The 72089-nt window shown below is 46.2% G+C and overlaps 1 protein-coding gene across 1 annotated transcript; it reads right to left on the reverse strand.

Moving 5' to 3' along the window:
- Window positions 1-19005: 19005 nt before the first annotated feature.
- On the reverse strand, window positions 19006-43678 carry LOC138525578 (histone H2A-like). The gene is made up of 2 exons (XM_069635623.1): window positions 43595-43678; window positions 19006-19502 (listed from the first exon to the last, which is right to left on the reverse strand). Exon 2 carries the CDS (start codon window positions 19492-19494, stop codon window positions 19084-19086), a length of 411 nt encoding a protein of 136 aa, XP_069491724.1. The 5' UTR covers window positions 19495-19502; window positions 43595-43678; the 3' UTR covers window positions 19006-19083.
- Between the last annotated feature and the right edge of the window lie 28411 nt (window positions 43679-72089).

Below are 72089 nucleotides of genomic sequence, written 5' to 3' on the forward strand. Positions count from 1 at the left end.
CACCTTGGTCCTACCAGGCTCCTTATGTACTCCTATAGTTCCATATGGCAACTAACCCTAAGCATCCACATGCTTGCTCTGCATCTTTTCATGCCCTTGCATCCAGCATTTCTGCACTTGGCTAATGAGAAAATAATAAAAGCTTTGACAATATGTATATGTATCTGTCCTCCCTCTACATAACTGTGTAAGCATATTCTTCGTGTATACAAGTGTGCGTTCATGTAAAGCTGTGTATGGTTGCAAGTGTACTTCATGACTAATGCGGCTACGTCGTGTTGTCACTTAGTGACGTCAGCACTGTGGTTACTCAGCATTTTTTTCAACTACATTCATCATGGCATTTGGGTCTACGACCACTGTTGAGGCACCTGTATCCATAAAGACATTTACTGGATAAGGTTGGAATGGCTGTCTGAGGGAATACCTCTCTGCATAAGTGTCACTGGTGCTCCTGGGGGTTGTCCGAACTGAACCCTTAGGCCCTTTTTTCACAAGGTAACCATGTCTTACTATGGATGGGACAGAGAATAACTTCGCAAAATGACTGACTTGGGAAGTTAGCAAATAGAATTATTTCATTAACAATTATCTAAAACAGGGAGTACAATGGAAATCACAAAGCATAATCGTGAAGCTTTTCATTAAAAAAACATGTCTATACTAAAAGTTAATCATAAGTGAAGTCATACTACGTGGCAAATTAAGAAACCTACAGGAGATTGTGGTTGTCTAAAGGAGAATATCTAGGTATACTTTCTGTATGGGATTGGGTTGTGATTGGGTCTCTATAGTCGGGTGCACAACTCATGCCCACCCCTTGTGCAAGTCAACCTCAATATTTGTTAGATACATGACACCCCATTGGCTATCAAACTATAGGGCTCTTCGTATAAGGCCCTCTTTAATTGGTTGGCACGCTTGTACCCTTCTGGAACATTCAATGCTCTAGCAGCATGTAAGCTGGTACCCCCTTGTGGTTTCTTGGATGCAGGAACTTTGTTCCCTCTGGTGCTAAAATACTGGCCTTTAGGTAGTCTCTGATTGCTTCATCTGTCGTTTCCTTACATTAGAACCCTCAATCAACATCAATTATGACCTTCATTCCTACTGCTTTCTTTGTTGCGTTTTTGCATTGTGTAATTATCATCCTGATTACACAGAATTCAAACATCATCACAACTGTAGCTCCCAGGAGCTTGAAGATATTCGCCATCCATTGCGGAACCCAATTAAGGCAAACCAACTACCATCTGCAATATCTTCTGTTTCATCATCCATTTTGGTACGCAAGTTTGTCAGCAACATTATAGCCCCTGTCAAGGTCCCATTCTCGACATCATGAGAAGGTATGAACGTGCAACATGATGGCCCCATTTTGGCACAAACACCTCCATCCATTGCTGTGATCATATCAAGGACATATCTGTCACGCTTACCACTGGTGCCCTGCAGGAGTGCCTGGTCCGGACTGTACTGCAGAGTGGCCCCCGTACTGGTCCCCTTCACCCGGTCATATGTCCCAAACACACCTTCCCTCGCCTGGAGGAAAAACCTCTGGGGGGCTGTGAGGTAGGAGGGGCCTGGGTGTGTTCGAGACGAGCGTCGCTGGTGTTCTGAGGCGGTGTTGTGGAAACCTAAGGGGCAAACAGAGGGTGTCTACTGTGGAAAAATGACTGCAGTGTCCCCCCTCTCCTCTCTCTGTCCCCCTTGAAAGGTGAGGCTGGCTGGAGCGCGTGGGATGCCGCTCAACTGGGGTTCTGTGTCTGCAAACGCGGCTCCGGAGACGAGTCCCGAAAATGGAGCTGAAGTGGATGAGAGTCTCTCTCCCAGGGATAATGACTCTGCTAATTGTCTTATGTTCTTTCTCTCTCCCCAGGTGTTGGACTTCAGCGCAGAACCGGTAGCAGAGCCCTGAAGATGGATAATTAGTTCCTGGATACAGGTTAGTTCTCGAGTTCTTAGACAGGGGTTTGGTTCTGATGGGGTTAGAACGGAAGGCGGCTGCTAACCCGGTTGCTTGCTTCTGTACAGGGCAGGAGCTGGAGGCCTGGAAGACCCAGGGCGGGAGCAGTCTGCGAAGAATGTGAGGAGGACGGAGTCTGCGGCCGAGCAGCGTTGAACAGGATCGTGAAGGCCGTAGGCCAAGACTGAAGACCCAGATACTGAAGGTTGCTGAAGGATGCTGAAGAACTGAAGGATGCTGAATGTTGGAAGGATGATGAAGGTTCGAAGGATGATGAAGGACCGAAGGATGCTGAAGGACTGAAGGATGCTGAGGACCGAAGGATACTGAGGACCAAAGGATGCTGAAGGAGTCCCAACTGTATGCAGAAGAATGCTCTCGACCAAGGAGCTCAATGCAGAAGATGCTTGAGCACAGGAGTGGTAAGTGAAACACTACTCTTGTTAGAAGCAGAAGATACGCTAAGCACAGGGTGTGGTCCAGGGCATCACTTTATAGTCCTGTGCAACATCCTGCCAGAGCTAGATGCGTAAGGGCGTTGGCTTCGTGCACATGCTCAGTGCTTCTTGGCTTGTGATAGGCAGTGCCCTGGTCGTCAGCTCGTTCTTGCGGCCTGTAGCTAGGCCACGGCCACCCACACACCCGCGCCAGCCAGCCACCATCCCTGTCCACCTTTTCCCTATTGTATAGGAGGGGGGCTCCGTCCCCCTTTTAGCCCGCCACCCCTGAGCCCGTAACAGTATCTGTTCTGGATGGTCATCAGCCTTATGGCTCTCAATTCCTCCTTGTTCGCAATCAATCCCCTTAATAGTGGTGTTGATCATATGAAGAGTTCCATCTGGTAATCTGGAGCCATTTAGCATTTGCCATAGTGTGGATTCCTGGCATAAAGATAGTCATGAATATCGAGGCAGTCTTACTGAACAATCTATGTTCATACGGAATAGCATCAAAAGCTATCGACTTTGCTGAAAAGTACTTCTCTCTTCTTGTTCGGTTGAGGAATTTGAGTGATCACCTCCTCCTCAAATGGGCATCTGCCTTTGGAAATGTGCTAATATTCAGGTAATTTGTTGGGATCACTAATACTGCAACATGAATAAGTACCTCTCCAATCCTTGGCCAGATTCATTTAAGCTCTGGATTCATAAGCCCAATATCAGTCCATCAGGAAGGTTTATGACATTGATTATAGTCTTACAGACTATTTCTTCCTTCATAATTCTTCCCCTTTCTTTGGAAGCACAAAGTTGCATTTATCAATTGAACCACTCTCATCGGGCCGATTCGTCTTCTACCCATGTCAACAGTTTGGTGTGATTGGCCCAGGATTTTAAACAAGCATCATTCACTCTCTATACTTCAAGCAAATATTCTGATTTTAATAGATTAGCTGTGCAAGACATCAAGCCTCCTTCCCATCCTTTTGTAGATTTCACTTGTCCATAAACTAAAACTGGTGTCAGTTACCAACATCCAGGCCATCCTGCTACTTTTGGTTTTAACAGGCCAATTCATGGTCTTCATTTCTGCAACTACCACCTCTTCTTGTTGTCTCACAGCATATGTACGCATCTAGCTTTTCCACACAGGTTCCTTTCCATCTGTGTAGTCTCAATATAATCATCCTGGATCAGAAATGACCATTTCGACCTCCATCACAAGGTGACCCAGCTTCCTTGAAATTGGCCTCTTGTCATGCATGCTGCAAGATAAAGACACCTGGCACTGTATACCGGAATGTCTCTAGAAATGAACATTTGTGTTCCATCCATATCATATGATATGAGTGAGCAGACATAGCAACTCTCCTTAGAGTTTTTCTCACCTATGTTTTTCATGTTTTGATACCACATGTTGTTACCCCAAATGTGCTGCGTCAATCCCATCATCATCTTCTGCATTTCTCTTACTTCTCACTATTACCAAGTCAATGCTCAATAAGTAATAACATAGTTCATCATAAACAGTTCTTTCTCTCGGTAGAACCATAGGTATCTCCACCTTAACAGAAGCGAGTACATCAAGAGCAGTACTTGCAGTTGGAGGAATCACAGAAGGCCCTACCTCAATGGGAACTTTAATAAAATAAGGAATGCTAAACAGAAGATCCTGAAAGACACTGTATAGTGGCACATGCGTATATCACAACCAACATATCAATTTCCACCATTTGCAACATTCTGGATTTAGTTGGGCTTGCTCATTCTCAGAAATGGTACCATTTTCAAGTTTCCTCATTATGCCTGTGTGCTATTTAAAAGGAAGGAAAAGCCCCTTTTAATCAGGCAATTCGGGTCTATCAGGTAACTGCAGAATCTGTTCAATTATCACTGTGACCAGACTCCTTATTGCATGGCCATTTTTAGGATCATGCCGAAAAATAGGTATGCTAATGTTAAACCCAACAATAATAGGATAAGCTCAAAGTATATAACAAAAACAGCAAGTAAGATCCTATGGGCATCCTCATTTCTCAAAACCAGGTAGTCAACCAAATAATTTCGTTGTACAAAAAGAATCAGCGTACTGGTCACACTTCCAATTCCTTATTAGGCGCTGGCACTTCATATCCACAATAAGTCAACTTTCTAAAGTTATACTCTGTGGCTCAATAAATGAGTTTGCACAACTGCTATATTATCTATAAACAGCATCCTGTAGAACTACAGTCCAAGTGCAAATCTGCTGCACTCATCGATTAATATGTTTTTTTAATCATCCTTCCTCATCATCGATCGAGTCTGCACAGGCTGAAACTCTTGTTCTGGTCTTGCTTCTGAATCAATCATTAGGGGTGCTTCAGCCTCTCCAATGTAGACCTTATCAATGAGGTGAATCCATGCTCTTCTACCTTGGACGTTTACTGCATAGGGAGTAATGACTTCCACAACAAACGGGACAAGAAATCTAGGTTCACACAACTTTTGGGTCCAGTTCAGGGAACAGAAATATCACAACAGACAAACTTCTGTGCTGATAGGTTTGAAACTCCGGCTGCTGAATGGTCTTCATCTGTGTTCCGAGACCAACCCCCTGGCACTTAAGTTGATATGAAATGACAGCGATACTGTCATACATGTTAAGTCCTTACTTCATTTATTTCCAAACAGTTCTGGCGAACTCTGGGAATCACTTTTGCTCCTCGATGAAGGAGCCAAAGACATTCTCATTCGTCTCCCTGTTATTAGTTCATGGGGTGTGAGGTGATGGTCCAAACCAGGCCGATTCATTAGGGCATACAGCACTAAGGACAGGCAATATAGCCATCCCTTTTTCAGTGTCAATTTCAATTTGGCAAATCTCTCTTTTAGGCGGCCGTTGAGTCTCTCACATGTTCAGTTTGCTTGCAGGTGATGAGCAGAAGAAAACGTATACTTGTTCAAATACTTCTTTAACAAAATGTGGCCAATTATCAGATCTCAGCACTTCACACACTCCCCATCTTGGAAAGACTTCAGTACTAAAAACTTCACTGCTCTAGTGGCATCAGGGTGTGTCCAAGGACCTGCTTCGATCCACCTGGAAAAGGGACACACCACCACTATCAAATACCTATATCAGCTACATGCTTGCAACATGTCAACATAATCAATATGTAAATTCTGAAAAAGACCATTCGGTCAAGGAATCCCACCTAATCATTCACAGTGTATGACCAGCTGTAAACGTTTGACATACGATGCAATTTATTACATAAAATGCAACGTGTTCTAACAGTTTCAGTACAAACCAGTCTTCTGCAATAGCTGCAGAAAAACTCTCCCTAGTTACATGCGCTGGGTAGTGCAGCTGTTCAAGCGCTACCTTTAATAATGCTACTGGCATCACCAGCTTTCAGGTACTGTCCTGCCACCATAATGCTTCTGTGAGGGATAAAGAACACCCCCTTTGCTTCCGCAATTCTTGCTCTTCCTGTGGTGCACTGCCTTGAGTTTCCATTAACTGAGCTCTTGGTAAATGGTTAAACCCTTCGCCACCATCATTTAAACCACCTTTTCTTTAACATTTGGAGCATCAAAACTTGAACTGATGCATATGCAATTTTTTTTTGCTTATGCATCTGCGGCTTCGTTCCCGCGAGCAATAAAGTCAGATTGCATAGGGTGCGCTGCACCTGTAACGATCACTATGGCTACTGGGAGTGGTAGTCACCTAATAAGCCTATCCAATAAGGATGCATGTTGCACTGGAGTGCCATCCGCTCTGAGGTAACCCCTCCTCTTCCAACACGCTAGCCCTGCATGTACAGTCGATGTCACATAGGCAGAGTCACTGTATATCATTACTTCATGTCTGTGTTTTTCAAGCACTGCAATAAGCGCTACCAATTGTGCTGAAACGTGAGACCGTAGTCTTGCAATTGCTACAACCTCGTATTCACCATTTGCTCTATGCCTCACTACAGCTGCGACAGAATTCCTTTCCCCACTTGTCTGATACATTTTTGAAGAACGGTCTATGAAAAGAGAATCTCCCTCGCTGACAGTGTATCGTACGCTATCATAGAACTCCTCAAAATTCACGCAATCATGCACATGTTCACCCTCCGTCACTGGTTCGGCTACAAATGTGGCAGGGTTTACCACTGTACAGCTAACAATTATAATCGGGGGATTAGATATATTAACTTTGTACATTGAAGCCCTCTGCGATGTCAATGTACCCTTAGGTTTCTCCAAAATAGCAAACAAGCATGCTCTACAAAAGGTGTCAAGACAACCCATTACAATGTTTGCAGACTTCTCAATAGCAAATGCGGCGACTGCCAATGACTGTTGGAAATGCCCCTTCATAACTGGGTCTAAAATCCCACTGTAATATGGCAGAGGTTTGTACCGTAGGTCTCTGCGTTAGCACTGCTGCCATAAATGTCCCATCAGTGTGGGAAAATAAAAAGAATGCCTCATCATAGTTGGGAATTCCTAAAATGGGAGCTGTACAAATTGCTTTTTTTAACTCGTCAAATCCTTACTCTCTGTCCATTCTTTTCCTTATTCACTTGTGCTTTCTTGAAAGCGTGCAGAAGGGGTATTGTGTACCAGCTGTAGTCAAATACCCACGCTCTTACATAATTGCATGAGCCCAAGAATTATTACATCTGCTTTATTGTTTCCGGTTTGACAGTTTTCATGATCACTTCAGCCCTTTCAGGTGTCACCTTTTTACCCTCATGTTAGATCAACTGACCCATGTCCAACATTCTTGACAATACTGCAAATCTTATCTACTTTGTATCCCTTGTCTGCTAGTCATTAGTTGAATTTGAATCGAATCTTGCCTACACATCTTCTGTCATGCTACAAATCAGAATGTCATCTACATACTGTATCAAAGTGCTTTTCAAAATAGATATTGCCAAGGTCCATCTGCAGGACTCTATTAAAGCTTAATGGGGACTCACAGTACCCCAGGGGCACCCAAGTATGTTTCAGTCAAATTTGGCGAAATGCAAAGGAATTTTAGTCTTGCAAGTCTTTGTGCAACAAAATTGAGAGAAAAACGCATTTTTCAAATCCATCACCGTAAAATAGTGTGCTATTCCAGAGATATTGCATAGTATTGTCGCCAGGTTTGGAACTGAAGGAAACTCGGCCTCTACAATCTGGTTAAATTAGTTTCATATCTTGTATGAACCTCCATGGTCCTCCCTTTAGTTTTTTCACAGGGTACACTGCAGTGTTGCACAATGACACCGACGGTACCAAAATACCTTGCTGCTTTAATGCTGAAATAGTTTCAAAAATTCCCTCTGCGTCTCGACATTGGATATCGACTCATTAAAGATTGCTCCTGGTTTCAGCTTTATTTTGACCTCTCCTTTAAAAAGGCCTACATCATAGGGGCCTGTAGTCCATAAACCACTTACCACTTCTCCAAGTCTTCATCAGAAAATGCTGGACGCGGTCGCATTATTGCCATGCACTGTGGGATCCCAATTTTTTCTATCTTAATCCAATATGTAATACTCATCTCAACAAGTACTACATCATCTGCTGGATCATCTCTAAACATCATCGTTGGTCAACCTGCACTCCACTCCAACGGTAATTACTGTTATCTATGCTCTACCCTCATCTATACCTGCAAGCATTGTCATGTCCCCTCGTACTATGGCTGCATTTAATTCTAAGGGAATTGTCTGGTCTATCCCCCTTCGTCCATAAGTACATGAATTCATTAGGTATCCTCATAGTCCTTCCATCCAAACCAGGTAGCTTGGTCAACAAAATGCTCTTCCCATAAAGGAAAACGTCTGGTTCAATTGGCACATCCCGCAGAGTCATCTGCCCCGTCAATGCCAATATAAATTCACCCACATTCATATATTGTATCCAGGGAGTGGAACACACTACACCTTCATCAATAAAAGAAATCATTAAGTTTTGCCATTAAGTCTCTTCCCAGAATATTAACTGGTGTCTGCCGTGAAGACAATCATGGTACAGACATATCACATTCTCCTATGGAGACTGGCAATTCATTGGTAAAAGGAAATCTACTTGTAGCTCCAGAGAATACCTGAGCATTCATAGCATTTCTCGACATTGGGTATTTTCTCTCTTGTACATGAACGAGTAGCCCCAGTGTCAACTAAAAATGAAAAGGATTTGCCTCCTTTAGTCACATCAACCCTTGGTTCCTTTTGAGAGTGCGGTCTCACAGATAGTACGGAACACATCAAGTCACCCTGTGAGCTGTCCTGTTGTGGACACATACATACCACTGGACCTGTAAAAGGAATCCCTTGTACCACTGTGAACCCCCCTATTCTAGGTGTCAATTACCTGGTGTTTGCGTTCTGCATGGAAGCGTGCTGCAACTGCCCTTGCAGTGGGTTCAAAGGTGCTTGCTGCAGTTGCTGTATCTGTTGTACTTGTGCCTGATACACTGTCTGATCTTGGGTGAATCTATCCCTAACCTGTGCGCTATATGCTGGAGTATGAGCTCCCCCCCCCCACTCTTGAATACGAACCATTTTGCATATACCCTTGGCTCCCACATATGCGCACGCTATTTGCCCTGCCATTCCACATGTCCAACATACAGGAGGGTTTTGCCTAACTAGCCCTTCCTGATTAAATCCTCCTTGCATATCTGATTCTCATTCTGCCCACTTTGACACCCACCTTGAGTATTCTGAAATCCACCTCTTCCTCTGCAACTCAGACCTCTACCTCATGGTATAAACCCACTTCCTCCTTGATTCATTGGTCGTGGATTATTCACCTGCAACGTATTGACTTGCTGAACTTCTAGCCATTCTCCACTTGCCGATACCACTCCCTCTATGGTGTATTTTGATAACTTGTTCTGAACTAGCTTAGCTTCCTCAATTTTTCTAGCCTCTTTCTTTTTATTCTTTTCTTGTACAGTCAACAGTGATGCACTATAGTCAACTGTAGCTCAGGCCATGGTGTTGCTTCCATCCTCACAAACTACTCAAGTTGCCTTTGCACTGGCTCCAGCAGTGCCAGACACGAAATGTGGTAAAATACTGTCACTCTTTTACTCCATGGCTCATGCATTTAAAGAGACCAGCATTCCTTAATGTAAACAAGTGGATCTTCAGCTTTTGCGTCATAATTGCACCCATATCTGATACATCAGGATATTGTACTCCAAGGGCTCACCAGACATCTGCCCTACAGTTATTAAATAGTGCTCCATCATGCACAGTGCTTTTTGCCATGACACTTGAATAACCTGCTCGTCCAAATGTCATCTGCTCTTTCCCAAAGAATAGCTGCTAAAATACCCTTAATATCCCCTATTGCTAAAGTGCTTCTTCTGGTCATTTTCTCCAACTCATAAATCCATTTTCCCACACCCACCATTAAGCTGGGGAGTTTGCACCTTAAATTATCCTTGTCCATCTATGGCCATGGAATATACTGTGGTCTCAACCCACCCTTCTCTAATAGAGGAAACTTCATAAACCCTATTCCGCAATTCGCTCCCATAGTTTGTCCATCCATGGTAGGCACAATAGTCCCTGATCACCTTCCTGACAGAGACCTTAACCGATTTACATAAAGTGGCAATCTTCCCCTTTGACTATATAATCGCCCTTTAGAGTGCTCTGGCATGCTATAGGATCTGGCATCCTATCCTTAGATTGTTCTAAATCAGACTGTCTTACTCTCGTTTGTCTGCAGACATCCCTCGGGCCGCATGCACCTCTTACTCATGGAAGGTGTCCCTCTCTATGTCAGACATATCTAGCCCCCAGCTAGTATTGCTCTCCTCTCTTTCACCTTTATCCAAAGTCAGCCTACAGAAAAAGCTCTATGGTCAAGACTAAATGGGTCTCTTTCTTTGCTTCATGATTGGAAGACCAGGGATCAATCTCCCTTCCCCCAGCTTCCCGGTTTGCCACTCTCTTAAATCCCAATAGGAACTTTTCTCCAATGCTCCCTATATCTAAATCCTCCTCATCTATTGTAACCTTAGATGGCCCGGACGTTGCTCCCTGTAACAGGAGGCACTCCTCTATATCACTCCATTGCATCACTGGACTTGGCTCCATTCATTCAATCTGAATGTGATTAATCTGGCATTCTCGCTGTCTCCGTTTTCGTTCTAATTCTTAGTTTTCCTCTCTCCGCCTCCTTGCTTCCCATCCAATTCCTCTTTCCTTCTCATTTCTTTTCCTTTCCTCCGCTCTTCCCTCTTCCTCTTTTCATCTCTGCTTCCTTTTATCCTTAATTTCTGCACTTCCCACTCTTCCTTCTGTTCAGCCTATCCCGTTCTTCTATTGCCCTCTGTATGTCATACTTCCTTTGTTCTTCTTCCCCTTCTTTCCTCTGCTGCAGCTGTTCTGTCGGATTTTCCTTTTTTGCTCTTCTTGTAATCTTTCCTCATTCCTTGTCTTCATCTTGATATTCCCTTTGCCTCACTTTTGATGTGTCTTCAAGTTTAAGCAATATCTGTCCTCCCATTAATTAATTCATTCATTTCGAGCGTTACCCTTCTCCTTTTCTCCCTTCCATCTCTTAATTTCTTGTTCTGTTGATATATTCGATTGCTCACTTTTCTCCTCCGTTTTGGAAGACCTTAAAGGTCTCTTGCCTCTTAGTCTCCTCTGGACTATCGTCACTGTTATAAGCAAACAGTTTGTATATCGGATTACTATACCCAGTCACCTCTTTCAATGGATACAATCCTTTACGTTCTGTACTGACTCTTTTTTCTTCAATGAGGCAAGGGCAGCAGAAGACAACACCTTCCTCCTTGCACTGATTAAGCATCCAATCCTCAGGTGGCGGATCCTCTCTTTTCTCGGTACATCTTCCAAAGCTCTATAATAGCTAACCTCTTCTCCAATTTCTTTCCTGTGTACAAAGCGTGCAAGTATGTGGTCATGCGTTGCAATACCGCTTTTGCCAAAGATCCCCTTGTGGCCATGGCATGAACATCTTATCTGCCATGCCTTTCACCTATTCTGCACTATACAGTTTTAGTTTGAGAATATGTTTTGGTAAGTTTTTGCACAAATGCATCAAAGGATTAACATCTTCCATTGTGACAAGTCTCAATTGACTGCTTAGCAACACTTTTACAAGAAATATGTTTATAATAAATATGAACGCGCTCCAACAATCCACCTCTCAAAACCTCAGCCTAGCTATAAGTCGGTATCAACAACTTTCCTAGATAGACGAGAGTTCCTTGACTTTTTCCAACTCTTTTTTACATAATTGTCGCTCTTCCACACCTCAAAAACAAACATATACAGACAGGTCAACTCTTCAGATTAATCCTCAGCACTTCCTTATTCCTGCCCCTAAATATACCAGACAGGGGTTTAAGTTATTATCCTACAGGGATCTATCCTCTGCGTCACCTAGTTTACTTCAACTGAAGTGTAGAACGACTTCTGTAATATTCCTGAACCAGTACTCATAGGCCCATCTCTTACCTATATACACAAAGAATGTCACTCATCACTGTTGCTCCACTGTTTTCTAAATCCCGTTACTTTTTAAAACTTTACCACAATCCCATTCCCTCAATGTGCCATTCCCCTTAGTCTGCTCACCATTTTCTTTGTTTAGCTCCAGGCCTTCCGTATCAACTCCCCAATCAACCACTTTTGCTTTCCATCTGCTCAGCGCCTGGGGAAACCAGGGGGATTTCGTGAAAGAGGGGCCCATCCCACCTGTATCGATTTTCTTGCAAGAAATTCTATAGCAGCCACTCTCCACAGGAAAGCTTGCAATTTTCCAGCTAGATGGAGAAGGGCATTCCATCATCCGAAGCACTAGAGGTTACTAGGTCAATGGGTCTTTGGAACCATCCATCATGCTACCACATGAACCAACCCTTTTACTCAAGGTAACATGTCATACTATAGATGGGACAGAGAATAACTTCTCAAACTACGCAAAGACTGGACTCGGGAAGTTATCAAATCACATTTTAACAATTATCTAAAACGGGGAGTACAACAGACATCAACGGACATCGCAAAGCATAATCTCAAAGCTTTTCAATAACATTTTTATACTAAAAGTTTATCGTAAGTGACATACTATGTGGCAAATTAAGAACCTTACAGGTTTCTGTAAGGGATTGGGTTGCAATTGGGTCTCTAGTCAGATGGACAACTTATGCCCTTGTGCAAGTCACCCTCAATATTTATTAGCAACACAACACCCCATTGCCTTTTCAAACTACAGGGCTCTTTGTTCTACAGCCCTCTATAATTGGTTGGCACGCTTGTACCCTTCTGGAACATTCAATGCTCTAGCAGCACATAAACTGGTACCCCAGGTGCTGCTGGATGGACTTGCCCTCATCTTCCCACCAAATCAGCCTGCCATTTCTCATGCCATCGGCCATTCACATGGTTTTTGAACTTGCAGTAGCTCCTCATCTCTGGGAATATATGGAGTATGAGCACTTGCTATCTTCAGTCCGATGCACCATGCTCTTCATCTATTTTCATCCTCAGCTTACATGTGAGAAACCAGGAATTTGCTCATATTATAGAATTTATGTCTTTAATGAGGAAACTTGGCACTCATGGTCCCTTCTTTGCAATTTTAACAAGGGATGCCTTGGGTTCTCACATGTACTGTTCTTCGCACGCTGATATGGCTACATCTAGTGTTTCACTGCAAGCCAGACAGTCTTCTGATCTTGCTTCAAATTCAAGCCTTTTCTTTGCTGCAACACACATAGCTTCAACTGCATCTTCCTTCATGAAGACTTGCTTACTAAAATAGGTAATTAATGTTCAGAAATCTATATATGTGCACAGCGCAGTCTATGTACTACGTATAGCCAGGCTTATGAATACTTTAACTACTGGCATTACAGTGTCTGGACAGTTTTAGAACAGCATGCATTTTCTCCACACATGCATGCAATCTTCATTCCACACAAGAAAGTCAAGTCTTTATTTCACAATCAGATTCCGTTTCCCCTATTTTTCAGTTAATCCACTTCAGTGCATCATTCTTGTTCTTCGTGATGTCACCAGCTCCTCCTCCCCACATCTTCTGGCGCTTTTCTCAAGAGATCACCAGTCTTTCAGGGATACTTCACATAGGGCTTCCTTAATGGAAGCCTCATCTTAAAGACTCTTAGCAGTATAGGTATCATTACTGGCGTTGCACATGTCACAATTTCTGGTTTCCAACATATAGGCAGGCCTTCCCGTAGATGCATTCAGCTGCTTCTCTACAGAACAATGAGTGGCTTTGTGCATCGACTCTTCGGGCCATCATGTGCATGGGGATGGGGGGGGGGGCATTCCTCAGACGCTCTCCACACTCTTTAATGGCTTTCATAAAATTACACACCCAGCAGATCAGTGCACCTCAGTGATCAATTTCAGTACCCGTACATAATGAGTAGCAAGAATGACATTGTTATATTTTAGGTAAACCATAGATACACCTGATGCAGGGAGAAGCTAAACCTCCAAACGTGTAGTGCAAGCAAGAATGTCAATCACACACTTTGGCAGCCAAAAACATTTCTGCAGAGACTACATACTGTCAAAGGCTAAATCACAAGATGCTCATGTAACAAGCAAACTATTGTATAATACCTTGTATGGACATACATGCTTATAAATACACAAATACCTGAAGCAAGTATTGTTGAAATCGATTTGGGTTTATCCCTAGGAGAGCTGAGGTTTTTTGCATTGGCGCCAACTCATTTTCCTAGTACTAGTGTCCACCCAGCTAGGGACATTTACCTGGAGAACCCGATTACTACATGACACAGTTGCACGTCCCCACAGACATTGTAATAAATACCATACATCACCCACAGACCAGCCCCTATAAGGAAAAAAAGTTAAATGGTACAAGCTATCCCAGAAACACCAGCAGGTTAGCTGTGCCCATTCAGGCTCAAAGACATTCCAGCTTTAGCCATAATCAAGATCTAGTGGTCGAAAGACGTAGTGGAACTATGTTCCCTGCTGGCTTATCCCTCCTCAGACTTTCCACGCACCATACAAAACGATGCGCCTGCTGTTTGTACTTCTTCCTACTCTCATGGGTTATTAACAAAACCGTTACCGGCTGAGACTGTCCAAAATATTAGATTGCAAATAAAAAGCAGTAAACATATGGCAAGATGTTTCTTGCTTCAATCAAGTTCTTGCCAGGTATCTCATCTTCTACACTGCATCATGGATTGTTTGCCATCTTGAAGGGTGTGAAAGCCTTTAGGTAATTTAGGGAGGCTTTCTGATCCAACTCAATTCATAATGCAGTGGGGCAATTATCAGGCTCTGCCACCCTCAGAAGAAACAAAAGTGCACTTAAATTCTCCTGAAAACAGCTACACAAGTAGGGGTTAAAGCATTAGCTTGCACAATCCGTTAGTTTTAAAACTAAAATAGATTGGGGACAGGAAGGAAGGCATGTACCCAAGATAGGGGAGAATAACTAGGCAGATAAGGTTGCCGCTAAACATGGGTAGAGATGTGCCATGCATGCACCAGGAACTCTGGATTGCAAGCAAATATGTGTCCTGCAGAGAAACATGTGACAAGCAGCTGTCATTTTAAATAGAGCTCTGCAGCTTTAAGAAAAAGCTGCAAGTTAAGCAAGCTTGGAACAAATACATTTAATTGAGGGAAATTCTGTGGATGCTGGACATAGCCGCTTCGAAGAATGTGAAAACCCAATGCTTCGTAGGGGAGGGTTTCATAGCTGATCAAGATACCATTATGTGCATCCAGCTGTCAAGGTAAATTAAGTTACGGTAACACAGCAGACAATTTCAAGTCTATGGGACCTACTAAACATCTTAGGATAAGTAGTTGGCAGATTATGCATTCAGCTAGGCGTACAGAGAAACGCAATGGTGAAAGCAGAATGATTAATATGTGTCCAGACCAGAAAGGCGAAGTTGCAAAATAGGTCCGAGACATCATGGCAGGGAACAATACAGGCTGCCTTTCAGTAGATGGCAACAAACTTCCCATCTTCATAAAACATGTCATGCAGCCAGTTCATGGAGTGTGACCGCATGCTAACAGATGAGCACTTGTCTTTTCACTGCAGAAGTAATTTCGAGTCCAATTTAGGCGTGATGCGGCAGCACATTTTATGGGAGGGATCTTAAGTAACATGTGTCAAATCACTACTTGTAGACAAAGACTTATATGTAGCTTGTAGAGTGCGTCAATGGCCAGGAGCGATTAGTATGCCTATAAAAGCTGCAGTTTCCTGTTAAGATGTGAGAGCTTGGCTGTAATCTTGCCCCCCCACCCCCAGAGTTTATATTGCAATTAAAACTGGGTTACCTTGCATTTGGCATACCACAATCACTGTGTTGTCTCTTCTATGGCAAATACCAGTTAGAGGGTTATTTGGCTTTTGACCTCTGTTAACAACATGAGCCTTGGTGTGTGACATTTAGAGCAGCTGGGCATGCTAAATGTCACATGTGCATTTCCCAACAGTCAGAGATGCCTTTCCGCCACACTCCTCGTGCCAAGCATGTGAACCCTAATCAGCCTGATGCAATATATACGCCAGGGCTATGACTTGTTGGCTACTGGGGGGCGCACACAAATACACAGCAATGTTACGAGTACTTAAGTAGGAGAGGGATTTGAATTTGTGATCTGGTCAGGGTGACTACACAAGTGCCATGTGGCGACTTACCAAGAAGTTACCTTTATTCCTCCTGGTAGAAGGATCACATCTTCCCAGGGTGCAGAAGCCCTCCTTGGTAGGTCCCTGGGAACCAGTGCTTCAAATGTAGCACTAACATAAGACTTACTGGCGTTCTTTTAAGGTCAGTAGATAGAGGGGCCAGATGAAGGTAGCCCAAGAACAGTACCATTTGGGTTACCACTAGTGCTCTACAACCTCCCACCCAGCCCATCAACTACCGACAAATCTCCATGTCAGAAAGTAAGTAACACTGCAAGGCTTAGCTCACGTTCCAGCAAGCTTGCTCTGGAAAATGGCCCTTCTTGCAAAATGCATGAAGTAACTTCCGGTTTATTCCATAGAGGTAAAGCCAGCGCTCTGCTCTTAATCATCCGCAGTGAACAGTTGGACAAAGGCCTCTGCTGGGTATGCACTACGAGGATCCTGTTCTTAGTGCTAGACTCCCTTCAGATATGCAAGTGCAGCATGAAGGACTCCCCTAGTCCCTGGACTGGATAACACAGCAACCAAGGAAGCAACACCTGCACTCCATTCAGGCACCATAATGCACCACCCAAACTACCCAAACTTTTGCAACCACCAAAGTCCTCTCAAACCTCAACCACCACATCTCCCCAAGTGTTACATGAAACCAAAGCTCATAAGTTCCAAACTGTTGTGCAGTGCCCACACCATGTTCAGCCAGCAGAGCCCCCTTTCCACTGCATGCCAGTTCCCACAGTTAAGGCGACATAATCTTTCTGCACCACTTAGCCATCACCTGCAGTCACTAGCATCTGCAACCCACAAGCCATCGAGGCTGCCCAACAGCATGCATCATTGGACCCAGCTCCGTCACACCCTCCCCCCCCCCCCCCCAAGCACAACACTGAAAATCTCACTCACTGTTCAGCCAAGATAAGGTCTTTGAAGGCAGACCAGGCTGCCTTAAAAACCCTGACTCGAGCCTCCTTCCACATATCCTTGAACATTGACATTACCGACTTGTTTACACCCCTGCTTATCAACCCATAGTGCCCTTTTCTTAGGGGTGGTATACAAGCAAGCCTTTAAAGCACCAAAAGCTAGGTTTGTGGAGCTTCGCCTCGCTTTTATTTTAGGATCATACTGTTTGTTGCAACCATCAGCTCGCATCCCTCCCGATTACATAACCTTGGTTAAGGGGGCATACTGGTTAGGTCGTGTCACTTCACCTTTACGATTGGTCTCACTGCCGTTTCATTAGCATGGGCCCAGATAAGCCACTACTCATCCCTGCAATACTGGAGCAAAAGCAATTCCATCACAAGTTATAAGTGGCTAGGTATTGTCACATGAGGTCTATATAAATCCATATAATCATTCCTGGCACCGAGTTCACTTGTCATTTTATAGACTTGTTTTTGTTTTAACAATCAAGGCACAGCAGCAAGTGCCACAAGAGCCACTCGGTATTGCAAAATTAGGGGTTGCCACAGTCCACACCCATTTCTAGAATGCAAATGGTGTTATGTTGCCAGCAACTCATATTGCTTGGGGGTGAGGTTTGCCTGCAAACCACTCCAGATGGTGGCTGCCCCCACACAAATGCCCCCTAAAATCACACATGGGGCAACCGCAACACTGCGCAGTGCAACATGTCTTTGTCAACATTCCACTTCCAATGTTGCCATCCTATGGAAACTATAGCAGCGAGGACTCCCATTCTATTGCAGGTTACCAGCCCCCTCCCCTCACACACGCAGCACTAAAGAACCAATGTGGCACTTACCCCACAAGTGGTCCCGGAACCTGGTTTGCATAGACTGATTTGGAAGCTCACATTTCGGTCAATCCTCACCACCCCACCCTCAAACACAATCATTCGACCATCATGCAGCCATATTGTAGCCACTGCACCCATGAACGTTAGTGGCACATTCCTTTCGAGACTGGCTTCTTTGTCCTCTCACTGGTTGATGCACATATCAACCATCCACCAGTCTTATACACTACGTTGCTCCTACTTTTGTAGTGCACCTTACTCAGGACTGCTCCATTGACTGAAGTGTGCAGGCAAATCACCTTTAGCTTCAAGAAAAACAAAGCTCATACTTGGCCAGGTTGTCCAGTGGTGGGAAGTCTGTACAGACCAATGTAGGCGTCTGGGAAAGTCGGCAGTAGGCAAGATCATACAACCCCTCATTTCTACCCAATGATACCAAATGCATGTTGGGACACCCAGCCCTGTGGATAGTTTCTTTGCTTGACTTCTTGGACAAAAGCAGCATGTGCAAATGCAGCCATACATGACAGCCCCATCAAGACATCCAATGAGGCAAGCAGTGTGGCCCATAGGTTACCCTCGCATCCCATTGAGGGCATCGTCATGCCATCTCAAATGGCATGTTTACCATCAAGTAGTACAGTTTGTCCCCATCCACCCACATCCCCCCCACCCCATACCGCTTTGAAAGGCTGCACATCCGAGGTCATGCAAAAAAGTAAACAAATATAAAATTGTGAAAGTATCTTGGAACAATGAAGGTTTACAACCAACCTGCACACCAGTATGTAACACTTTCCCTGCCATTCTCTCTGCATGCCCTGGAATGGGGTTATAGTGCCTTGAGGTCTTCAGCAAAAGAAAAGAAACCAGTAGGCACCACAATAACTGTCAAATATGCTGAGCTGCTCAGTAACCAGACAATGTGATGTACTTTTAGAAAAGTACAGGTCTACACGGGGCCTGAAGGCTGCAGATCTTGCTGGTGGGTGTGCAATGTGCTGTGGTGAACGGGCCACATACCGATTTCATTTGATGAGTTTGCATAAATGTGACACCCACAAGTTGAGCTTTGGGATTTGTGTGGTTTGCAAGCTTCGCAGCACAGGGGTCTCAACACAAAGGAGACTAAGTACTAGAACTAAAGTTACACATTTTATTACAGAATTCTAAAATTTGACATTAACAAGTGCATTATGTTGCCTAAAACCAGCAAGGAACTAAAATTCCAGAGACTGGGCCGGCATTTCTTCTGCAGGACCCTTTGAAGTCCTCTTGGGCAGGAGCTGGGCCTGTATATTGGGCAATACACCACCTTGAGCAATGGTCACTCCAGAGAAGAGTTTATTCAGTTCCTCATCATTCCTGACCGCCAGCTGCAGATGCCTTGGCACAATGCGGGATTTCTTGTTGTCACGGGCAGCATTTCCCGCCAGCTCAAGCACTTCTGCAGTCAGGTATTCCAGCACAGCCGCCAGGTAAACTGATGCACCAGACCCAATCCTATCAGTATAGTGCCCCTTCTTCAGGAGCCGATGGATGCGCCCAACTGGAAACTGCAGCCCAGCTCTGGAAGACCGGGTCTTCTTGCCCACTTTACCCTTGGCAGCCTTCTTGCCTCGTCCAGACATTATCTGATCTAAAGAGAAATCAGAAGTTGGTTAGAGGATCGACAAAACAGGAAAGTGACATTTTAAACCATTCCAATCCAGGACATGTCTACTGACTAACGTGAAAAAAGCTCATGCCAAGTGCTGCCCATTTTCGATTCAGGCCACGTTGCGATGCACCAAAGGTCCCCTATTTCTGCAAGTGATGGAAAGTTGCACCAAAAAGCACTCCTTAAAAATGCATGAACCCCTATACTGGCAAGATAATGTTGAGCAAGCCTTGCCTAATTCGGGTTGTGGATCATTCAAAAGTTTTTGCCTTAACTAATTGCATACACTGCCCACTTCCGACACATGGGCGAGGAGTCTATACAAGATCTGATCTCAACATGCAATGAAAAAAAAACGCCATTTTAGAAGAGGAAGACAATTGGCCCTTCTATTACCAACTGAGCTGGTATGGTCCACTTTAAAGAACATCAAGACGAGATACAGAAATTGGAGAAGAGCGCACTGAGCTTCTCTATTTCAATCTGACAGATTCTATGCTAAATTAAATATCCTCCTCTGGAACCTGGGCTTGAATTAATAAAACCAATAAGCACTCACAATGTTGTATGCAAATTAATGATGCCTCGTCGATCCAATCTGGAGCCCCCGATTCAATCTCATCATTGCCCTTTAAACTCGAAGGTCCATTTTTGTATCTTTCTCTGTTGATGATATCCTTTATATTCATAGAGCTAGCTGATCAAGAGCACCTGGCCCAAGCAGTTCCAAATTGTGGCCTCTATTCTCTTTGACCTATTTTCTCAAATCTTATCCACACAAAAGATCCGAAAAGCCTGGTGCTGCAATATTCAAGAAGGGCGATGGCATAATCCATCCAACTACTGGCCTATTGCCCCTTTGATGCACCAGGAAAAATGTTTGCATCCCTGATTTTAAGGGATCTGCATCAATGGATTAAATCAATGGATTAAATCAAAATATGCAGGATATGTTTCAGACCGGCTTTAACTGCCATCAATAATGCCGCCATCAAGGCCCCCTGTTTTCAACAAAAACAGCCGCTATTTATAGCCTTTGTTGATTTTCAGAGGCCTTGGATTCCATTGACCAAGCAGTGATGTTGCATAAACTGACAAAAATGGGCTGTCCCTTTTCCTTGGTCAAAATGATTTTTGCTCCAATACGCATTAGAATTGCACTTGACGGTCATCTTACAACCCCCTCTTGACCTATTGAGGTCTTAAGCAAGGGTGCATTCTGGCGGCCACCATTTGCAATCTTTTCATATTGGACATGGGTGAAAAATGTATGACTCAGATGCCCCCAAATTAAGACTGCATCAAATCCCATGGGTCCTCTATGTGGATTACTTTATCCTACTTTCAAAAACCCAAGTGGTATTACAAATATTAGAGGTCTAGCAGCCCATGTACATGAAAACACCACGAGTATTAATTTAGCAAAAACCCAAGTCATGGAATGCTGCAATTCTAAGCTTAAGACCCGAAAGTTGTTTACATGGACTTTAGACCAATAACGCATCCTTTCCACCTACAGATACTAATGTCACTCCATGTAATTTCTCAGTCAAAGGCTATTCTTTACAGGTTCGGCAAATTACATGTAGTCCTCAACTTTTGTTACTGAAAGTGACACCCATTATCAACCCATTATCACTTACAGTTCTGAATTTTGCATGTCCAAAACCTGTGTCTTCTGGGACCGATTAGAGGGCAAATTTGGCGCTCCATGTTTAATTTGCCTAACTGTATACCCATTGTACAGATTTGTTTTGAATTTGGCATGTTCTCTTTACATAATGTATGCTTGGAAATTGTGCTCACTGTTAAGGAAATGCATAATCAAGGATATTTCAGCTCGATATTTGTTAATTTAGCTACAAACACTCATTGATGCCGATATTACAATGGATCTTTTAATTAATAATCCTGATCGTGCAAAATTAAAACTTTACCAAAGGAATTGAATTCATACGAGACAATTATGCCATCGTTACAAAGCCTGGTATCCATCCCAATATGGACTCCAGAAGTTCAGAACTCCAGAATCCTACCTAATCAAATATCCCTCACATAAATGTAGACAAGATTCCATTTAAATTTGTGGTTAACTAAAGATATACCATGAAGACGGTAGGTTGTCCCCTCTAGGTTCTGTAACCTTTGTCCCCTCATGAGAATTTTTGTAGGTTCTGTAACCTTACCGAACATCCGGAAACCCTTATATTGTACTGCAGTACAAACAACGTTACAAATATTTAGCACATTGGTGCTAGACGAATTTCTAAAAATTGCTACTATTGGCTTTTTACATGAATTGGAACTGAATTAGATATTAAGGTTGAAATTTTATATTTTCCGATTTATGTATGATTTTATGCTTTGTATGTATGATTGATGCAGAATTTGGTTTGTATCCAAGGTTCTTTTTATTGATTGGCTGAAGAACACTGCATACATCACAAGACAGATCACACATTGACTCCTTTCCAAGACAATTCATCGAAATGCAGTCCATATGCAATTTCAGATATTCGGTTAGTCGAGTTGAGAGAAACTGAAACCTAGGAGTTTTCCCGCATTGCCCCCTTAAAGAAACAAAGGCAATTCCTGCCAATTAGCTCACATGTGCCACTTACAGTCCCTCACATAGCAGTACAAACACTTAGCGATATAGCACAACACCACCCAACTCCCCAGAAAGCCAATTTGTGGATTGGCCAATAGTCATTACCTCTCCCCCCCACCCCTTACTGTCAGATCCACTAGAGCAACGGAGATCAAAACCCCAACCCGTTACCCCTCCCCAAAAAAAGCTGCATGCAGTACAGAGGCTGGGTACTGCGTGGTCTGTACTCGAGCCAAAGGAAGTGTACTGGTGGGAGTCATGTGTGGTGCCATGGAGCATTTTTGCCTGGGGCAAACGGTATGCACGCTTGGAGGACTGATGCATTTAAATCTGGGTGCAGCAGCATAGTCGTCTATAAGTGCACAATTCATAATTTGGGGGGCTCCACATCCACGCGTCCTAAGCTGGTTTGCAGAGCTTGAATGTGGTACAAAAGCCCCGAACCCATCCACAAGGAGCTAAAGTTGCTATTTGGGCACATCACGCGTGATTAAGTACAAACATTGTCTTGCAAATAAGGCTTATAGTACATGGACTGTGCTTCAGCACCCAGCACCTACTGCACTGTCTTACATTGCAGAGTTGTGAAACTATGCCTGCGGCACTCCACCCCTTCAAAAAGACTAGTCGCACAGAAAACCGACTTTCCATGTCAGACATCGTTGATCTGTAAGATGTGTGGGTACAAAGCAGACGTTTTATAATGGGTGCACAGTGCTAAAAGCGCCCCCTCAAGGGTGGGAGGGGGGGGGGGGGGGGGGGGGGGGGTCTGGTCCAGCCAGGATTCCTAGTGCCTTCACGAAATTAACAGATTAGGGGTAACCTGTTATGAAAGGGATATTTACTGTGCAACCCTTGCTAACAGGATGGTGGGGATGGCAGAAATACTTGGTTCACCACCGGTAATACAATAGTCAATGTGAAGAGGTAGAAAACCATTGAAGAGCTAAAATGTGAGACGTAATGCACACTCATGGTAAGGGTTAAGGGCTACAGAATGCCAGGAAGATGCAAAACTAGACCACACAGAAACGCAGCATACTCACATGCGAGATGTGAGTGTATGTTAGGGCAAATTCTCTTATAAGGCTAATTTCCCAAACCTAGTGAGTCCCCCAGCAGCTTTGCTGGATTTTTGGGGTTTGTTTTTTTTCTCCTGCTAAGAGAAAGACTTTCTCCCACAGGCATGATTTGAGGTATGTCTTTGACTTATTGTATGCTTATGGGCTATGGGGTCTGTTACACAGCACCCTCAGTGCAGTAACACAGGGGTGTCATAGTGACCCCCAAAACAGACTCCATACCCTGGGACTGACTAGTGTCTCCCAGGGCATGTTAAGTCACCATTGACTTCACTAGTCCAAAATTGTGACCAGAACCAGTACAAACCATCATCTTGTGGAAGTACTGGAAGGAGTTGATTAGATCTGTTTCCAAGGGGGCACTGTCAGTCCCCCCCCACCCCTTGTCAAGTTTCTGGCTGGTGGCAGTGGTTACCATGCGAAATATTCCACCGGAATATTCCCCATTGATTTTAAACGCACCACTTTTAGATGCAATGTTAAAGATACCGCCGGTTTATTTAATATAAAATCACTGGTTGGGTCTTTTCGCCAGAACTCTTTTCTAAAATGGCATTTGTGTCGGTCTGTAACTCCAACCAAGGTCGGGCCCTTTGTTCCACTTTTGGCAGGCTTCTCCACAGAAGCCCGCCAACTGGTGCCACTGCCTGGGTTCCACAGGATGTGGGGGGGAATTGGCACCCTGGACTGTGTTGCCTTAGCAACCCAAGTCGCACTGTTCCGATTGGCCCAGTGGCGAGTGACAGCTAGGCTCTTGAATGAGGGTTTTTCTGCATAAAAGCAGGGCTTTTGGGACTGGAACTTCAGAAGTCGCCACAGGACCTAAGAAATCTGAAGAGGGGAGAAGCTGAGCCATCTGCAATGACGACATGACCGGTAAAGCCCTGCTGCAACAACGTCACCACTTTCCCGACGACAAGAGAAGATCTTCTGCTGAAAGAGTCTTCTTCCTCTGAGCTGGTGGGATCAACCAGTTCGCCATTCCCCTTCCAGGACATCCGTGCCAAGCACCCCAGCGGTCGGATAGGCAAGCTTCACCACTGTGACCGCGAATAAAAGGAACACCTTTTAACCAATGAGCTCTGCGGCTGGTCTCTTCCCTGGGCAGTGCAACAAATCAAGTTTCCTCCTCAACGAGATCTTCTCTTTCCCTGGTCAAAACCATGAACTGCACCCACTGCCAAGAACTGCCACCGCTGGAGCTTCCTCACTAAAGGTACTGTGTTCCACCTGGCCTCCCTTTCTACAGTTTGCTAAAGGTGACCCTTAAATCCTTGGCTTTCCAACTGGGTTGGCCCCCAGGCCTAACTTTACCTTCTGAATCAACCCAACCTCTTTTGAACATTTTTACAAATACTTTAATGCATTTCTAAATTGATCTTGGGCACATTTCACTTTGCCCCCTTTAAAGTGGACCTGGCCTATGAACTTGGCTCTACAGTAGACTCTGCCTTCACTAACTTGATTTGGTCTTAGAAAGTGTTGGGAACTGTTTTTTCATGACCTGCCTTTTTTCCCCCCTTTATTGGAGTGCCATCTAAGTTACGCGCTCGCATCTGTTTTTACAAATAGTGGTGTTTTGACTTAGACTTGTCTTATAATTCTTAAGGGAGGGGTGTATACTTTTCTGATTGTGTTTGAACTTGCTTTGATAGTGCTAGGGTATTTCCTTAAGTGTGTGGTACATAATTATTAACTTGTGATACCAAGCTCTGGTCAGTGTTTGCTTGCTCTGTGTTTTTGGCCCCATTGTGTATCCTCTGTATACTGCCCTACTCTTCTTGAGAGAAGTCTGACTGCTTAGCCACAGCTACCAGGTAAATCTGGGTGGTGCAGACTGCTACCAATTGGGTTTACTGCTTACTCCTGTAGTCTTGCAGTGGTCCCCAAGGGAACTGCACAGAATTCTGCCTACTAAAACAGTTGAATATTGCACAGGAAGAATACATGCAGACTATAAAGTGAGTTAACTGAACCTATGAAAGGTATGTTATAGATTTATGAAGACCATAGCACAGCACTTTCAAACCAGTCATTAAAACATACGTAGCCTGATTCATGGAATTATTTGCGTGAAACGCAAATTTGCACACCTTTCTGCCCGAAAAACCCTGGGGATTTTCGGGCAGAAAGGTGTGCAAATCTGCGTTTCACGCAAATAATTCCATGAATCAGGCTGATGGAAATTAGCATAAATATATTCATGCACTTGGGCCTCATTTGAAATGCTTCGCTTTTTCATTTAGAGACACTTGAGAATTAAATTAACAGTTTGAGGAATCCACACGGGGAGAGTACGCTCACCTGGGCTTTTTATAATGCAAACTGCTCTCCTGAACATCCGTGAAGATCTGCTCTCCAACCTTGACTCAACATTCCCTCTGTCCTCATCCTACTTGATCCTGCTCAACTGTCTCCGTGATAACCTGGGTATCACTGATCAGGCTCTGGCCTGGCTGACTTTTCCTCTCTGATCGACACTCCCAGGTCCATCAATTTTCCTCTCTACCTGTGGCTTTCCCCAGGGGGTCTAACCTCTCGCCCTGGCTTTTCCAATACCTGGCAACCCTCTCCCACTGCATTCCCATTTTCTGCTCCAATTTCTAGTGCTACGCTCAGGCGGCCCTCGGCCACCTCCTCTTCTCTCATCTGAGTGTCCAACTGCCATTCAAGATTGGTGTGCCGCAAATGACCTTGGTCTGAATGCCAGCAAGACAGATCCTCATCGGCACACCTCCACCATCATTTCCCCTCACTGGCCAGCCTCTTGGCCCTCCTCCTACGAGACTAAGAAGCTTGGGAGTCATCTTTGACCCCACACCTGAGGGCACTAAAAAGTCAAACTTCCTACTGCACCTCCTCAGAGGTATGCTGCCTTTCCCCAGAAGCTCACTGTTTCCCAAGCTCTGGTTCTCTCCAGGTTGGACTATTGTAACAGCCTCTACCTAAATCTACCTGCCTCTACTCTCTACCCTCTGAAACTAATCCAGAACAGGACTGCAAGACTTGTCCTTGGCCTCAAACCCTGGGATCATCTCTCCAGCTCTGAAATATCTCAATTGGCTCCCAGTGGATGCAAGGATTAAATTCAAAACCCTCTGCATTGTCCACAAGGCTTTCTGGGGCCTGGGTCCAATATACCTTCAGCTATCCCTCCATAAATACCTCCACTCAAGTTCTTCATTCCTCCAACTCTCTCAGGGTCAGTTTTGCAAAGAAACTAGCTGGGGTAGATCTTCCTCTTTGCTTCTGCCTCTGCTGATCAGCTGATCAGCTGATCAGCTCTTTGCACTGCACCTGGCCACCCTCCTGCACTGCCACCTGGCTACCCCTTGTAATGGTGACTGTACCTGTACCCATACAGTCCCCCCAACCACCCCTTTTCTGCACTACTTACCCAGTCTGCTGCCGTAAACACTGCACTTGACTTGCTGGCTGCACTACCACCGTTTATGGCCTCCATTTGTATTTTTCTCCTCTACTCCGCACTCTCCCCGTCCATGCACTCCCCCCCCCCCCTCCCCACCATGCACTTGCACGTTCTCAATGTCACTGGGCCTAGTAAGATCGTTGTGTGATCCACTGTTCCCCTCCCTTGCTGCACTCTGAAACACTTGTGTATGAGCGCGATACAAATAAAATATACTAACCTCAGGACTGTGAGGCCATTCCACAGTCCATCTGCTTCCCGCATAAAATGCATAGTTGCACGTACAGCCTACAGGCGCAGTCTTCCCCCTTCATTCAGCTGTAATGCGACAGTCCTGGGATCATAGCTTCTCAAAGAGGGGGCATGCACACCTTTCGCTAGCATGGGCAGCCAGATTTAAATATCAAAGGCCCCATGGATCTGCTTTCCATGTCCTCAAGCACGTGGCAGTGCATATTAGAAATTGAAGCAAGCCTGAGGAGGCTTGGTTGCTGGAATAGAAAGGAGAGGCGGGGCTAACACCCCTTTGGTATGCAATGGGTCAACTTAATAGTTCCAGCTCCTCTGTATGCAATGCGTTTCTGGGTCCATTAGTTACTGTTGGCAAACCCTTGCCGAGCTGGCCCCTTTCAGAGGGGAGAAGCACGTGGTTTGGGGAGAAAGAAGTCTGCTCCCAGCACAAACTTAAGGGAACCCTGCAGAGGGCTCAGTTAACGGATATGGGTGGGACTTTGTATATGTGGTTCCCCCCCCCCCTTGTCCTGTTGGAGCACTCTGGTCTTGGCCTCCTGCATAACAGAAGATGGTTGATGGGGACCCAGGATTAGTTCAAGGTGGGCTTATCCTGCACTAATCATTGGGGCAGATTTGGATTTATGAACCCATAACAGATGAAGTACAGTCTACCTTACGTCTTCCGCCAGTGAAGGAAGGTCAGGAGTTGAGGGAATGCAAGATCCTCCCCTAAAAAACTCCCAGGGAACAGAGGGAGAAACCAGACTCCTGAGAACCAGTCCAGCACCTCTAGAAATAGTAGCCACCACATACACAGCATAGTTCTGCTGTCAAGCTTCCTAAGTGGGAAGTGTGGAGAGTGTCTGGACAATTGACAAGGCCATTGTCTGCAATCTGAGCCATCTGCCTTGAAAGGACAATAGCCCTGTGAAGAAGCAAGGAGTGCCACACAAGCATCATCCAGTGTCCATCTTTTAAGGACATTTGAGACAGTTAGTCCTCAAACTGCATCCAGCTGCACCCCCGACATGGTCATGCTGCAGAGACACCTGGCCCCGATTCCAGATGGGCCACCCAGCACAGAAACACCCATTCCCTGACAGCCTGCAGACGTCGGTCCAATCTCACTTCCTGAACTGCCTGCCGCCTGGTAGCAGGCGTCTCAAGGGTTGTGAAGAACCCTGAACCGCCTCTAAACTGTCAGCACCAAAAACATTGTGGTTCTATAAAACCCCCCCTACTCCCCAACGGTCAGTCTCTGAAGGCCACTAGAGACAGTTCTGACCCTTTGCCCCCTTGGTACTGCAATTAGACTGATCAACTACCCTATCCTCCTGTCAATATCCAAAATGTTTCACTTTCCTTCGTTAAACTGTCCTCCATTCTTTTACAGAGCGAGTTGTATTTTGTAGTGTGCTGTTTGTAGTAATGTAGATATTTGTATACAACCTTGACTGGACAGTCCCTCTTCTCATTTGGTAAGAATTGTATTTTCGCTGTGTTGCAACTAACCAACGATCCATGACCTTGTGACGAGGGGTCACACGTTACCAAAACTGCACAAGGAGGTCTTATAATTCACTTGGTATTCTAATCTGTTCGGATCCCTTCTGGTGTACGAGGTGTGCGCCCCCGACACACCTCGTACACCAGATAGATATTCCCTGGACCACTAGTGCCCCGGAAGTTCTTAACACAGTACCCAAGGGAAAAGGGGGTGACATACTGGAGAGGTCAAGGGAGAAGTTCAGAATTTTCAAACCGGGGAGAAAATGAACAGCAGGTCTTTCCTGCAGCGCAAGTAGGGAAATTGCCGCCTCCCTCCTCCTAACCCCTCCCCAAAACGTATTTGGTCACCGCAGTCAGCAATTTGTAGTGCAGCCGAGGCAAGCTTTCGCACAGTTACTGGGTTGGATGGCCCCGATTCACAGGTCAGGCAGCTGTACCAATCTTTTCCTGCACTACTTTGGTTCAGGCTGGAGCAGCTCCCAGTCTGAGGTGGGCCGCAGCTCAGTAGTGGAGTACCACAGCAGTAACCAAGTCTGGGTGAAGGTCAGGATAAAAACGTAGCAACAGACCCAGAGCCACATCTAGCTTTGCACTAAGAGGGTCTGAAAAGCATGAGGTAAAGCTGCATTAGGAGGGTCTGAAAAGCATGGGGTAAAGCTGCAAGATAGGCATGCCAACCTAGGTATGGCACAGATAGATTGAGGGGTTGGGAAGTGGGGTAAGTAAGCACCAAGTCTATCACTGGGTGAGGGTGCAAGCAAACATTTCATAATTACAACTGTCAAGCTGGTGAAAGCATGCCAGTTGAACATGCAGAGTGACAGACATCCATGCAGGCCAGGTGCACCTCCAGGTAAGCCTGGGCATCCTCCCCAGGTGCCAGAAAGACATTACGGGTTCCATTCAATGGACAATGGAACAGTCGAGGTCAAGGTAACATGCTGGCTCATAGGGGTCTCAGTTTTGAGTTGAAGTCCCAGCTCTGCCGAGTCAAACATAGCTACTACGGACCTCAAATTTCCTTAGGCAGGGCTTGCCCAAATAATTTCTAGCACACAGTAGTATGACTTTGGGGTGGGGGGGGGGGGAACTGCCTCAATTGAAACATACTCCTAGCACCTGTACGTCAGTGGGCTACACACCACTGCCCTGAAACAATTACCTTCCATTGGTTACAGATAGTAATGGATCCTTAAGAAAAGGTTAACCTAATACTGGATTATTGGGAGAGCCAGTTATTGATCACTTGACAGTGATTTATGGGCAAATGCAGTGTCGCAACTGGAATTGCGGCACATCAACATGCACCAAACCATGATCAAAGGCTTCTAGGACCGACCACCTAAAGAACAGATTTGGCAGCTGGAAGTCACCTAGGAATTCCTAAACCAAAAGAGCTTCCGAAGATCCAGTTTACAAAACTGGAGGTGTAATCCCATATGCATCTGACCCTGCTTAGAGTAGGCAGCCAAAAGACGGTAACAAAGTAATTATCTAAACAGGTAGTGACAGGCCAAAAGAGTCGAGAAGATGGTCCGTAAATTACAGAGTGGGAAGTCAATTATGGACTTTAGTCTAATGAAATGCGTCATAGTGAAGGGCAACAAACAAAATACAAATGAAAGCAAAACAGCACAATTAAACCGACACAAGGCCCCCACCCAAGTCAGAGGCAAAAGAAACGTACCTTGTGGAGCGTAGGACATCTGGAAGGTTACTCCAACATGCACCTGTCCCACCTGAAGGCCATTTCTAGTGAAGGACCTATGGCACCCAAGTATACCAACCCACACAATTCCCCAACAGCCAATTGAAGTAACTTCAAGTCGCTTGGAATCCAGAGTTTGACCAGCTTGTGGTCAGGTCAGTCCCCTCCCCTCCCGAAAGCCCTCCTAATTGGGCCCCCTGCCTGTGTACTTCAGTAACCATAGGGACCGAGTAACAAGATCAGCAGCGCAAGACATTTCCTTAAGGATTGACTATTTGGAATGTTTGGATAACACTAGTAGTGGTGGTTTTATCAGGAGAGCCATCACTGTTGACTAATTGGATTTGTGAATGATGCAATTTCTCTTCATGCATATTAATGAGGGCTATCCTGAAAACCCTGCAGTATCCTGGCCTGGAGTTAAACCCTGCGGCTAGAGCCATTCCTCAATGAAAGAATAATCTCTAGCCACATGCATGTTAATTGATAAGTCATATCTTGGTGGCATGCAGTGGTGCCTCACCACTCAGCTGGAAGCCATTCCAGAGATTGGGGGCCATGGGAATGACAGCACCAGTTTCACCATATCCTGTCTCAAACTAAGGATCACTCAGCAAATCACAGCACTCCCTTTAATCTAGGCCACACCTTACCTGGCCTAGAAGTTTATCCAAGTATCAGTTTGCTGGCTCCTACCAACCAGAAGGCAAGTATTGACTACTGGGAGGGAAGACCCAGAGCCAATTGTAAATCATTCCCCCCCCCCCCCCCCCCCATCTCTATACCAATCTTCCCTTCATGAGGACATCGCCACACATTTGACGACTACACCAGAGTATGTTTAGAACACCTGCACAATTTTAGTGGGGAGTAGAAGCTGAAGCTGCCCGGTAGACAACCATATCCCCGAAGCCCAAGATCTAACCTAGAGAGAAGGTGTTCTGGGGAAGCCCTGCAATTCAAACACATAGTAATGGTGAGGAGTCCAATGCGGCAGCCAAAGGCTTTACAGCATTCTCTCCCCCCTCGCCTCCCCCTCCCCCCCTAGAGCCACAAAAAGAAGCCAAGCAAGACAACAATCACTCTGAAGGCAAGGCCATAACTTAAATTACTTCATGTGGCAAGGCCACATACGTATTACTTCAACCAAAGTTTAAAAATCGAATAAAGCCTAGGTTAGGATGAATATCGAAGTGTTTACAACACCTGAAAGAATACTGTTGGTGTGACAGATTGCGAACAAGGGGTGGTCCTGGGAGACCCTCCGCCAGACATTACCCCTGGTTATGAGAGCCTTACCCAGAGTCTTTAGCTCACTATCTTTTCACAAAGGTGACACTGTTGAGGATGTGGTACGCAACTTGTCCTACACCCACAAGGGTACAAGCTGGGACACTCTCCTGACCACCCACCTGTGCCGATCACCCAGGCCTGCACCTTCAACTGCCACTGGTGAAACCTTGCACATGAGATGCTATGAAAATTCCATCAATGACATGCTCATGACACTTAGCTACTGCCCACTACACCCCCCCCCTTAAGAACCAGAGGAAGAAGATGCATTACCAGTGATGGATGAATATTAAACTAGGAACACTATAAATATGCACACTAGACATTACCTAGTAGAGACTCCACAATAGACCAGCGAACCTAGCACACAAGTCCCAACATAAGGTATTAACCCGTCACAATTCACAGAAACACCAAGCATGCCGCATACTCATTACAACACCACAAATGTTAACCCCATCCATCTACCTTATGATGGACACAAATCTATCCCTACCCAAGGACAAACTTACCTCCCTTAAATAGGAAAGGGCAACCCATCACTCACTGCCAAAGAATGGCAACACCACATACCAAAGCAGAAGACAACCGCAAAAGAACAGCAAAAGACAATCTATATAGGACAGACAAACTACCCCCAGAGTCTCAATGAGCCCCTGGGGTCTGGGTAAGGTACCACAAAGATGGCACACCCCGAGCTGTCGCTACGGCACACCCTGAGCTGTTGCTACACAAAAACTCAGATAATGCCTCAAGGTTTGACACTTTATATCCCCAACTGTAAAAGCCACTGGGACTTGGCAGCAATCACAGCTGTCACCACTATAAGGGGCATCGATCTAGATACTTAGTATCTAGAACCACTTATCCTGACTCAACATTGAGCTCTCCCAACAACCATAACAAACTGAAATTTGACTTACTACCCAGCATTTGACCAGATCTGCTGCACTACCAGTTGCAGATCTCAGGGCAAAATGCATATTTTATCTATGCTGCCACATACACAAATACAGCCATGTTTCTTACCTACAAACATTGCCGCAGATAAGTCAAGCATATGCATCTACCACTTCCCGGATATTTCACCAACTCCCTTTCTCTAGTAAGAAAGAACTACATCTGTGCTAATCTGCTGCTACTATGACCATGATGCACACAACCACTGACTCCTAGTCCGCGGTAAGAATAAGACTAGACCACACCCCTTTGATGGGTCAGTGGTTGCTGTTTTCTAATATATAGGAACAAATCAGTTAACAGGACCAATATTAGTAGGTGCTTGCAACACACTCACAGAAGGAAAGTAAACTAAAACCGCATTAATATGTAAACGTTTAAAAAACCTGAACGGACTCGCCGCACAAGGGACGTGCTGATGCAGATAGGTATGACCCACCTGTAGGGGGGGGGGGGGATCAGTGTTGTCTGAGGCGATTCCACCTCAGCACAGACTAGAGCTCCCCTGCAGAGGTGGGTGTTGCAAGATTCCCCCGTGGGAATAACCCAGGGAGAGCATGAAAAGGAGTCTCCAGGGAATCCAGCAGCGCCAGTCAGGTGCTCCACAGAGGGATCTCACATAAGGCCTTCCAGGATCCAGGCCGGTCTACCCTACCCAGAATAGAGCGGTTGTGTTTGGTTGTAGACCTGAGGGGGGGGGTCAAGCAGGCTAGTGCTGCCTCAATACTGGCACCACTCTGAGCCACAGAGCCCAGGTCATTCTCCCTTTTTCAGTGCTGGCGCCTCATGGCGAGAGCCTAGCGAGTTCCTTCCCCTGCCGGGTAGGAAGGGAACAGTCTGATGGAGGAGCTGGATATTTCCACCACGTGGTTGCTACAAATTCACAGACGGGCCAAGGTATTGCATGCACGGTTTAGCCTGAGACGGGCACATGGTGGTTGATAGTTTATGCCCCCCCCACCCCTGCAGCATGCAAAGAGTGCCATTCTTGAGTTGGTATATGTCCACTGGGCACAGACAGAAAGCGTGTTAGAGCGGGTCTTGGACCCTGTGTGGGTGCCCCCCCCATCCTCCCCACATCCACTACTACTCACTAGAGGCCAGGTTTGGTTGCTCCCACCAAGGGGCAGGCCCTCATTTACTTCCTATGCCGATGGCAAGGCTTTCTGGGCATTGGCCCCTCACAGTTCAATGTTTGTGAGAGCCAAGTGTGTGCCTCATCTGCGTGGGGTTTAGCCTGCCTGCGTAGTCTGTTCCAAGTGTTGGGAAAGGAGCGCTTGGTGGCACTGAGGGGCGAATTATGAGAGAAGACAACCCTGTAGGCCGGAGGTGCTTAGCCCTGGGTTTACCAGGGTGGCATGACAGGCTGTGCGCCATCTCATGTACTGCACAGGAGTCGGGGCACGGTATGTTCCTTTGGTGATGGCATGCATACATAGTGGTGGTTATGGTCCGCTGCGGATTGTCATAGGGCCAGGGTTAAAGTGCCTGGTAGTTCAGAACAGCTACCATTGGTCCAGGGGTGCATGTGTTGCCTCTTGTCAATATGAAACGGAAAGGAGAATCTTACTCGCTAGCAACACAGCTGTGAGTGAAAGAACTTGTCCCAGGTGACTGCATGGATTATATTTAATCATTTACCAACTATGAAGAACTTGCTCCCAAGAGAACCAACTGGATGCTACTTGTGTAGAGGTGGAGCCAAGTATCCGCCCCATGATGCCTATATGTTGGGAGCCAGAGTGAGGTTCCCATTGAGGATGCCACATATGCACTCACGACAATATGATGGTCATTTGAATGAAATCCTTGAAGTGTGAAAAGCTAGCAAGAAGATGGTGATGTCATGCGAAGCACAGCCAATGCATCGAAAAGAGTCTGAAGACATAAATATTCTATTAGATCTAAGGAGGAGGTGTTAAAGATGGGCAACATTTCGGGCTAGAGATGAAGATGCTCATGCTACAGAAAAGAAAATGCCAACTCCTTTTACAATTGTACATGCACAGGAATGTATAGACTATGGATGTTCCACAATGCACTTTAACAGAGCATGGCCCCAGTAAATAGAAAGGGTTTTTCAGTGTGGCACAGTAGGAAAACTACTTAGGAGGTAAAATTCAAGAGACGCTTGGCTGTCACAGCACCAGGAAGGCAAGGCCACTGCAAGGCTACGGCATGGATGTTCATGCAGTAGCTACAAAACATTTGAAAAGAACAAACTCCTGTCCGGGGTGAGGAGCAAAGAACATTGAAGATGCCAGATGTTCATTTAATAGCATTTCAAATACAGAACGCTCTGAAACATGTTCTAGTCACATGGTCAGATGAAGTTGAGCTACATTGAAACCAAAAGACAAGCCTATACTCCCTTTTATTCACAGGCAGAGAACATTTCCAAGGCCAATATTTGATTGGCAGACAGCAAGAGTGATAGATTGTAGGCTAATTAGGTGGGAAGCTATGGTTATGACTAGCCCAACAGCACATGGGTGATAGCCTGCCACTAGTGTGTGTGGAATATCACAGAGGGGTAGTGTGTGTGGAATATTACAGAGGGGTACAAGAGTGCCAACCAATTGTAGAAGGCCATGTAATAGAGAGCCCTATAGTTTAATCAATAGGACGTTCATAGCGACTTGCACTAGAGGGCTTAGTTGCCCCACCCGATGTTAGAGACCCAATCACTTTATGGAACAAGTATAACATAAACCTAGATGTTCCCTTTAAGCCCATCACTTTCCCCCAGTAGGTTTTTGTAGTTTGCCACAGATTGACGTCAATGACTAGTTTTTGCTATATAACTTTTTTTATGAAACTCGCTGAGTGATAAGATAAGAGTGGATGTTAGTGTTAGTACTCCTGTTGATAATACCAACTTCCTGAGTCAGTGAATATTGATGTATATTCTGCATCCCCCACCCGTCTCAAAGTATTGCTACCTCGTCATTATAAATGCCATACCATTTATGTTTGCCTACTTTATAGCACTTGTTCACATGGTTATGGACCGAGTCCAACAGGAAGCTGGTTTTACCTTGACATAAAAGAAGGCCGCCAGGCTTGTCAAACGAAATAAGGCTGCTACTGCATATTTAGCCAGGTACCCACGAATTGCTGCTGGCCTCAGGGCACCCTGCACATAGAGGTCTGCCATAAACCCTCTTTAGGGGTCTTCAATCTCCTTCTACCCCCCCCCTTATCGGTTTCCAGTCACACAAATATCCCATGTTCAGGACTCCTACAGGTTCCTACCTGATTGTTGCTTACCCAGTCTTTCATCAAGACAGGGAAAAACACCTTACAGATAGAACATGTTTTCTTTTTTGACAGAACTATTAAACCACAAAGTTCACCACACCACCCACGCTATTCTCCGCTGCTGAGAGTGAAACAGTTTTGAACAATTCCTCTAAATACATCCCTTGCAATTCTACATTTTATATGGACTTTTAATTGCTGCGTGCATCACGAATGCTAAAAAAAAGTTATCCTATAAAATAGCAACAAACTTATTTTATCCAACTTAACTACTGCAGTAGATCAAATTAAGCAACCGTTTCCAGCTTCTTCTGAGCAAGAGTAAAATAGAGCAGCTGTCAATCCCTCTGCTTACCGCTTACAACTCCCCCACAGTAATTCTGATCCTTGTCCAACTCCTCGCACGATCCATCTCTTCAGACGCCACCAGTTAACCTCCTGTTGCCCCCTGCTTTGCGACACGCCGCCATTTCTTCCGACGCGCATCCATGGGCCATCTTCAACACCACTGACAGTCGGTCGCCCTTCACAGAGTGATGTACAGCTCCCTACACGCTCAACCATTGGTTTGGGCTACATGGCATCACCACAAACTTCCTGGTCTCCGACGCAGCAGGAGATCCAACAGCTATCAGAGCTCTTAGCCCAACCGTCATGGGACACAGTCAATCAGTCCGAAACCAAATTCAGACCTCAGCAAAACGGCAAACACTCCTCCACAATCTGGAGCGCTTGTTGTGCTGCCCCCATTCTCATGCGACAACGATGGCATTACATAAACCAGCAGCCAATACTTGCCCCCTGGGTGGTGGGCTAAATCTTGGGGTGGGGGCCAGTACCCCATGTTCACCCCCCTCCTCAGTCACAACTTAATAATCCGATCCTTGTCAATTTTGTGGTGCTTCAGAAGTGAGCCTGTCAATGATCAGGTAGGCCAGGTTGACACAGGTAGCATTTCACAGGTCCTACTTCCACGCAAGGACACATAACTGGGACCCTCTTCCAACCATCAGTGCCCACCACCAGGCTGGCATCTTCAGTGGTGTATCTAGGTTAGGGCCAGGGGAGCACCTGCCACCCCTACAATGTGGTGTCCCTCCCCAGGAGGGAGCTCTGGTTGCTTTGCTTACCAGCCACCCAATGGAGAAAGCCAGCATGGAACAGAAAAATGCCCTCGGACTAATGCCTTAGGACTAACAGGATGCTGGGGTGTCAGGGGGGCAGGGCTCCTGCTCAGTTGTTGGGAGCTTGTGCTCTGGGTGTGGCGGGACAAAGGATGCCAGGCTCAGGTTTTGCGATCTTGGTGGTGGGGTCCAGCATGCCAGGTATTGGTTTGTGTTCTGCATGGGGCAGAATAGGATGCCAGGTATGGGGCTCGTGCTCTGGGTGGAGTGGCACAGAATGGCAGGTATTTTTGCCCTCGTTAGTGGGGTGGGGACAGGGTGTCCGGCATGCTGCTTGTAATCTTGGTGGCTCTGTATGTGGCTTGTGCTCTGGGTGGTAGCAAGGCAGTATGCGCTTGTGCTCTAGGTGGTGGGGACACAGAATGACAGGTATGGTGCAGGATATCTGGAATGGGCTTAGGCTCTGGGTCGAGGCAGTGTTGGGGCTTTTTGGACTTCTGGGGCACTAAAATACATATGGTGACCATACCACCAAAAAACAAAATGTATTGGGGCACTGCAAGCTGCCCATGCAAGGCTAAATATTGCATATGTGGCTGACCCGCCATAATACTGAATTATTGGAGGGTGCATCAGAACAGTCCTACGGGGCTGCCTTGTGCCATGCTTACATGGCACGGCTAGCTCAATGCAACTCCCTTGTAATAGAGCAACAAGGGTCATCCTGCGTCAACAGCAGCCACTAGGTAGAATTGGTATTTTGTTGATAACACCTTGTAACTTATTCTGCACTCCCAAACCAGATGCTACACACTGCATGGCACCCTGGCACAATATTAAAACTGGTGTCATGCATAATGGTATTGTGCTTACAGTTGACGCTCATTACACGTTTGCTTGTAAATGCCTTTATCACATGGTGACAATTTACTTGATGTATACCTCCCCATTGGGCTACTTTGCCCATTTCAGCTTGAGAAACATGTTCACATTGTCCATTTTTAGGTACACTCCCCGCCCCTTACCTTATGGTCCCTTGTGTGCCTTCCTGGGGACACCACTGCACCTGCTACCGGTGGAAACTTCAGCCCCCAAGATGCTATGAACAGTCCAATGACTTCACATCCATAGCCCCATGCAGTCCAGCCTCTAAAGTTATAAACACACATTCTCTTTCCTAACAAACGGATTCAGCCTGGTCCAAAGGCTCACACTGATGAAGCAGAGGAATGCGACTTGTAGGGTAAGTATTGATCACACAACCAGGCGACATGCTCCTTGTGTCTCAAATCTCAATATTCGTCCAGGACCCCTAGTCGAGTGTTCAGGAGTATATGCCTTGCACACTCCCCCACCCCTGCTGCATAGTTAAAGGGATGTCCTAGACATTGCCAGACTGGAAATATAACTGCAGGGGGGCTTTTTTTCTGCTATGCAACCATCCAATTCAGATAGGCCGGATGGGACAAGTCTATGCCAATGCCAAGGACCTGAAGAGCCTCCTCAAGCATCTTGACAAACACTGATCCACCCAACCAGACTTCTTCCCCAATCCCCTACTCGTAGCATTAGTACATTATTCCCCCTGCCCCAAAAGTTACTTAGGTCTGCTTTAGAATGCAATTAATTGCATTTCTAATGATTACCTGCTCTGTGCACACCCTTCTCCTCTGGAGTAAGTCACCCATTCTGGTTATGGGATGATGAACTTTCGGACGAGTTCTGTTTGGCACCCACAAGACTGGGAGCAGCTGTTGCACCTGGCTAGGAGGGAGACTACATGGTCCATTTTCATGATGTATGCAACAAAGGAAGCAGTTCAGACCTTTTCTCCTAAAGGAAACGTGCATCTACTAACATGTATGGACAAAGCTAGGGGCTTAACCATCTTCAGAGACGTACACCTCTGCCTGCTTGACAGAGCTAGTAGCCACAAAATCATTGAGAGGCAGGATGAAACAAGGAGCACAAAATCTACTAGCATCAAGTTGGTATATTGAAGTCTAAGTGGCAGCCTTACTCTCTTCAACCCTCCCAATATACAAACATTTGAAACCTGTAGGAAACAGCATCCTCCCAAACCAACACTCCACGCAGGCCTCCAACCACAGCATGCCCCCTCACGAATTCAAGCCACAACCACACCCCCTCACTACCAGAGGCATGGAGGTTGGGCAGGGGGGGGTGGGTTCTAGGCCCAGCAGAGACACCCCAATAACGTATGGAGTGAAGCGTCATGGATATAGCTGTGTCACTCAGCAAGGAGGGGGAAGAAGAAACCATCAGAGATGCAGTAGGGTATGAGCCGTTACTGAGAACCCCCTCTGATGAATCAACTTACGAGGCACCAGTGGTCCAGGGATGTATATTGGTTTCTAAACCACCAATCAACCCCACAACTCTAGTACACCAGATGGGATCTGAACAGATTGGAGTACAAGTAAGACCTTGTCCAATTTTGGTAACGTGGATGGAACAGGCTTACAGTTACCTAATGATGAAAGGGACTGTACAGTCAAGGTTATCTGCTTTATTACTAATACAGACAGTTCTAGCACACTACAATTACAACCCACACAGTAAAGAACTACGGTTACAACCCACACTGAGGAACACAGATGACAGACAGATTCACAAAGCAAAGGGATGCACTCTAGATACTGACAGGAGGGTAGTTGATAAAGTAATCAGTCTTATAGTATTTGGTTTCAACACCAAATGATTGGTCTCTAGGGGCCTTCAGAGAAGGACAAGGGGGCATTTTAGGCAGAATCAGAGAAGGAAAAGGGGGGCATTTTAGGCATAATCACCTGCAGTACCCTTGGGGAATACTACAAGTGTAAGCACAATTCTTCGGTACAAGCCTGTACTAAACAGTAAAGTGGTAGCGATGGCTAAGCAGTCAGACAAGAGTTTGAGTAATCAGTAGAACAAGTTAAACAAAGGACCAACCAATACAGTGATTCAAGTAAACACTCAAGGTTTCTTGGTAAAAGAACATACATTTATGCACAAGTAGCACAATATCACACACTAAGACCACAAAAATCCAATCAGTAAGTAAACGAACAAGTTTAGCTCAAAAATGAAGTGGAGCAAAATGGCACCAGATAGACAGCCCAAATACATTCATAGGCAGGGCAAAGGGTTTCAGTTAAATACAACTAGCAATTCTTCTCAATAGGCCTGGGTCAATGGTTCAGAGTCTTTTGTATAGGATAGCACAGTTCTGGTAAGTAACGGTTAAGTCTTTGCCACAGATTTTTAGAGGATTTGGCTAGGCAAAAAGTTTGACGAATGAAGAGCCTTTTAGTTGAGGAAAGTTTCAGGCACTTCGTTGGCCGAAAAAATTTCTGGACCGCATTTGCACAGTAGCTCGTCAATAAGAAAGTTGTAGCTGAGGCAGTTTGTGCAGATCTCGCTGTTCCTGAGCTTCAGTCGTGGGGACAAGGAAGACATCGGGAGGTTCCTGCATGGCCCAGGGAAGAGGCCAAAAGCTGTAGCAAGACGTCGGTTTAAGGTGCGAGTGCCTTAAAGTCCAAGAGCTGGTTTCCTTCCCTCCGGATATCCTGTTTAACAGGACTCTGATGAAAATTCGACCAGAATAGGACTGTATCCAGGTGGCTTGCAAGTTGGTTGTTCCCACCAAACTTGGATGTTTCGTTCCAGTGGTCGATTCTGCTTTCCAAGTCCCAGAGACCTACTTTTAAACAGTTTCCTCCCCATTCATTCCAGCCTGGCTGTCACTCACAGCAGGGTGGCTGTCCTTGCCAGACAGCGGCCAATCAAGCCAGAGTGCATTTAGGTCTCCTAGGAGACTAAGCACGGAGTTTCAGGCACCTCCCTCACATCATGTCCACCCCAGACACCCTGGCGCCAGAGGAGGGCTTCACCACTGAAGCCCGCCAAAGGCCAATGAACAAAGGGACCAAACCTGGTTTGGCACACAGAGACAAACACAATAAGGACCTTTCCTAAGAAAGTTGACCGGAGTCTGTTTTTACAGATATGTCTCGGGCGCCATATTGAAAAACATGGCTGACCCGATTAGCTACCGTTAGCAGTAGGGAAAAATCATGGTAGTTTGATCTAAACTACTGCCATTTAAAGTAACATGTTACTGTTACGAGTGTTTTGTCTCGGAAGCTAGGAAACCCCTCCAGTACTCTATAGTAAGAGTGTGATGGGTCAGTAATTTAAACTCAATTTAACTTTGCATGCCCTGGGAGACAGCAGTCAGTCCCAGGGAAGGTATTTAAACCTTGGGGAGTCTGAAAGACACCCTTGTGTCACTGCACTTAGGGTGTTGTGTGACAGAAAAAGATGCCCAACTCCATAACCAAAGAACACAAAAGGAAAACACATCAAAATACATGAAAGAGTGGGACAAAGGCTGACACTCTTTCCCAGGTAAAAAAATGAAATCCTAGAAATCCAGCAAAGTTGCTGGGGCTCTCAAAAGGTAAGGGAAATTAGCACAGAGAATTCTGCCTAATAGGGCAGAACCACAATGTACCTGATTCTGAAGAGGTTCTTGATGCTTGACAGCATTGAGGCTGTTCCAGGGTGCGCGGCAGCCTGTTGGACCAAGTTAGGGGCGGGAGACAGCTGCAGGTACCAGTCAGTAGGTAGTTTGGCAAGCAAGGCTGAATGAAAGTCTTCAGGCTGTCTGGCGCGGTGCCAAGAATAGTAGTCTCTGCTGGTTGAGGTGTCTTGGACAGCTCTGGTGACAGTGTGACAACAGTCAGCAGTGGAGCCAGATGCAGTTCAAGTACTCAACTGTCGAAATTGTACTTAAAAAGGATGGATGCTGCTTGTGTGGCACCCTTCGCTTTTTTGCAGGGCTCATGTCCTTTCAATGCCGACGGCCCAAAGCTCAGGAGAGTGTTAGCAAGCAACATCCTTTTACTTTGTCCAGAGACTCTCCGGCACCTCCCACCTAGGAAGCTTGCTGTTTAGGTGGCGGGGTCTTGCTTCCCTCTTGGAACTCCTGGCCTTCCCTCACTTGCGGAAGATGCAAGTGAGACTGTACATTGAGCTCGGGTCCAAATTAGTCCTTACTCCTTGCAAAATCTTCAGCTCTGCCAAGTGAGGGGTTCAGCCCGTTTTTTAAAGCCAAATGGGCCCCAGCACATGGTGTAGGCTAGGCCCACCTTACTGAGCAAAATCCTCAAGTCACCACCAACAATCTTCACTTATGCTTTAAGTCCGCACCAGAGCACTAGGCAACAGACGGGAAGGATGACAACATACTAGTCCCACCCATCTTCCCATCTGCTGTACAAAATGTCTAATTATCTGAGCCCTATGCAGCACTTGACCACAACATGGGCCTCCTTTGGAGTGGGGGTTGCAGGCAGACTCCTACAATTCACATACTTCCCTTCCTGAAAGGAGTGGTTCCTGTGAGGACATTCACTGCCCTTTCATACCAAGTAAGGGTGTTATTACCAAGTTGACACATTGCATTTACAAATAAATTAAAAAAGTGTCTGTCTCCATTGTCACTTCCTGCACCGAGGCCTAACTAACATTATTCAGCATTGGCCGCCACCAGCAAGGTTTCACAATGGAGATGCAAATCCATGGAGCCTTGAAATTCTGATCAGGCTGCCCATGTCCAAAGGTTTTTGATGTACCCACGGCCGTCAGGTGTCAGCTAGACATGACAGGGGAGGGCAGCGCTGGTAAACCGTGTCCTCCCAGAGTACATGACTGTTTCTGCAGTGAGCATGGAAAAAGAGCGTGGGAATGGCCCCATCAGTCATTTTAAAAAAAAATAAAATAAAGCCCTGGTGAGCACACTTCCCATGCAGATGGTCGAATTCCTCACCGCCTCCTAACGCACCATCCTGGATATAGGGGTGGGCATCCCATGGCTGCAGCTAGTTGGGGCAGGGAGAAACAAAGTCATGGAACATGGAATTATTACACATTTCGAATCACATTAGTTTGACAGTTGGTGTCTGGGAGGGCCACGCATATATAGAAAACACTTAATGCTACATTGATTTAAATAGTCATGCATACGAATCATGGAGTTCCTTCAAAAGAACTGGAACCTACATGGACCTAGTTTTGAAGAATTTTATTGGATGTTGCAATTGCATTAATCTTATTTAGTATGTTACAGCCAATTAAGGCTTTTTAATACATGCAATGAAACGTACAATATCTTCAATGTAGAAAATTAAATAAACCTTGTCAATTCGATATTCCTGCCTTTTGTGGTACAAAAACTGACCACATCGGGTAAAGCACACGTTATAAGTGTCCGCAAGCTACTTTCACGGGTCTGCAACTCCCAGGTCAATAAAGCAACCCACTGTTAGAACACTTATGGTATGCAATAGAACTCCCCTTCCACCAATTACAAACGCGTCCTAAAAGCCAAGCCCAGTGGTCGAAGTGTTGCATATATCCTATACTTTTAAAAAGAAACCGTTGTAGAATTGTTTAGTTTTAAAATTCCCCTTTTACAGCAGGTGCGTTTGGGGGTTTGGACGGCGCGTGGGAGGGAGCATGGTGATGCCGTTTGTAGGGAACGAGTGCGGGCCAGCAAGGAACATAGTTCCACTATGTCGTTTCGTACACTTCGACCACTAGCCGAGCCCAGTGCTAAGTTACCTGGCATCATTCAACACCGGAGTCAGCTAAGCTTCCAGGTGTATTGCTAATGTTGGGACTTTATTGCCTAGACTCCGCGGATAGCCCAAGTTTCCCGCTCTAAGTACCCTTATCGTGGTGGGGAGGGGGCGAACAGAACTGAAACGAACCCTGCCAGCACAGCCTGGTGTTGAACTAAATACACACTGTAAGGGGAGAGAATATATATTTTTTTTCTTTAAAAACCATGTACCTTTCCTGTTTGCCGCACGATGCGAAACCTCTCAGCAAGAAAACTCGCTACTAACCAACAAAGTCAAAACGTCCCCTTTTAAAGCATCATCCAGAGCGTCACCAAATAACCTGCCCCTCCCCCTCAGTAACTATTGTCACCTGCGTTTACTTGCCACCTCCATTCCACGCCCAGCTCTCTACAGCGAACCGAGACTGTGAACACACACGTGTTGTCATTTATTAGTGCCAGGGTTTTTTTTGCAGCATATACTTATTTCTTGAGGAAACACATTTTATCAGCAGTATCCTGAAATACCTTGTGATAAAAATCTTAATTTCCGTCATATTTGACATAAAAAAAGCATTTCCAGATGGGTTAGGAAATGAAAATGAAAGCAATGAGCGAAGCATGGGAGGTTCGAGAGGGGGGAGGGCGGGGCTTAGGGCGATGGAATGTGAATGTGGTCTCCGAATTATTCTCCACAGGTGCCCACTGGTCTCTTGTAACCAGAGTAGCGTTTGCCAGTCAATGTTAAGCCAACATCGCGCTGCATACCGGGCCTTAACGTTTTTGAGGTTCTCTATCAAAATTACGACGCATATAGTCATTTTGACAAAGTGCTCATAATTGATTTTTTTAGGACCTCCTTTTTGACGGCCTGCATTTTAATTTTTAGAATGTGCGGTTAGGGTGAGAGTTATCCCGGCCCTACCCTCACTTTTTTTTAAAAACCGTTATGTACTGTCGGCTTCCAACGAGATGCTTTTTTAAAGCTCCTTTCCTCTTATTTGTCTTTTTTTCAGATTTTTAAAGATTTGACTTAGGTTCACTTTACCCCACCTGCTTATGTCGTCTGTACAATTTGCAAAACAATGTATTTATTTTATGTATTATTCATTTGTATAGCGCCTATACACAAGAAGTGTTTCAAAGCGCTCAAGGGAGGGGTGGGGAACAGTTGGGGAAAAAAACAAATGTCATACAGAGCCCTTGACTTTCTGAACGATACAGGCCTGCACAGAGCAGGGCAGTGATAAGTGCAAATAATACATATAAAGGTGAGTGTGGGGGCAGGGTAGAAAAGACAGGCTACTATACAATACTGAGTAGAAGTGGGTCATATCATTATATAGTGGCGCGAACATAGATACAGTGGAGGGGGTTGGGTGGATGAAGAGGGGAGGGAGATAGAGTATAGGAGAGGTAGACTACTGGGCATAATGCTCCGAGTAGTTAGGGTGTTTGCAGGTATAGGTAAATAGGCAAGTAGGGTGGAGGGGAGAGGGGGGTGGGGTGGGGTCGGTTGAAGACAGAGGGGAGACAGTACAACAACAATACAAGGAGGATAGAAGAAGAGGAGGGTGCTAGGGTAGAGTCGGAAGGGGAGGGAAGGAGGAGAAACGCAGCAGGAAGCAGAGGCTTGAGATGGCATAGCAAAATTCAAATTTTGGCAGGACAGAGTGAAACACATGTAGCAACTTGGCACAGCCAAGTTCAAACTTTGGCGGACAGAGTGAAACACAAGTAGCAAATGGGCACAGCCAAGTTCAAACTTTGGCGGACAGAGTAAGACACAAGTGGCAACTGGGCACAGCCAAGTTCAAACTTTGGCGGACAGAGTGAAACACAAGTAGCAACTTGACACAGCTAATTTCGAATTTTGGTGGGCAGAGTGAAACACCCGTGGCAACTGGGCACAGCCAAGTTCGAATTTTGGCAGGCCAGTGTGAAACACAGGTAGATACTTGGCAGAGCAAAGTTCACATTTTGACTGACAGAGTGAAACACAAGTAGCAACTGGACATAGCTAAAATCGAGTTTTGGCAGGAAGGGTGAAACACATTTAGCAACCGGGCAGAGCGAATTAGTGGAAGTTCAGATGAAAAGGAGTGGGAAGTCCCAGGTGTGACAGAAGGAACAATTTAGTTAGTTGTGGGAAACTAACCTACCGAAAAGTCAGATACTCCAATATTGTACAGTGTCAGAGCATGTGAAGACCTCCTTACTCACCATGTTTTCATGGGGTGAAGGGAGCCCCCCAGATTTGACAAGGCAGTGATGGGGCCTTTAGGTGTGGGTAAACCGACTCCTCCTCCCCATTCCCTTCCTTCAAAAATTCATTCCCCCAGGTAGCTGAGAGTAATGATATAAGATTTCACCACTTTGTACTAGGACGAAGAAGATGCCTGCAAAGTGTTGCGAAGGTCAGGCATGTCCCCTTATCATGGTCAGGCAAGCCTAATTGAGAGAACACACCTGCAGCCTGTTAAAGGGTTATAAGTGTATAACATGAGGAGCAACACAAAAAGAAGCAACATGGAGGCTTGTGCGAACAGCAGGGAACCTTTTTTGAGGAGAGGCGAGCCACTGGAGGAAACTGCTACCAGTCGGTCCACCATGTGCAGCACGCTGAGATGCTGGGAAACTACAGAGAGACATGTAGCAGGAAGCATGTCGTGGGAGCTGGGGCTCTGTTGTATCGGACTGAGGGCAGAGAAGGAAGCCGTGTGGAGAGGCTGTCCTTTTCCCTTGTAACAGAAGTGCTCGTCACCCCTGTGTCAAGGAGCCGAGGGGCAGGAGTTCGACAACTGCCAGCAGAAACAGAAGTCTGTGTGTGCCACGCTACTAGGAAAGCTATCAAAGTGACCAGTGAGTTTCTGTCGGATGAGAAACCTTGTTCGCGAATGCATGAACATTTCCATTGTCGAAGAATACTTTGTATCAGAGTGGTCGTGTGTCTCAGAGAGAGAGTATTTTCAAAAGTCTCTGCTTTGAGATCATTTTCCATTGTTGATTGTTGAAACACAAGGAATACTTTGTATCGGAGTGGTCACCAGGGACGTAATTTGGGGGTCGCCAGGGGCCACAACTCCGATACCTGAGGTCTCCCTTGCCACCCCAGTGGTCTCCCTTGCTACCCCTGAAAAAAACAAAATAATGTTTGAAAAATGTTTTAATTGTAAGCTCCTGGGCTGGCTGTGGCCATCGCCATGTGGCTCTTTGTTTCTGGAGTGGCGGTCTGTCACGTCCCAGAAGGGCCGTGAAGCAACTTTCAACAATCATCCACAGAAGATAAAGAAATATCGGGCTTTCCGTCAACATCGTTATGTGGAACGGCCTATTACGGTACGCTTGTGTGTTTCATCAAGAATTCAACTGTGGTTTTTCCTGTTTCTGACTCCTCTTTGCCTGCGGATTCTGCTCTGTCATTGCCTGCACGTTACCTGATCTTTGCCTGTCTTTGGATTGCTTGTATTGCAGAAATCTGTTACCTTGCTTGGAACTCTCTGTAATGTGTCCCAGACTGTTCCTCGTTCTCCTTCTCCTCCGGGTCCTACCTGATTACAGAAACATCCTGACTGAGACACAGAGACCGGTCCTGCTGATTCCCACCTTCTATGCTCCTGCGAGTCACGTCTGGCTCGTCCTCTCTCAAACCACCAACTCATCTGAAAAAGTCCTCAAAAGATTACTTTTCGTCAACCAGGACACTCTGCTGACACGAGTATGAGCACCATCCCGTTTCTAATGCGTCCCTCGTTCCTTTCGGGGTAGCACCCGTACTAACATTCCCTCCTTACCGTTTGGCAATTGGACTTCCTTTGGACTACCTCTAACACAAACTTGGTAAACTCCAGTTTTGTGGGGACTATTTAGTTTGCAACCGTAGTGAAAGGTATATTCCTCCTTTTCTGTTTTCTACATTCCTTCTATAAGGTGGTCTAATCCCAGAAGTGTTGCATGAACGTAATCTACGGAGAAGCACAGGGTCCTGGGCCATAGCCATTTCGGGATTATCCAGTGTATGTGCCCCGTCCAATAAATTGTTCGGTTGGGTGCTGTACTTACCGTTTGGTTCTAATTATCTTTGTTTTTCCCTTTCAGCATGTGTTCCAGCGGTGTGGTTCTCCCGCTCTTTCGTTTGTTTTATCCCTTTGTTTTGTTACTCACTAAAACAGCAAACGGGTGTATCTAAAGGAAGATCTCCCTCATTTCCGAGTGAGGAAGAGACCCCGATCCGGACAGGCCCCGGTCTATCTTCCAGTACCCAGTCTGAAGGACCTGGTGAACAAGATCAGACGGGCGACTGGGTGAATAATTTACACAGGCTTTCTTGTTCAGGACTCTTACATTTTTTTTTTTTTAAACGGGTTGCACAAGTGTTACACTTTGAGCAGTGACCTTAAATAAGAAAGCATATTAATAACAAATAATTTGTCTTTCTGGGATTGTATACAATAATTGCTAGACTCATTAAAGGTTTATTTCAGACACACTTAAGGGGGCGAGTCACTGATTTAGTCTGTTCTTAAACAACTCAACTCAGCCTTTCATTCTTCTGAGGTCGATAAATGCGTACAAGCACAGGTTCGGTGATATTGTATGTGTATTTGTTCTACATAAAGCACTTATGCATAAGTGCTTTATAATAACGTGCATAAAGAGGTCTGGGAGTCCCTCTACCGGCACAAACACAGCCCATTGACCTGTTCTTGGGTAGATGGCCAACTCTCCTCTGAACAACAGTACCAACAGCAATCCCAGACATGTGTTTCAGCCTAGTCGGGCTTCATCAGTGAGGTGGAGCTGGGCCACTCTGAGCTCAGTGAGCAAGGGGTCCACGTCTGGATTACCCTGGTAATTTAGGGTAAGAACCCAAATTACCCAAAAATGTGCATAAAGAGGTCTGGGAGTCCCAATACCGGCACAAACACTGCCCATTGACCTGTTCTTGGGTAGATGGCCCCCGGGATAGTCTCAACCATGCTTTAGCTCACTGTTCTTTTCACAGAGGAGACATTTCCATAGGCATATCAGTCTTTGTCCCACCCGAAGGTAGTCCAGCACCGAAATGCTAGGCAAATCTCCTCTGAACAAGAGTACCAACAGCAACCCCAGACACGTGTTTTGCCCTAGTCGGGCCTCATCAGTGAGGTGGAGCTGTGCCTCTCTGAGCACTGTGAGAAAGGAGTCCACGTCTGGATAACCCTGGTAATTTATGGTGGGAACCCAAAGTACCCAAAAATGTGCATAAAGAGGTCTGGGAGTCCCTCTACCGGCACAAACACAGCCCATTCACCTGTTCTTGGGTAGATGGCCCCTGGGAGAGTGTCAACCACGCTTCAGCTCACTGTGCTTTTCAAAGAGGAGACATTTCCATAGGCATATCAGTCTTTGTCCCACACGAAGGTAGTCCAGCATCGAAATGCTAGGCAAATCTCCTCTGAACAACAGTACCAACAGCATCCCCAGACACGTGTTTCAGCCTAGTCGGGCCTCATCAGTGAGGTGGAGCTGTGCCTCTTGGATCGGGTCCCTAATACACTCAGGCATCCTTTGCTAAAGCCCTCTTGGGGCCAGTCCTGGCGCCTTTGGTGCCAGGCTCATACTTCATAAGGACTTGTGTTTGTTGGAACTACTTTATCTCCAGTATCAGCCAACATGGAGGCATCCCCATAACTTGGTTCCCCTGGAACCAAGCAATGCGGTATAGTGTTTTGGGTGTGGTAGCCTAGGAACTACTTTACCTGGACTACTTTTCTGAAGCTATTTAAACCACACCCGACTTAAATGACATGCTTTGCGTTACTTTGCAATCCTGCAACGTGACGCTCATCGTGTTCTGCTGTACCTGTGAACTTTGGAAGAACAGCATCTGAAAAGAGACAAAAGGTCATCGTTAATAGCAGCAGCTTACCTGTAATTCCATCGCTAGCTGCCCTCAGCTCTTGCTAACAGCATCCAAGATTCAGCGCGTCTCCCGGACCGACGGATCTATAAAAGAGAGAGAAACAAGACATTAGACATTTTATAATCGTGCCGGAAGCTTACCTCACGAGTCGCCCATTGACCAGCATCATCCTTGGGATTTCTTACACCGGGTAAGCACCGCAATCTACGGAAAAGAAAAGGCAACAGGTTAGCAAAGGCAAGGCATCATAGCGCAGCGCATAGCGCCTACTTACCGCATCAAGGCACTCTCAATGCACCATCTTTACCGGCGAGTCCCAATTCAGCCAACGCTTCACAGTGGACGTCCGCGCACCTAAGGAAGAGAACAGACATTATTTAAACCAAAGAAAGGCATACAAGCATAACAGTGATAAGACCTACCTGAAAGACTCAAAATGGGCCGGGATCAGTAAAGTAACTAGATCGCACTTGCCCATAAAGGACAACACGCCCCTGCCAAGAAGGCTGGACGGAGAGCACACCAAAACCCATAACAAGGTGAGGAGAGGTCCGGAGGGGGTTGCGGGCATACGGGGTGTTGGGAGGCTCTTACCCCAGTTGCCCAGTCTTGAACATTGCGCACCTGTATTCTAGGCAGAACTTCCCCGCTGACCACACCTGGGAGCTGCTGAGAAGGATACCAGAGTCCCCACAGCTGGGTGGTGTCCCCGTGGATACCAGGTGAGCGTAACAAGTACCCAAAAATGTGCATAAAGAGGTCTGAGAGTCCCTCTATCGGCACAAACACAGCCCATTGACCTGCTCTTGGGTAGAGGGCCCCCGGGAGGGTCTCAACCACGCTTTAGCTCACTGTGCTTTTCACAGAGGAGACAATTCCATAGGCATATCAGTCTTTGTCCCTCCCGAAGGTAGTCCAGCACCGAAATGCTAGGCAAATCTCCTCTGAACAAGAGTACCAACAGCAACCCCAGACACGTGTTTCAGCTTAGTCAGGCCTCATCAGTGAGGTGGAGCTGTGCTGCTCTGAGCACAGTGAGCAAGGGGTCCACTTCTGGATGACCCTGGTAATTTAAGGTGAGAACCCAAAGTACCCATAAATGTGCATAAAGAGGTCTGGGAGTCCCTCAACTGGCACAAACACAGCCTATTGACCTGTACTTGGGTAGATAGCCCCGGGAAAGTCTCAACCACGCTTTAGCTCACTGCGCTTTTCACAGAGGAGACATTTCCATAGGCATATCAGTCTTTGTCCCACCAGAAGGTAGTCCAGCACCCAAATGCTAGGCAAGTCTCCTCTGAACAAGAGTATTAACAGCAAACCCAGACACGTGTTTCAGCCTAGTTGGGCCTCATCAGTGAGGTGGAGCTGTGCCTCTCTGAGCACAGTGAGCAAGGGGTCCACGGTTGGATTACCCTGGTGTTATGCGCAGATCTCCTTGGCAATTGTGGCCGCAAGTGCTCTTGGGCGGCCATAAGAGTGTTCCATCACGCCACATCCCAGCGCACCGCAGCAGTCTAGTTGTTTAGCCAACGGCCGCTGCTGGAGGTACTTAGCGCCGCCCCTCCAGCAATCAGCACATTGCAACCTTTGAGGTTAGTTTTCTTCAGCCTTTGGTCTGTCACGCTAGTTTTTTCCTTCGTTCCTTGTTGGAACTGCTAAGCAACCATTTTTCTCTGCCGCTCTTGTCTGCGGCTCCCGGGCCTCTCTCGTCCATTCTCTCTTGCTCTCTCCCTCTCTCCCGCATTTCCTCCTTCCTTCGAGTCGTGGCCCTTCTTCCTTCGATGCCCGGTTCCGGCTAAGCCGCCGTCTTTTCAGCTGCTCTTTCGTGGTACTCTCCCGTCTTCCTCTGCATTCACCTTACCATCTCTGCCCGTGTCTCTCTTCTTAGAGGTAGGCGTCATGCCTCCTCTCTTCATCAGGCTCAGTTTCCTTTTTCTGTATCCCTGCTCCTTGGGTTTCAACCTTCCTTCGGTACTCGCTAGTACGTTGTTTCGGCGCAAGTGGAGCCTACCTTCCTGAGGATCCTTCATAGCGGTGCGGCTTCCAGGAGCCTGGTTACCACTCAAGACCTGCATTCTATTGGAGGTTTGTATGCCATAGCGTGGCTTTTTCCCCCAATAGTCGATCCGGGAAGAGGAGTCACAGGTCTGCATTTGGGAAAGCATTCACTGTGGCTTCCTCCCAGGGTAGACCTTTACTTCATAAAAAAAAGAAGGACTACCAATCCCAGCGTCCACTGGTCCAGAGCAGTCCGAATTCCAGTCTCTCAGGTGAGGAGGAGAGTGGGGACTCCGGGGAGGTACAGGCTAAGGGATCTGACACCTGGTAACTTAGGGTGAGAACCCAAAGTACCCACAAATGTGCATACAGAGGTCTGGGAGTCCCTCTATTGGCATTAACACAGCCCATTGACCTGTTCTTCGGTAGATGGCCCCCGCGAGAGTCTCAACCACGCTTTAGCTCACTGTGGTCCACCTCACTGATGAGGCCCAACAAGGCTGAAACACGTGTATGGGGTTGCTGTAGGTACTCTTGTTCAGAAGGGAATTCCCATAGCATTTTGGTGCTGGACTGTCCATCTGAGCGGGACAAAGACTGATATGCAAATGGGTATTTCCTATCTATGAAAGGTACAGTGAGCAAAAAGCGATGGTTGCAAACCCTCAAAGTGGAAAAAAAAACTGAATAGGTTATCATGCCATGTTCTTTCTAGAAAGGGGCGCCTGCCACCTTTTGTAAAGAAAATGTGCAAGGAACTTGGGGTTGGTTACCCTAAGTTACCTGGGGGAACCCAGGCGTGGACCCCCTGCTCACTGTGCTCAGAGAGGCACAGACCCACCTCACTGATGAGGCCCAACAAGGCTTAAACACACGTATGACGTTACTGTAGGGACTCTTGTTCAGAAGGGAATTATCATAGCATTTCGGTGCTGGACTGTCCATGTGGTTGGGACAAAGAGTGATATGCAAATGGTTGTTTCCCATCTGTGAAAGGTACAGTGAGCAAAAAGCGATGGGTGCGAACTCTCAAAGTGGGAAAAAAAACCACAGAACGGGTTATCATGCCACGTTCTTTCTAGAGAGGGGCGCCTGCTACCTTTCTTTAAAAAATGCTTTATAATAACACAATATTATCATTTGGCCTTGGACGTCTGCTTGCAGTCACAGTAATTTGGCAATATGGTCTATACACACTGATATCACAATACATATGGTGATCCATTCTTGTATGAAATGTATATCACATTATAGTGATATCATAACCATATTTTTTGTTGTGTACTTAGGAATAATGCTATGTGATGCCCCTTCCTGTTTTGTCAATGTGTGAAATGTCGTGTTCCATCGCTTCCCGTGATGTCACTTTGGGATGGGTCAAATTGTATCACTTCCTATGATGTCATCAGAGGTCAAGGGCTGTTTGATGTCACTTCCGCTACCCCTGGCATTTTGGTGAAATGACGTCCCTGGTGGTCACGTGTCTTAAGAAGAACGTTTTAAAAAGTCTCAGAGTGCTGGGCATTTCACTTAAAGTAAAACAAATGAATCTTGAACATTGGGCTGAATGGAAATTGAATCTCAAGCCAAACCAATGCCCAGTGAATAACAAACCGAATAAATACTTTATAATTAAGCAAAACCACTTCATGTTGAATTCTGAATTGTATGGAATTTTAAAATTTATGCTAAACAAACATACATTGAAGAATGAATTAAATGGAACTTTAAAATTGTGCCAAAGAAAGGCTTATAGAATACTGAATTCAATGAAAGCTTCAAACAGCATGAATATACATTGAAAGCAAAATAAAGCAGAATTAATTGGAACCCTGAAGATAAAGCCTATACAGCCAATATACCCACATGAAAACAGATTAAGGAAACGGGGTGCAAGTGTAACAGAGAGTCAAAAGAAGACAAGGACACTTGTGCTGATGAAAGTAAAGTCTTGGGAAAGGGAACTCTGTGACTTGAGGAACTACATTTGTTGACTTGAGGACAGAGCCCCAAGGTTGTTTTGTGTTTGAACTGTGTTACTTGGAACTTGGTGAAGGGAATCTGAGGATTGTTTAAAACTTTATCACCTTGAACATAAGAAAGGTGATTTTTAGACTTTTTGTGGAACTGTTTCACACTTGGGGAAGGGCGCCGAAAGGAAGCTGTGAGCTGGAAGAAGCTCAGAACTTTGTGTTGAACCCTGTTTCTTTTGGTTGCTGATATCCCTTCACAATGTAAAGATTTAGTTGTGAGAGCAAATATAGGTTTTGGACACAGACAGTTTTTAAGTTGAACTCTTTGACACAGACTTTCCTTAGTTTCATTTAGGTAGGGAAATCCCACTTCAGCATAGGGCAAGTTAGGCCCTTTTCCAGCCTGATATTTAAGTTAATAAAGTATTTTATTTTGAACTTTGAATCTGTTGTCTGTGTCTTATGTCATGATGCCTTCACAAATGGTATCAGGAGTGGAATGCATCTCAACTGATACAAGTTGGGGGAACCCTAACATTTGAAAAGCTAAGTGCCAGAGCATCAGATTCCTCGGTAGCCTCTAAGGGCTCTACCAGGTTTGATATCTGTAGTAGGAGGGATGAGACAATTCCTCCAGGTGAGAGAAGATTAATTCCCACAGATCTAATACTACCCCCCTCCCCCGATTCATACATTAGACTGCCACCCAAGTCAGGGCTGACATGGAGGTTTGCGATTGATGCTCTAGCAGGAGTAATAGACCCAGACTTTAAAGGTGATGTTAAGGTATTTCTACAAAACCATGGAAAGGACCCATTCCATATTCACCAAGGGGATAAGATTGTTCAAGGAGTGCTTGATAAAGAAATGTTCCCTAGGCTTAAGAATACTTCTGGAAAGGCAAGCACAGACAGAGGGACTCAAGGCTTTGGTGAGGTTGATGAGACAACTAATGACCCTCCCAAACCTGAACCTAAAGAAACTAAAGATGAAGAGCACAAGACCTTTCTAGGTTTAACCTTTGCCCAAATAAATTACCCCTTTTTGGCAGAAGCCTTCTTGAAAGTAGTATCAGGGCTTGAGGGTTGTGAGAAACTGAGCCTTTTTTTCCTTTTGAAACATGGACATCTTTGTAGAGAAGACACCACTTAAGAGGGCTTGGTAAAAACCCAAGTGGTAATCCCTACAAATCGCAAGCAGATGGTCCTAGAGATAGTACATTTACTTCTGGGGCAGTCCAACACACAGAACTATATAAAGGAAACGTGTACAATTTGCCAGAAAACTAGCTCTCATAAACCACCCACCTGTTCTACCCGTGGATTAAAGTCCCAAAAGGCAAAGGCTGACCCATACACCTTTAACAGGTCAAATATACAAAGTGAGAGGCAGAGGGGAAACACCAACTTCCCCAACTAAGTAAACCATCATCTAGGGATCACGTTTCAGGTTCTGAACTCGCAAGCTATTCTCCTGCAGCAGAAAGAACGTAGAGGGGAGCGATTTCCATCTTTTTTGTCCACAAGATTGTCGAGTACCGGGGAGAGATAAGTGTCATGCCTGTGACATTGGCGCACACATTGGCAACCATCATGGACTATTTGGAACTCATTTATTTTCATAACACTCTTTGAACAACCCCTATTCACACTTTGGTCCTTAATTTCTATTTGCACGACTTTGGTACTTTCTTATTTAATTCAGCTAACTACATGTAATATAAAGCACCTCGCTACAGTTATCAATTCCTGGCTATTCCCATTCATCAGTATTGGAACCACAATCCCCAGAAGCCCTAGCGATCAGTGCTGCTTCCACCTTCTCAGGACCAGAGAGGGAGGAGGCAGATTACCTTCAGGTGTGCTGCTCCAGGTAATGCCAATTAGCCTGCCTCGGTACAGGGCAGGGCTGTATTTAAGCAGCTGCCTGCAGGAGCTCGGTCTCTTGCATTAAGAGTTCTCCCAGCAACTTTTTTGCCTTGAGCCACGATTTGAATTCTGTTCCTGTTGCCGTATCATTCTGCTTCTGATTCCAGCGCTCCGCTGGGCTCCCTGCCTTGCAGCCTGCTACACTCCGCTGCCTTCAGCCCTGGTCCTCTGGGCTCCCTGCCTCGCTGCTCTACTCCTCTGGGCTCCCTGCCTTGCAGCCTGCTGCACTCCGCTGCCCTCAGCCCGAATCCTATGGGCTCCCTGCCCTGCAGCCTCCTACACTCCGCTGCCTTCAGCCCTAGTCCTCTGGGATCCCTGCCTCGCTGCCCTGCTCCTCTGGGCTCCCTGCCTTGCAGCCTGCTACACTGCGCTGCCTTCAGCCCTAGTCCTCTGGGCTCCCTGCCTCGCTGCCCTAGTCCTCTGGGCTCCCTGCCTCACTGCCCTGCTCCTCTGGGCTCCCTGCCTTGCAGCCTGCCATACTCCTCTGCCTTCAGCCCTAGTCCTCTGGGCTTCCTGCCTCGCTGCCCTGCTCCTCTGGTCTTGCTCCTTGCTGCCCTGCTTCTCTGGGCTCTCTGTCCGCAGCCTACTACAGCTCTCTGTGCTGCTCCTCTGGACTCCCTGCCTTGCAGCCTACTACAGTCCTCTGCAGTCCTCAACAGTTTGCCTGCACCTTGTGCTATCTGTTACTCCAGCCCTGCTTCCTTGTTTGCAGCCCCCTGTTTCCTGACTACTGCTCCCTTACTCTTTTCCTTGTTTGCAACCCCCTGTTCTTGATCCCTGTCTTTCTCTTCCTTGAGTCTTTTGTCCTCCCTTAGGTTATCCATTTCAGTTATACTGTTTCTGTACAGACACCCACAGCTGTTGTTCCCAGCCTTGAGCATGGTCCACACGTAGTTTATCACGTGACGGACAACACGTCGAATACACTACAGCCTAGACGCCGTTCCGTGTATCAACATCGGACTTGGTCAGAATCTCTAGGGGTGCTCTTCATCCACCGGGAGGTAAGCAACACCTGATACGCAAACGCTGCTCTTGCACGGCTCCCTTTTCCCCTTTCTACCCTAACTAAACACACGTTTTTCTTAAAAAAGACACGTGTTATACGCAGTAAGATCCCAGTATCCACAATCCACAGATGTAAACCGTGCCCTGGGCTGTCTCCGTTTGTTAAATTAGACCATGGGCTGAATGCAAATCCCTACCTCCATCGCCCTAGACGTACTTTTTTACTTTTTTTCTATGTAAAAGGTTGGCTTGGGAAACTACAGTTTATACAATCCCTAATACCGCATGGGCTACAATTAACATAGAATGACCAAATGGGTTGCTTTTTGGCGACGTGACGTGGGGATACCCAACTGGGCCCGTGAGCTCCGCAGGTCAAACTCCTCAGGAGTCGACCTGTAAATTGAAAAAAGCTAGTTTTTGAATGATCTTTTGTTTTAAATGTTCACTGATGCAAACATAGTTATACTTCAAGTTCCATTTTATTTCACCTAAATCTAAAAGAACATATTTCTTCTGTAGGTGAACAAGGAATGTGTGATCATCTCGGATTCGGGAATCTGTAAATAACTTACCTACTCGAATCCAGGACCCTGACATTTGGGAGCAATGGGTAAGATGTATGCAATACGACCTTTGGTGTCTATGAGGCCACTCACAGGATATGTCTCTAATGGCACTCTCCCCTGTTTTTCTCTCTCCCTCCTTGCTCTTCCAAACATAGGGCAATCTCCTATTTTGGAATCAGAGATTCAACACTACCAGCAGAAAAAATCAGACCACACATTAATGGGTGTTGGTCCCTAGCCCTGAAGAAAGTGGTCCTAATAACTCCAATACCACTGAAACCGGTCGGCTCCCATGTGACTTGATTGAAAAATTACGGATCAGCGATATCCTCAAATCAAGCCACACTTCTGATCCCAACACCAATAGGGATCATGAAAATCTCATAAAAACTTTAGGTTCGGCGCTCAAATCAAGAAATGCATCTCCGAATGAAAAGAAATAGGAGTCGTCTTTGACTATTCCTGGTCCATACACTCCAAATGATGTTTTTTATTTAACAAATATGACTTATGAAACAGTTTCATGAGTTCTATCTCTTGATTTATATAATCCCTTCTGCAGCTGAGAGACACCAGATCAACACTTCTAATGTTTCAATAAAGGTTGCATTCCAAAGAAACGAAATAAAGATGTAATGTTTTATTTGGGAAACAACATATTATGTGCAAAACCTTGAAGGGCAAAGTAAAAACAGGAATCCAACAGTGTGGAGTGAACCCCCATAAGAAAAAGCAATACCTGAATAGAATTGACTCAAATCAAATTGTGATATGATGATAGGGATGATTTGAGTTCCAGATCCCCCAACTAGGTTCCAATATTGTGGATACCCAGCCATGAGCATACATAGTGGGCTCCTGTAATAGCAATCTGTGCAGAAGGCTGGAGTTTCCAAAGGTCCGTGGAACACTCTTTCCCATTTCTGCATACACCCCAAGAGAGAATCCAGTTTGTTTGTACCTTTGTATTCTCTGCCCCTTTTTGTTCACAGCTACTGTTACCTATTCTTCTTTCTTGTTGAGCTTCCTGCTGTGTGTGCTTATCTGTCACCTTACATCAGCACAGCCACCCAAAACCCACCTCGGTGCCCGCTGCCACTCTTGACAGAGTGCCATACTTGGCAATAAGATAAGAATTTTTTTAAGTTTACAACATAGTTTTCCCTATGGTGTAGGCATTTCTTTGCTACCACCTAGAGAAAAAGGATTACAAATACCTCCTCTACTCTCCTTGGGAGAGGAATTGAAGTTTGTTCTTTTGAATTTCTCTGAAGACCTCATTGAAATCGAACGGGGCCAATTGCTGGGAAGTTTAAGGTAAGCACATTTATGGGAACCTCTTGTTCATCCACCCTTAAGAGAAAATTATTATGAGAAAGCATATGGCAAAGAGGGCAGTCAAAAAATGTTGTTCAGACATACAGAAAAGGAAAGGCGATTCTCCCTTAAGAAAGATACTGTACCAGAAAGCTCACCCCACCCAGAAAATCTGCAAACCCCTGATATCAAGGTAAACTTTAGGTGGAGTGGGAATGAGAGCCTTTTTTTCTGACCCAGCATCATTAAAGGTTGGAAGTTCCTGTAATTCAGGAGGAGTACACAGTCCCCTAGATAAACCCTGTCCTCTGAATCTTCAAATGCCTTTTAAATATCAGGAGTTGGAGATTATAGACGGATCAGATTCAAACGATCTCATCATAGGGGCTGGGGATGGAAGCCTCCCTTCTTCTTGACCCCTTTCTGCAGTCCAAGACCAGAAATGATTTTCCTGTAAAGGCTCTGGGCATTTTCTGAGACATTGCCCATTAAACATAATCAATCTCCCCACCACCTCATGATTAAGAGAACCCGACCAAGATCAAGTCTGAAAAGAGAGAAGAATCCAGCCTAAGGGATATGCATGGTCTCTTGGACCGTCAATGTTGCTGCTTCACAGCGGAATACTGGAAGAACCAAGAGCAAATATCGTAGACTTTCTCTCCATGTTTCTGTGTGAAACACCCCAGTCCAACCTGCATTGGGGAAGGGTATGTGAGAAACCTGAGGGTTGTCATGAACCATAATTCCTCTTGGTCCTTGTGGCAGAAATGGAAACGCATCGGAGCAAGAGTCCTTCATTCCTCTTCAAACAAGGCACCCGAATGCTCCTCATAGATAAACCCAGAGCAACTGTCTAGTTGTTTTCAAGATGGCCAACAACAAAACTGTAATTGGATCAGAAACACTCTACCTACAAATAGGAATCTTCCTGTCAGCTCTGTTTGTTGCTTCTACCTTGACCCATGCCTTGTGAGGAATCCCTGTATTGCTCCGTTCCCTGGCTACTCTTTACTTGTTTGCTTATTTCACCCTTTGCATCTCTGTAGTGTCTTTTTCTAACTTTCTTTCTTCTGTGATTCTTCAGCTCCTCCTCTTCATTCCGGCATTGTGAATTTTCCCTGGATATACATTTCCACACTTAGAGCAACTCGTTCACAACAGAGTCTACATCGGATTCTACTTTGGATACGGGTGTCATTCCTTTTTGCCTTTACTTGTTCAGCATTCATTTCACTCCTAAAAAGCAGTCCCAACTCTGCGCTGCCATCGCGCGGCTCATTGTGACTCGGTTTCTGCACTGCGAGTTTGTTCACTCTGTTTGACATTACCGGACCAGAATTCTTTATGCAGTCACTACGAGCACCAAAGCGAGCGCTGTCATACTACGTTTGCACGCTTTGCTTTCCCTGCGCCTGTCAGCAGTATGTCACATTTATTTCAGCCACACAACGTGTTCTCCGGTAACAGTCTCTTCCTTTATCACAGAACTTAATGCCCTAATTACAGCTTGCCGGCACCCTGGCATGATTTGTACACTCACAACGGTACTTTCCGTTACCTGCTTCTAGCCTCCATTGTTTGTTACATGCTAGCGCTCCCTGATCGGCCCACACACACCTGCCTTTACTGCTTCTTTGCTTGTTAATATATTCTTCCTAACTGTAGCTACCCTAGTGCCCCATTTTCTCTTGTGCACGCTGTCAATAATGCTTAAGGAGGAGGAGATCAATCCCCTCACCCGAACCACAGAAGCCGAATAGATCGACCCTCCCACCGTGGTTGGCATGGGCGCCTGATGTATACAAGAAAGGAAGCCACGTGGCAGCCAATGGGGGGAAGACGGAGTTAGGGAAAAGAGATGGAATGACAAAGGGAAGGAAGGGAAAAAACATATGCATGCATGGAGGATGAAACCTAAAACACAGCTTATGCCTAACCCAGCAATTCCTGACTTAATACCTCTGACAGTCTACCGTACACCCCTAGATCTTGGCATAATACTTTAACTCGTAGAACATGACGTAACTCCCATGAACTCATAAACACATTACATAACACATGAAACTTAGTATTAGTTACTGAAAATGAAAGCACACCCTCAATAACCAGTTCTGGTTACACGTAACATCAAACATTGCATAAACATATGGCACGGACATAAAATTGGCGGGACATGATGAGGACGGAGACACATGGCCCTAATAGGGCAATCCAAAGAAACAGAACGTGAAACATAACATTGCACAGCCTGGAAACATCCACATGAGGGGAGTATGTGTGTCCCAAACCCTTCAAAAGCTATTCTGCATTGCCCCTCATGAACTAAACTCAGTCATTTGCCGGTCTGACCCCATAGGTGCCTGTCTTGGAAAAGTCTGCAGGCAAACACTCAATTGGGTGCTGAAACAATATTCTAATCCAAAAGACAACCTAGAATGCACTTAACTGCTTTTCCGGACGCCTCCTGAGAACGACCGGACCCAACGATGTGCAGCCGCAAAACGAAATAGAATAGTCGCCTTAATCACCGCCGGGACCTGTGCAGAATCACTTCCCACATCAAATTAACTCAATGAACACTTAACTGGCTGTCCGGGTGCCTCCTGCGGCTGCCCCGGACCCGAAAGACATGAGCGGGAAACGCTTCATCAGTTTCCTCACCGCCTCGAACCGACGTTTACTTCCAACGTTTCCTCCAGCATTCCGTTTTGCCTGTCAGAACTTGTCTTCAGTCTGCTGCCAGCATCGCCGCCACCGCCCGTGCTCTTCTACATTAATCAACAGCATCGAAGCACGGGCGGATGGCCGTTTATACAAGCCTTCCTGATTACTGCCAGCTGGCGAGTGGTGTCATGCCTTCGGGTCGTTCCTCCGGCCATGTCCCGTCACCCAGTCACATGACCACTCTCTCCCATTCACCTGTCTCCCGGGGCTCACGCAGGCAACCCAGTTTGGCTCGCGCGCTGGCAAAACAATCGCCATACACTTTTCAGTTGCGCTTACGGCCGTTTCTCCATTGGCAGTTGCCATGGAGATTAGGCAGCCGCTCGAGCGGTAACACACGCGCTCGTACCGCTGTGGCCCGGTCACGTGACTTGTCTATACGGTCATGTGCCCCAGGTTCCCGGTCACGTGACTCCATTCAATGTCATATGACCAGGAAGTAAAACGGTATTTAAACTGTGCAGTGCCTGTACACCACGCTTCACAGCTGATTTCCTTGGAGACTCTGTCTGGCTGACTTACCCGTGTTACTTACCCGGCTTCCTTGAATCTCGCTCTTGTTTTTGGACTTCTTGTGGATCACGCTTGGCTACGGCGACATCGGCTCCTCTGTTCATCACGGCTTCTGACCCCGGATTGAATCACGGACTTCCTCTGGATCTTGCTCTTTGTTCTTCCATTGATTCGGACGGCTCTTCCTGGCTTCAGACCTTTTTTTTTGCTCAACGGACCTCTCTTGGATCTCCCAGATTGCCTCGCTGCACAGTTGGTCACACTTCCCAAGTGGTGGTTGTCATCTGACTAATTGGGACCCTTTCTCCAATACAACACTCTCCAGGTGGAGACTGGCGAAAGACATTCGGACCTATCCCTTAGGGTGGGTCCCTTGCCTACGTGAGTCCCGGAACCATCCTCCCTTTCAGGTTCAACATCCTTTTCATCAAGTCCCCGGTAAGACTCTGATTGTTCTCTGTTTAAATACATGTAGTACCCTGCCTGCTTGGTTTATAATCATTGCCTTCTTTCACAGCTGCCTTGGGGTTCCTAGTACTTCGGTTCCGGCTTCGGATCTTCTCCACCTGTGGCCTCAAGGGTTGCACAGGGAGTGATAAGTGATTCTCCCTGTGCGGCACTTGGGGACGGAGGTCTCCTATATCTTCACGACTCTCAACGCACAACAAGTGGCGCGCACATGAAACTACACATTGTCCCAATGCCTACTGGGAAATGTAGTTTCCAACCTCATTTCCGCACCAGAAACCTCCTTCTACTCAATCCCTGACCCCTGACAGTACCTCCTCTCCCAGGGCTCTTGATGTTGTAAATGAAACAGTCTTACCAGGCGTTGAGCATTTACCGAACTGGCAGGTTCCAAAGAACAATCTTCCAGTCCATAACCCGCCCATTGAATCAGATACCACAAACCTTGCCGTCTTCTCCTTGAGTCCAAAATTTTCTTCACCTCATACTCTGTCTGACCCTCCTTGTGAATGGCTGGAGGTCTCTGCACACGTGTTCCAGGCACTGCGGGTTTAAGCAAACAAACATGGAATACTGGATGTATCTTTAAAGTTTTAGGCAATTGTAATTTCACAGCAACATCTGACACACAATGCACAATTTCGTAGGGTCCAATAAACTTGAGGGCAAATTTGCGAGATCCAATTAATGGCAAGTTCTGTGTGCACAACCATACTTTATCCCCACCTTGTACTGAGGGGCCTTCCTCCTTTTCCTGTCTGCTATATTTTACATTGTGCCTTTGCCTGTTCGAGATTGTCTCGAGCCTTCTGTCTGATGTTCAGAAGCAATTGTTTTCTGACCTGGAGTACTGGCAGGTTCGTCACTTCAGGTAACTGCTCAGGCAACATCTCCTGTACCTGTCCATACAAACACTCATTAGGAGCCATCCCCAATGATACATTCTCCGTATTGTTGTAAGTGAACTCAGCTAACCATAACGCCTGAACCCATGACTCCATACCTTCATGTAAATAACAGCATATTGTTCAAGCGTCTGGTTGACCCTTTCTGTCTGCCCATCCGTCTGAGGATGGTAGCTAGTGGACAAGTGTCAGGATCCATCCCTGGAAGCTATGACAGAAGTGGAAGTTATCGCCGCGAAGAACCTTCAGTTAGCAGTCCAGTCCTCATCCAACATGGCTGCCTTTGTTATTTAAGCAAGCCCCGCCCACCTCCCGGCGCGTTGTATCTGTGTTATTTCTCCTGTGATACCAGCGCTCGGCTAAAACTCCGTTTTAGCTCCTTCAGTGCCTCCTGCAGTGTTTACCCCTACCCGCTTGCCTTTACTCTCCGCTTAACTTTGTTTTTCTGTCTACCTACTTCCTTAGTCCTTTCACGGCTCTCGACCGTTACGCCTTCCCAGTCTTTTCCTTTGCCTTCGGCACCTTGCCACTCGTACTAGCGGCCCGCCGCCATCCTCGCGTATCTACGTGTTCCTCCCTATGCCTTTCGTGGATCCAACCGTTTCTGGTAAGTAGGGACTTTAACTGCTTCTCCTTCTATTCCTGCCTATCCCACTCTGCTCGGACCGTCTCCCCGTTCCGGGCTCTATCCCTCTTCTCTTTCCTCCCGCATCTCTCCTCTTTGCTACTTACCTTGTAACCTGCCAAGTCTTCACGGATCGGATCCTGCCTTCCTTTCCTCAAGCCATCTTCATATTGGTGGACAGAACGAACTTACCTGATCCACTATTTTCCGGGTTCACTCCGGATCACTCACAACCACATCCGCTATTGGAGAGTCTATTACTCAGTACCATCTCTGGACGGCTACACAGGGTTTTTTACCGTCCATCGGTCTTTTCCCTGTCGCGGGGCCTTGGCTCCTCGGGGCTCCCCAAGACAGGTCCCACTTCCTGACGAGGTGGCCTCCGAGGGAGCCAGGCCCTACTTGCATGACAGGAGGTCCAGAGACAAGCCCACAAAGGAAGATACCAGGACTCCCCGAAGACCCTCCAAGCACTCCAAGGACAAACAAGAGGAAGCCACAGGTGAGGAGAAGGGCGGTGAGGGTGAACTGCCTGACAGAATACATCGCCCAGACAGAATCATGGCTTCCCTTGAACAGTATCAAGAGCTGGTGGCAGCATTACACGGGCTAACCCTAGAAGTCCAATCCCTGAAAACCGAAAATGCCGCCCTGCGCCAACAAGTGGTCCTACATAGGGACGACCAAGGAGACCTACCACCCATGCCTTTATCCTTCGGAAAATATGATGGCTATCCAGGCGGTCTAAAGGAGTACTTAGACGCCTGCCACGTATATTTCGCCTTTCGTCCCCACGCCTTTGAAACCGCCAGAGCTAAGGTGGGGTTCCTCATAGCCAATTTCACCGGAAATGCCTTGGCTTGGGCAATCCCGTTGGTAACAATAAATGATCCTGCACTGGCTAATTATGACTTATTTGTGGACCTTTTCAAGGCCAGATTCGATCGTCCTGAGGTTCTGTACACCTCTTTTGAAGCAATACTAGATTTAGAACAGGGAAACACGGATGTACAGACCTACATATCTCGCTTCCTGAGACTAGCGGCGAAGACAGATTGGCCAGAAACTGCCAAACAGACGCTCTTTCAGAGGGGACTTCAGGATGAGTTGAAGGATGAGTTAGCCTGAGTGGCCCGACCTCCGTCCTTTCAGGATCTCATGTCACTCACTCTACAGTTAGAGTATCGTCTCAACGAACGACGCCAGGAAAGGAGAAGACCTCGTCCCAGCCAGCCCTCATCCAGCCCAGCTCCTCACCCTTCAAAGGAACCGTCCAACCAAGAGGAACCTATGCAGATAGGGGCAGCCCGAGGCCCCCTCACGCCTGCAGAACGCAAAAGACGCAGGGATTCGGGCCTCTGTATGTATTGCGGCTCTTCAAAGCGCCTCCTCAGAGATTGTCCGGAAGTTCCTCCAAGAAGGAAGGAAAACTTCCACCCTTGGTCCTTCGCAAGGGAGGTCTCGGGGAACAAGACACAGTCCTTGCAACCTTACCAGACCAACAGAACTAAAAGAGGATAACAGCCTGATGGTGTTTCGAGTCAAACTCTGGACAACCGGAACTTCATGTGTGGAGGTCTTAGCCATGCTGGACTGCGGTGCTGCAGGGAACTTTATGGATGAAGGTTGGGCTCAAGAACAACAGATCCCCTTTAGGCAGAAGGAAAGGCCTATTCCAGTAGAAGGAGTGGATGTTACCCCCCTGTCCTCAGGCCCAATCCAATCCGAGACGATACCCTTACGTTTGGATTTGGGAGAGCATCAGGAACTGCTGGTATTCGATCTCATTAGAGCAGCCCATTTTCCCTTGGTGATAGGGATACCCTGGCTAAGAAGACACAATCCGCAGATAAACTGGACTACCAACTGTGTGTGTTTTGATTCTTCCTACTGTGAACAGCATTGCCAATCAGCCCTTCAAGTCAAAAAAGAAAACATGGACAAGGGAACCCCTCTCCTCAAGGTGGTCTCATCGGTTCCCCGTCAGTACCAAGAATATGCTGAGGTCTTTGAAGACACTACACCCAAACTCTTACCTCCTCATCGGCCAGAGGATTGTGCCATAGAACTGACCCCGGAGTCTGTTGTCCCATTTGGCAGGATGTTTCCTCTATCTCTTTCCGAAAAACTAGCCTTAAGAAAATATCTGGATGACAACCTGCAGAACGGCCTAGTACAGGAATCAAGGTCTTCAGGGGGGGCTTCACTGTTTTTCATTCCTAAGAAGGACACCACCGAACTACGTCCTTGTATAGACTACAGAGGGTTAAATCGGATCACTATCCGCAATCGCTACCCTATGCCACTCATAAGGGACATCATAGAAGCCGTTAGAGGGGCTTCTTACTTTACCAAATTGGACCTTAGAGGAGCCTACCATCTCCTCAGAGTGAGGAGCGGTGACGAGTGGAAGACCGCATTTCGGACCCCATTCGGATTGTATGAATACAGGGTTATGCCCTTCGGCCTGGTAACTGCCCCTGCGGTCTTTCAGAGGTTTATCGACAAGATTTTCTCCGACATGTTGTTTGTTTCGGTGGTCGTTTATGTAGATGACATATTGATATGTTCTCAAGAGCTATTGGACCATCATGAACAAGTCAAGAGAGTGTTACATCGGCTCTGAGCAAATCACCTCCTGGTCAAACCAGAAAAGTGCCAATTTGAAGTGGCCTCCGTCTCTTATCTAGGTTATGTCCTCTCGAAGGAAGGGATCAAGATGGAACCCGGAAAAATAAAGGCTATCCTGGACTGGAAGGAGCCAAGAAGTGTCAAGGAGGTCCGGTCTTTCCTAGGTCTGGCTAATTTCTATCGCCAATTTATCCCCAACTTCTCTACCGTGATGTTACCCATCACAGGTCTCCTTAAAAAAGGGGTTCAGTACTCCTTTAGACCAGAACAGAAAAGAGTCTTCTTACAGCTCAAGGAGCTGTTTACCTCCGCTCCCATACTGGTGCAACCAGTTCAAGCAAGACCGTTTATAATGGAAACTGATGCCTCGGGTGGAGCAGTGGGAGCCATTCTATTGCAAGAGGCGGAAGACGGTCTCACGCATCCAGTAGCGTATTATTCCAAAACCCTGACCAAGAGCGAACAAAATTACTCCATTTTAGAAAGAGAACTACTGGCCATCAAACTGGCATGCCAAGAGTGGAGGCACTTGTTACAAGGAGCAGCGCACCCATTTCAAGTACGAACTGATCATCGTAACCTCAGAGTGTTACAGCAGATGGAGTGTACTAACGCCTGACATGCTAGATGGGCATATTTCTTCTCTCAATATGACTTTAACATCTCTTATTTACCAGGGTCAGAGAACAGAATGGCAGATGCCTTCTCCAGATGTCAAGCAGAAGAAACCAACCATAATCAAGATCACGATCTCTTGTTTCCCAACCTTAAGATCATGGCAGGTGTCTCTCTCTTTTTGCAAGAACTTACCAACCAGTACGGTTCGCTATCAACCATTCCAACCACTGTCAATCTGGCCAACGATGGTTTGTACTACCACGGTACTGGGTTGTTTCTCCCATCAAAAGGACTTCAGGAACAGATCCTCTCCTGGTGTCATGATGCCCCCCTCGCTGGACACCCCGGTATCAAGAAGACCCAGGATCTCATAAGCCGAAGGTTCTGGTGGCCAGAACTCCACAAGGACGTAGAGAGATACGTTTCGGCCTGCCCGATTTGTGCTACCAACAAATACCAAACAGGCAAACCATTGGGCAAACTGCAGCAACCTACCCTACCCACACAGCTTTGGGAACATGTGTCTACGGATTTTATTGTTGATCTACCGAAATCAGAGGGAATGACCGCAATCATGGTAACTATCGATTCACACAGTAAGCTGGCCCACTTCTCAGCATTAGAAGGTCTTCCGTCAGCTCCAAAGACGGCTTCAATCTTCCTCCGGGATATAGTACGCTTGCATGGCCTGCCTCGAACCATAGTCTCGGATAGAGGTACCCAATTCACCTCCAGGTTCTGGACATCGTTGTGTCAACAGTTGGGGATTCACCGAGCACTGTCGTCCGGCTTTCACCCACAGAGCAACGGTCAGACAGAGAGACTTAATGCCGGACTTGAGCAGTACTTAAGATGTTTTTGCAGAAATAGACAGGAGATCTGGTCTTCCTACCTCGCGCAGGCCGAGTTCTCCTATAACAACAACTACCACACCTCGACTAGAATGAGTCCTTTCTATTGCACTTATGGTTACCATCCTCAGCAGATGCCTTGGTCCGGAATACAACCCACCAACTCTCCTGCCATAGATGACCGGTTATCAGAACTAAAGAAGGTACATAAGTTGGCGAGAGAAGCATTAGAGGACAGCCAACTAGCACAAAAGAAGTGGGCCGACAGAAGCAGAAGACCCAATCCAGATTGAAAGTCCGGACAAAGGGTCTGGTTATCCATGAGGTATCTACCCAAATGGATACATACCGGCAAGTTTGCTCCACGATATCTGGGTCCTTATCCTATTGTGAGACAAATAAACCCAGTGGCCTACAAAATCCGCCTGCCTAAGAACCTCCAGAGAGTTCACCCTGTTTTCCACACATCACTGCTTAAAGAATATAAGGTGGATCCTTTCTCACGAAAGTTTCGGAAAGCCAAGACTCCGACCACAGTAGAACCACAAGTGTATGAAGTGGAATACTTGGTGGATTCTCGATATCACCAAGGCAGTCTCCAGTATCTTGTCCATTGGAAGGGTTTCTCCACTGAAGAAAGAACCTGGGAACCCAGACACCATCTGCATGCTCCAAGGTTACTGAGAGAGTTTCACCAAAGATACCCGGGAAAACCAGGGGGCTTTCGGAGGGAGAAGGGTTATACTGTCAGGATCCATCCCTGGAAGCTATGGCAGAAGTGGAAGTTATCGCCGCGAAGAACCTTCGGTTAGCAGTCCAGTCCTCATCCAACATGGCTGCCTTTGTTATTTAAGCAAGCCCCGCCCACCTCCCGGCGCGTTGTATCTGTGTTATTTCTCCTGTGATACCAGCGCTCGGCTAAAACTCCGTTTTAGCTCCTTCAGTGCCTCCTGCAGTGTTTACCCATACCCGCTTGCCTTTACTCTCCACTTAACTTTGTTTTTCTGTCTACCTACTTCCTTAGTCCTTTCACGGCTCTCGACCGTTAAGCCTTCCCAGTCTTTTCCTTTGCCTTCGGCACCTTGCCACTCGTACTAGCGGCCCGCCGCCATCCTCGCGTATCTACGTGTTCCTCCCTGTGCCTTTCGTGGATCCAACCGTTTCTGGTAAGTAGGGACTTTAACTGCTTCTCCTTCTATTCCTACCTATCCCACTCTGCTCGGACCGTCTCCCCGTTCCGGCTCTATCCCTCTTCTCTTTCCTCCCGCATCTCTCCTCTTTGCTACTTACCTTGTATCAGGCCAAGTCTTCACGGATCGGATCCTGCCTTCCTTTCCTCAAGCCATCTTCATATTGGTGGACAGAACAAACTTACCTGATCCACTATTTTCCGGGTTCACTCCGGATCACTCACAACCACATCCGCTATTGGAGAGTCTATTACTCAGTACCATCTCAGGAAGACTACACAGGGTTTTTTACCGTCCATTGGTCTTTTCCCTGTCGCGGGGCCTTGGCTCCTCGGGGCCCCCCAAGACAGGTCCCACTTCCCACTTGCATGACAGGAGGTCCAGAGACAAGCCCACAAAAGAAGATACCAGGACTCCCCGAAGACCCTCCAAGCACTCCAAGGACAAACAAGAGGAAGGCACAGGTGAGGAAAAGGGCGGTGAGGGTGAACTGCCTGACAACAAGGCACAATTAATTCCTAACATCTGACAGAAGGTGCGCCAAAACTTAGAGGTAAATTGCGGACCCCTATCTGACTCAATACTACGGGGTAAACCGTGTGGCCTGACCACATGTTGCAAAAATAATTCTGCCAACCTTCCTGCTCCTGGAATTCCTCTACAAGACACAAAGTGAGCTTGCTTAGATAGGTAGTCCACCACCACCCATATAGTGTCATATTGATCATCCGGAGGTAAATCTGTGATAAAATCCATGGATATATGCGTCGATACTTTCTCCGGAGTAAGCAATGGTTTAAGTAGCCCTACTTTCTTAGTTTGATCAGCCTTACTTCGTACACATGTTTCACATCTTTGCACATACTTATGTACATCTTGTCTCAAATTGGGGCACCAAAAATATCTCTCTACCAGAGTCTGTGTCTTTTTACTGCCTGAATGACCTGCCAAAGGTGAATTATGGCACCAATGCAATGATTTCTCTTGTAGATCCAAGGTGGTCAAATATAATCATCCATCATAATAGGGAAGCTTATCTCTGATAATTGCCAAAGGCTCATTCACTCCCCTATCCCGATTCCTTGGCTTCTTCATTTCCTGTTTTACTTGATTCAATAACTTGGTCACCACAGCTCCAACCACCCTTTCCGATGGAATTATGGGCTTTACCTCCGTCACCATATTCTGTAGATTTTGCTGGCGGGATAAGGCATCTGCTTTTCCATTTCTTTTTTCCGGCCTGAAGGTGACCACAAAGTTAAACTCATTGAAATATTGTGACCAACGTAATTGCCTGGGACTCAATGTATGGGCTGTCTTGAAATACTGTAAATTTTTATGGTCCGTCACCACCAACACCTGATGCTTTGCTCCCAGTAAATAATGTCTCTGTTCCAAAAAGGCCGCTCTAATAGCGAGTAGTTCTTTATCAGTGATGGAGTCATTCTGCTCACATTGAGTGAGTTTTCTTGCATAATATGCCACTGGAAGCCAAATCCCTTCTTGATCCTTTTGAGATAACACTGTCCCCACCGCCACATTTGACGCATCAGTTTCCACTTGAAACATTTTCTCAGGATCAGGATGCCGTAATACTGGTGCAGATGTGAACGCCGTCTTTAATTCTTGAAAAGACCCTTCAGCTTCTGGATTCCAACAAAAGTTTGTTGCCTTTCTTAATAATTTTGTTATAGGTGCAACAGTCTGGGAGAAATTGGTATTAAACCATCTATAGAAGTTGGCGAAACCCAAAAAAGACTGAATATCTTTAACACATTGAGGTGTGGGCCAATCAAGAACCGCTTGTACCTTACTTTTGTCCATGATTATTCCTTCCGGAGTCAATATGAACCCCAAAAACTCTACCTGTGTGGTGTGAAAGGCACATTTCTCTAACTTTATGTATAACTGATAGTCCTGCAATTTTTTCAGCACAGCCCTCACATGGCTCACATGCAGTTATTTTGAAGTGGAGTAAATCAAAATGTCATCAATATACATAATAACAAAAATGTCCAAAAACTCACTCAATACCTCCTGCCTAAAATACTGAAAAGCCGCAGGACCATTCCATAAACCAAAAGGCATAACCAAATACTCAAATAAACCAAACTTAGTCCGGAATGCAGTTTTCCACTCATCCCCTTCTTTGATACGAATCAAATGATATGCTCCTCGTAAATAAAGTTTTGTATACACCACTGCTGTCTTTACCTGATCCAACAGTCCTGAAATTAAAGGCAGAGGATATCTATTCTTTACCGTCACCTTGTTCAAAGCACGGTAATCAATGCATGTCCTAAGAGTTCCTTCCTTTTTTGGAACGAAAAACAATGGAGATGAGACTGGTGACGTGAAGTGTCGAATAAATCCCTTCTGCAACATCTCATCTAAGTCCTCACGAAGATGTTGATTTTCTGTTTCTGTCAAAGCATATATCCTACTATAAGGCAATTTAGCCCCTGGTTCTAACTCAATGACACAATCATAAGGTCTGTGAGGCGGCAATCTCTCTGCTCCACCTTTATCAAAAACATTCACAAAATCTTGATATTGCTCAGGAACCGTTAATCCCACCGCCAACACAACCTTAGATGCAGATGGCTGGTCTGCCAAAAATAAAGCAGGGCCCAACTACTCTTCCATATGGCCCATACATTCCTGATTCTCAAAAAAGACCTCCCTAGTAACCCAATCAATCCTTGGATTATGCTGTGTTAACAAGGGAATTGTCACGACCCTCACCCAAAACCCCCTCTGGCAAACCCATTGGCCAGGTGGAGTCAGGAATCGGGCCTCTAGAGCCTGGCATCCTCTTCAAAAGCCCTCATGGGGCCAGTCCTGGCACCTATGGCGCCAGTGTTACGCAGCTGTTGGTCGTGCAGAGTATGGGCTATCCCTCTGTTCCCAAGTATCAGACTGACAATCACGGGAATACCGCCAGAGTGATACTTAGGGCCAAAGAAGGTAGTTCGTAGAGCCAGGACTCGGGAACAACCGGAAGAACCCCAGGAGCGCTGCAAAGGAAGGTATAAGGTTATGTAACTGTACAGAATGTAGTAAATTTAGTGAAACATCCAGGGCACTAAATACCTTTGAGTACTGGAGCGTTGTCTCAGGGAATCGAAAGTAGGCGTTAGCCAGGTGTTCAGAAAGGGGCAGCGGGTCCGGGCAGACGTGGCAGCAGAGACGGGCAGGTAACCACCTAAGACAGGACCGGAGTCCTGTTGTAGCACATGAAACATAGAGAGTACCGGAGCAGTCCGAGGGGCTAAACACAAGGCAGTCCGTAAGGCAGAGCGTAGGTCGGCATCAGTGGATCCAAATTCCAAGGTAATAAAGGGCAAGACACAAGCAATCCGTTGGGCAAAAATAGTTCGTCAACAAATAGTCCAAAGTTCCAAAGCAGACAAGGGTTAGCCACTGAGTGATCCGTAGAACAAAGCCGAGGTCAGATGAAACAAGGAGTCATGAAATGAAGTGTAAGCAACACGTGA

This window comes from Ambystoma mexicanum, chromosome 7p (assembly GCF_040938575.1).
Source record: "Ambystoma mexicanum isolate Mex_15411 chromosome 7p, UKY_AmexF1_1, whole genome shotgun sequence".
NCBI classification, from domain to species: domain Eukaryota; kingdom Metazoa; phylum Chordata; class Amphibia; order Caudata; family Ambystomatidae; genus Ambystoma; species Ambystoma mexicanum.

Coding starts and splice junctions, on each gene's coding strand:
- LOC138525578 (XM_069635623.1), bottom strand. CDS start 19,494: ATGTCTGGACGAGGCAAGAAGGCTGCCAAGGGTAAAGTGGGCAAGAAG.